The sequence below is a fragment of the Microchirus variegatus genome (genome assembly GCF_963457635.1).
Source record: "Microchirus variegatus genome assembly, chromosome: 20".
Classification (NCBI taxonomy): domain Eukaryota; kingdom Metazoa; phylum Chordata; class Actinopteri; order Pleuronectiformes; family Soleidae; genus Microchirus; species Microchirus variegatus.
The window spans coordinates 18,981,878-19,053,966 of record NC_139821.1 but is presented as its reverse complement, the minus strand read 5'-3'; the positions used below and the strand labels follow the sequence as shown (position 1 = coordinate 19,053,966).

General features: G+C 42.1%; 1 protein-coding gene across 2 annotated transcripts; it reads left to right on the top strand.

The window, feature by feature from the left end:
• Positions 1-14,901: 14,901 nt before the first annotated feature.
• lmo3 (LIM domain only 3) lies at positions 14,902-70,934 on the top strand (the record flags this gene model as incomplete). Of its 2 annotated transcripts, XM_083906625.1 has the most annotated exons (4): positions 14,902-14,941; positions 18,907-19,120; positions 58,523-58,648; positions 70,829-70,934. In XM_083906625.1, 4 exons carry the CDS (start codon positions 14,917-14,919, stop codon positions 70,932-70,934), a joined length of 471 nt encoding a protein of 156 aa, XP_083762751.1. The 2 variants fall into 2 exon arrangements, with proteins under 2 accessions (XP_083762751.1, XP_083762750.1); XM_083906624.1 differs by lacking the exon at positions 14,902-14,941 and having other exon boundaries at positions 18,915-19,061; positions 58,461-58,648.
• Between the last annotated feature and the right edge of the window lie 1,155 nt (positions 70,935-72,089).

Here is a 72,089-nt window from a genome sequence, read left to right as displayed (position 1 = left end):
CCATCATCAGTGAGGGGGAAAGACTGTATTCTATCACTGTACCGACTATTCACTCATGTGTATGTAAAAGATGACAACTGCAAATCCAATATAACCCAGTCCCATTCTGAGCGGCACAGTTTGACTGTCAGCTGAAGCCCGGTGCTGCAATCAGGGATTGTCGGCAAGAGATTAAAAGATATTTTCCTCTTCAGGCGGAGTAAATTGGTTTTGGATTAAGGATGATTGATTGCTGCTGAGGCATACAGACGTCTGTTAGAAATGCTCAGTTCTGAACATACAAGTCATTTCAGCCCGAGCTACTCAAGGAAATCGCACCGGATGGAACTGATTGATATAATGTAGCAATTACCAGCAATGCATTGTTCAAGGTTATCATTAAAGGCTCAGAGAAATGGTATTCAAAGGCACGTCTCGTGGTTACGATCTATGTTATGCAATAGAGACAGTGATGTCTGCGTGTGATGCATGTATTTCTTCGTGTGTATCAGTGTTTAAGGCTTAAAAACAACTTAAATTGTTTGAAATAGACCCGATTTGTTGGGTCGCTCCACGCCAAACTTGTTCGGGTGTGAACACTTTTGCATTTTGACTGGTGCCATGTCAGTCTTTGAAACAGGAAGTTAACAGAAAGTCACCTGCAACCAGTCACCTATTAAATGCTACCAGCTGTCAGTCACACTGGTGTGCACTCATATGAGCCATACTTTATGATAAATTTTTTCCTCTAAATGGTGACATCATTTACAAAATTGACATAATGTTCTTTTGAAGATGACCTGAAAATGACTACTGACGTTTTAAATCAAGCTAATTTTCCCATGAACTTCCGTTCAAATTGGGTTCTTTTCACCCCCTAGTGGTGAGCTGCCACTTTCATCCTACTTCCATGGCTTCACTTTTCAAACCTGGAGGATGCATTTAATTACATTTGGACGACTCTGGTCACATGCAGCCAGGGAGGCAAGATTGTTAGTTGTTTGAACAGGTACGTAAGAAACATTCTAATTAAGTTAATTAAAACAAACTCAAATCTTCACACGTACGTGGTTTAAACAGCGATATGTACACAAAAAAAATGGCGATGAAGACATTAAATCAATATAGTGTCCATGAATAACAAACAAAATTAAAGCTGCACTAGGCAAGATTGCTAAAGGGATTGATTTTGTAGCGTAGAAGAAGCCTCTCAAAACGAAAGTAAGTTTGGGCGCCAGACAGGACTATTAAAAAGTCGAACCTGTCAATTTTTATAATTTTCAAATATTCATTTTTTTGGAGAGGTTACCCGGTTAGCTTGTCTCTAAGCTACAAAAGATGCCAACATCAAATAAATATACAACCAATCATCATATTTTCATGGAAATTATATTAGAAATAATAACTGAATGAGACCTTAAAAGTCAATACAAAATTAGAAGATAGAATTCAACATTCAATCAATAATTGAATTGGACCATCCACAAACTCAAACAAAATTCAAAATCAACAATCCAAGAAAACAGGAAAAATGTCAAAAATGCTTCTCATTAATAAAGTATTTTCAGTTCAGTTCAGTAGGAGGAGGACAAGGGGAAAACGGGGACATGACGTATCAGTCAGTTCAGAGAGAGAGAGACGTGATCGGGGGTTGGATATCTCAGTCATTTCACATCAGTGCCGTTTCAGGGGGATCTGAATTAATTTGGGGGGGCGAGAGAGTGTGTGAGTGTGTGAGAGAGTGTGTGTGTGTGTGAGAGAGAGTGAGAGGGGGGTTTAAGAGAATCTGTAGCTTGGGGGGGAAGCCAGGAGAAACCAGGAGAAACCAGGAGAGTTCCAGAAAAGTTGAACTTATCTGCCCTTGGTAGGTGTTGTCCAACTGAGACGTCAGTCACTGTATCCAGGCAGGTTTTTTTTAAGATCCTCACGGTCTCCTGCTCCTAGGAACAGCTTGTTCTTCTAGTTTTTCGTTACACACCAAACTGTCTTTCATTTTACTTTTCTTATTTGCCCAAAAACTTCCAAATCTCCTTAATTGGTCAGCACTCCTTCTCCTGCTTTCATTCCACCTGCCAGCTGCATTTGTTTGTTCCCACCTCCTCCTCAGCTCTCAGGTGTGACCTATTTATCAGTTCCCGCCTCCCTTTACTTCCTGCTCAGGTGAAAAATTTGATTGACCACTCCTTTCCTTGTCCATTCTCCCTACTCGTTACAATTTAAAAAAAAAAAAAAATACTCAGTTATTAAAATACTAACATTTAGGATCAGATGAGCATAGACAGTCAGCAGATGACCTGAGGCAGACTTTCCATCTCTTAAATGAACTGATGTGACATGTGCTTATTGTTCGACTTTCTTTCTTTAGTTTTGTCCAACAAGCAGTAACTTTTTAAAATGAAACGTTACGGCTAAAAGTTTGTCCTTATCCAGCTTTGCGCTAAATTATTTAAATGAATCACCAAAATCAGCGATGTAAAAAAAAGTACAATGACAAAACTATAATTGACAATGGATCAGGGATCAACAGGTATGCAAACAGGGTTTTTTAATCCATTCTAAAAAGCTTCAACTTAATTTGTACATGTTTGTAATTAAAAGCTTAATTATGTTGTTGTTGTTGTTGTTGTTGTTGTTGTTGTTGTTGTTGTTGTTGTTGACTAAAAGAAGCTGAATGCAGAGTAGTTGATGTAGAACAACCAAGAGGAGCTCCTTTCTCCCTCTGAACTCCCTGATTGGTTTAAAGATTCACAGTTTCCTGTGACTCGATCTAAAGCTCAGAGATCAGAGTAGATTATGTTAAAAGGTTTATAAAACTGTATTATTGATCAATAACTGTACCTTTAGTCCACATCAAATTGGGATAGAGCTTTATTTCTACATTAAATGGTGGAAATATGGTGGAGCCCCAAGGTGATAGAATATGGACAGAAGTTATACATGAATTTGCTATAAAAGAAAGACATATGTTTGACATTTTCATAGTATTAAATATATTACATTCAACACAAAATTACATAAATACAGTATATTAGCTTGTTAGGTGTTTTAAAGGTGCCATATGTAAGAATGTGGCCAAAAACGGTTACTACATTGAAATTCAAAATACCGAGGTCTTTTAGGTTTTGTTTTCTGACGTAACTGGCAACCCGTGGTTGCTCGGCACCTGAGACTCTACTGACTGCAATGATTGGTAGATTGGCGGTAGGTGGCGCCACATGCCAAAACATGATTTCAAAACATAAACATGATTTGCAGTCTGCAAAATATATTTTTTAATGCAAATATTTTGTCTGTACTGTTGTTGTTGGTGAGTTCACTTTGTTATATGAACATTATTCCTGAGTTTCTGTGACATATTAGGAGGATTTTATGATTTATTACATAATGCACCTTTAAATACAGTCGTGCACATTACTATTATGTTGATTTTATGTGTATTTGTAGTTGTTATTGTGAACATTGATGCATCGTTCCATTATCAAAACAAGCACTTTTACTTTGAAATTCAGTGAAACCTCATCAGTATCATTATTACATTATACTTTTAAGGTCATATTGCCCACCCACTACTGAACAGTTGAGTTAGGGTTTTTTTTCTCTAGTCCGGCCCAATCTTGACGCTCATTGGCCCCCCTGGTTTAAGATGTCCATTACCACAGACACATGCCTGAGATAAAATGTGCAGAAATTCATGATACACAATTTATAGGTGAGATCATCCACAAAAATCTAAAAAGAAAAAAGTAAAGCTCTCTGGTGCTGTTTTTGTCTTCCACTTGTCGTTTTTTCCACTGTCCATTATTTCCCCGTTCACAGCCACAGAGAGAGATGAGAGCGAGAGAGTCCTGCGCCGCACTCCCACCTCTTTGACTGCTGCCGTTCTCATTTTATATTCTGACTAAATGAATAGTCGCTGCAGAATTAAGTCATCTCCATTAACTCTCAGTGGAGTCATAATCGGGGTCAATACTCTTTGGCCCGGCTATTCTTGAAACTTGAAAGGCTCCCTTCTGACTTATTACCAAAGGTGATTCAGACTCTCTGCAGAGAGATGGCTCGGGAACTTAGTTCAGACACTTCCACTTTGCCAAAAGACAAAAAAAAAAAAAAAAAGGACCCGGTACAAAAAGTTGTCATTAAAATTACGTATCCCTTGACCCCACTTGAAGGTTATATACTGGCAGCAATTACTGAGTGTGCCTTTAAAAAGAAGCTCGGGCTAGTAAGAGTAGTGGCATCCTCTTGGGTGCGGCATGTGTGTGTGTGTATGTGTGTGTGTGTGTGTGTGTCAAGGACCACAGTGAGGTCCTTAAGTTCCTGGATTGCCTGAGATGACTCCTCTGTAGAAGGACAATGATAGCAGTGAGGGTGTGGAGTGTCCTCTGGGAAATGTCAAAGCCCTCAGTGAAGAGATTCACTTTGACAAAAAAATAAATAAATAAATAAAACCCTGTCACAACAGCTATGGCCACAGCCCAATTTCATTTTCGATACTGATACTAATATTATGCTGCGTTCCATTTACATCGGAACTTGGAGCTGGGAGTGACATCACCTCCGAGTATGTATCAATACCGACATTAGTCCAATACCGTTTTTTTGTTTTATTTTTTTACACAATTAATCTAATTTGTTTTTGTTTTTCTTGTATCTTTATCGCTAGAACTACCAACGGCAGTCATTTTGACTTTGAAGGCCGATCACTTTTTTGAAATTAAACATATGAGACCATGGGTCCCTGACTTTTCCTAAATATGTGTATTTATTGTTTTAAAGCTCACATAGAGTGGTCCTGTTGCACATATATGTTAGTTATGGAGGTCTACTTACATATATTAACTTGTTTTTATGGTCAAAAACCTCCTAGTTGCTGTAAACAAGCCGATAGAAATCCTCTTTTCTGACGCTGTTCGTCAGCCGCGATGTTTCAGAGTGAACTCTGACCCCCAGAAGACAGAGTCTTGTGATTGGCCAGTACTATTCAGCACACCCGCTCTCAGAAGCGCAGCTCCCCCCTCTGGAACAATGGATGCACTGCTACTCATTATCAAAACATTGTTTTAACAATGTTTAAAAATAGCTTCTTCATGACTCCCCGCCGCAGTCCCTTTTATGACTTTGACCCAGAGTCAGAAGACACTGTCGCTCGTGAAACACCTCCACAACAGACGTTATTCTTCTTCTGCGGTTCAATGTACGCAACCGGATGTACCCGGACTAGTGCCCGGAGCAGGACGATCGGCTGTTCAGGAGAACCGTAAGAAGGTACAACAAGGTAATGACGCAGATACACACCAAAAAAACAGCGTTGCGGTACACCCTGGACAAGTCCCCCAGAGCATCACAGGGCCACATAGAGACAAACAACCATTCACTCTCAGATTCACACCTATGGTCAATTTAGAGCAGGGGTCTCAAACTAGCGGCCCGGTGGCCACATTCGGCCCCCCAATCGATTACATGCGGCCCCCCACTTAATATCATGTCATAATGAAAACATGGCCCTTGACCTCACCGTCTTTTAAACACAGTGTGTAGCTGAGGCACAGCTGCCAGCGAGGTCATAGAATATAATATAAATTTGCTAGCAATGTTTTTTATAACGGTAATAATAAGACATTTGGTCATAATTATCCCATTAATGTATCATATACAACATTCAGTGACATATAAAAATATGCTTGTTAAGGCCAGAGCCACAAATGGCAGTGGCCGAATCGGCTCCTGGCACAAATTTTAATTACAGTTGTCCACACTATTATTTATGTCATTTGAAATAAATGTCTCTGTTTTATATATTAATACATTCATTTTGCATCATAAATAGTATTATAAAGTATATGTGTGATATCATGAAGCAATATTGTGAACAGTTGTTTTTTTTCCACCACTTTTTGTTCTCTAGGCCGGCCCCCTCTTGACCACAATAGATGTGCATTGGCCCCCAGGTCATTTGAGTTTGAGAGCCCTGAATTCGAGTGTCCAATTAACCTCTCCAATTAAGTTTTTGGAATGTGGAAGGAAGCCGGTGTATCTGGAGAAAACTCATGCGCACACAGGGAGAACATACAAACTCCCACATAGGAACATTGGACCTCTGTGAGACCGGGTCACAAACCCAGACTTCTTTGCTGTGAAGCAACAGTTCCAGCCACTACCTAGCCATGTGACCCAGTGTTTAAGGAAGTCAATATAAATGAAAAGATAGAAAAGACATACAACATAAAATAATATTGAATTGAAAAGGCTGTAAAAAACAAGCAACAATGACACGCCAAACTTGAACTTCATCCATATGAAACATGGAACACATGTGATTGTGTTGTGGCACTCAGTTGTTGAACATTGAGTTTGACTAGAAAAATGCTCAGTGTCTAATAATAAATGTGGAAAGAATCAACAGACACCTACACACACACACACACACAGGGTTTGTATTCATCTCACTATTGTCAAGTAAAAGTAAAATCTTAAGAGCGTTTATTCAAGTGGATCAAATTCATCACCATGGTTCTAGAGCAGCCTAAACAGACAAACTGTATAGTTTCAGTTTGGGTTCCATCCATTCCTTCATGTTAGCAGATGGAACCTAAGCTAAATTTTGTCATAGCATTTACATTATTTAATTACTTATTGGATGCTTATAGTTATATCTATATATTCTAAATATTCTAAAACAGCTATGGCCAATCAGTCGCCTCAGTCCACATGACCGTCTGAATACTGTGGAAACTGTGGCACTGACCCCTAAGCACATCAAGCAGTATCAACAATTATAGTATTCCTATCTTTCATCAGTGAAGGTGGAGTCAAGGTTTTAACCACACCCCCAGTGTGATGTCCCGCAGTACCAGAGAGGATTTTTTTTTTTTAGCCACGGTAGCACAACTACACGTTACCTCCACCCGCTAACCTTAAGCTGCTTCCGAACAATAGTAACCGCGGCAACTGCTGATTTGCGCGACACACCTCTGATTCCCCCCCGCAATCAGAGGTGTGGAAAAATGTTGCCCCTCCCCCTGAATGTTGTCAAGAAAAAAAAAATGCACACGTAGCATAAGGACGTAGACGACAACAACAACCCTGTTACCAAAGGCAACTCTTCCACCCTCATTTGGTGCGAAATGTCCTCAAATTGAACTTGCCACAAAGGTGTTTCCTTACATGTGTGACAATGTTATTTGAGGTCAGTGCAGATTTAGTGGCCTTAACAACAGATCGCTAGACCTTCAGAGCAACACAGAGCTACATGACTCTCTATGACTTCTCTTCTATTTACAGTTATTTTCCAATAGACTGGTTATTGTTACATTTATATTGACCCCTCTGCTCTAAAAGATAGAAAAAAAAGGTCGAGCATCAAACTGAATCGGGGATTTGGATAATTGTGAAACCCCTAATAGTTAGTAGTTACATTTCCACTCACTCACTGCTTTGCTCATGCTCTGGCCTGAAAACTGGGCTGCAATGCTGAGAAAACCAGTGTCAAAGATCAGATTGCACTCCACTGATACTTGCTAAAAAAAAAAAAAATGCTAATTAGTGTTACTGCTGTCAAATAGCACAAACAACACAGCAAACATGAATGTTTAATTTGGTTTATTTTAATTTGTTAATTTTCATCATTAATGCGCTTGACACGATGGGTCCATTAACCCCTTGCAGATGGTGGTAGGATGTTGTGTGGGAGCCCTGGAAGCCTGACAATTCTTGGAGCCATCAGCATGATATCATTACGGAACTCACTTGAGAAACCAAACTTGAGTGCATTATCGAGTGGAAGTCTTCTGAAAAGATATGGAACCACCAGCTCTCCAGAAAATGGAAGGGTGGTGTAGAAGGATTTTAACCACAAGGAAGGTCCACAAGACGGTAGTGAGAGCTGCTGTGATACATGGCTTGGAAATGTGTCTTTCACAATGGTCACCATGTCAAACGATCACTCACAGTGACACGGATTCTTGCCATGTCTTGTTTGGGGGACTGGCAACGCTACAAGTCTGATCCCCAACATGACATTGCGTGAGTTCATGGTCATCGGGGGAAAGTTGTCAATCATGGCTACCGAAAGCATTGTGGATGATACTCGTGGTCTTGTGCTCAGACACAGATCCTCAAGAAAAAAAACGTTCTTCGGCGTCACTATTCAACCAAACAGCGGCCGCGCCGTCCTTCTTTCTCTTCGGCCATGTTAATGTCTGTTATCCTATTAATCAACGTCCAAAAGCACATTATGAGAGATGTCAGACTAGGCAAAATTCTAACATGCTACACTTTTTTGCTAAATCTCTATTCTTTATTTTGTTACACTACACATCCGTCCATCCTTTACTAACGTCCATTGAAAATGTGTCTGAATTTGTGTCGTCTTATCCTGGCATAAAAGACAGTAGGTGGGGCTTGTGGTGGCAGTGCTGAATGACCAGAATGGATAGGATTAGAAATGAGCATATTCGAGGCATATTTGGTGAGTGGTTTGGAAATAAAGTAAGAAAGTCGAGGTTGAGATGACTTAGGGCCAATTCCAATTCCTATCGTAACCCTCAATCTTAACCCTCAAGCTCAACCCTTAATCTTAACTGGCCCTCAAAACCAAGTGTTGAGGGTTATTTTGTCACTTAGAAATGGGACACCCCTTAAATGCAGATACGTCTTCAGACTGTAGGGGGCAGAATAACGCGAAAGCGGCGTCCAGTCTGTCAACTCCAAAAAAGAAGAAGAAGAAGAACACATTTACGTCACGATTATTTATTACGATCCGTTTGTCAGTCAAGTTATTAGGTTGTCAGTTAGTTATAAGTCCGCTCCGGCCGGCTATTGACAAAAGATCGTAAAATAAAAATAAATGTTACGCAACAATGACGTCAGTAATCCATAATATGGGCCTAAACTAAGATAATACAATGGTTTTCATCATTTTTATGTCTCTTTTGACAAAGAAAATACTTACATTTGTATCGCACTCGTTTCGCTGCTTTCGGTGCCATCTTTCTTATGTGAAAACACGCAATGCAATCTTGCTCCTATGGGTGGTCTCGGAAAATCTCAATATTGAGGGCGATACAGCCCTTAAACTTGGCCCTCAACTTAATTTTTCTAAGAATCGGGACAGCACTTGCACTAGAGGGAGCGCATTTTTGAGATTGAGGGTCAAGCAAGGAATTGGAATTCACCCTTAGTCACGTGCAGGCGAGGGATAGTAATTATATTGGACAAAGGATATTGAAGATGGAGCTGCCGGGCAGGAGGAAAAGAGGTAGACCACAGAGAAGGTTCATGGATGTTAGGAAGGAGGACATAAGGACAGTTGCTGTAACAAGGGAGAGGACAATATGGAGGCAGATGAGAAGATCCGCTGTGGTGACCCCTAAAGAGAGAAGCTGAAATAAGAAGTCAGTCAATTCCATTCAAACAGTGCCTCAAAAGTGCTGTTACTTGTTAGGAAGTTGGAAGAAGTACAGTGCTATACCTTTGAACACAAGCCAGGCCCCATCTGTCAAGGCCAGATGTTAATTTTAATGAGGAATATTTCAAAAACTACTATTGTCTTTTTCCCCCTCCCTTGAGATGTAAACATCCATATACTATAAGCGTCTGATGATATATCTAATTCTTTCCGTTCTTCTCACAGGCCAGACACTGCCTCAGGGACAACTGCCTTTTTGAATTAAGACGATTCAAGGATCAAAAACCTTCAGATCCATTCAGATTCCACTCTATACATAATTAACAACCGTATACCTATATGCTATTACAACCACATATCTACAGCACTGCAATGAGCGGCATGCTGTCAAACAGGTGCGAGAGTCTGGTCGCCTCAAATGTGCAGCAGCATTAAAAATGCACATCTGTAGCTTTTTTTTTTTTGAAAGGGAGGGGGGGGGGGGGTAGTTTGCATCATTTTCTCTATTTGCATTTCTTCACATCACCGACAGACGCACAATAATGGTCACCAAGGGACAGCAGGGACAGGTAGGTTGAGCAGCAGGTACCAACTGTCTGATGATGTCAACCATCAGGTCCTGTGCAAAACATGGTGTGACAGCTGTAAACGCAAGTGTTGAAGACACACTACAGAAGACATAATAATGAATATGATTTTATACTATTTCAAACGCCAGGTGTGCCAACCATATATGAACAGAACGAGAGGTGGATTTATCCATATTTGGTGTTTGGGTTATAGTTTTCTCCTTAACGTTAGCTGCTTTAACTTGTTGTTAAAAGTCCTTTATGTGTCAATGTGTAAACTGCTCTGTCCCCACACATGTTAAATCAAGAGTTTAAATGTATTTGTTTTTTTTGAGTTCAGTGTTACAAATCCTTCTTTCAGATTTACCCAAATATCACAAACTTACCAAATGAGAAAGCAGTTGATCCGCAACTCCTGCACTTTGGTGAAAGAGAGTGACACAAGCGTCAGTATTCTATCAGACAACCGGTCTTTGATAAAGGTAAAGCTAAATATATTTAGCCCTTTATATATATAAGAAGGTGTCGGTTTTATTACTACTTCACTGAGCAGGTACTTGTCTGTCCTCGCAGGTTCTCTGTGCAAAGGTCTGTCACTCTAATGCTATAATGTACATCTCTATGTTTGACCGTGAGGAACATATTGATCCGTGTCAGATGACACCTAATATAAACAATTTTCTGTTAACATACAAGCAAAATAGATGGGCGGTATGACAGTTGCTGGCATTATAAAATACACACTCTCATAATTCACTGTTTCTTTGTATGAGTTCACTATTGGTATCAGTCTGATATTGGTCCAAATCACTGGATTGGATGTTGGGAATAGAAAAGCATGACATCCAATATTATCCCTAACACACTAAATATCATGCTCCACTAAACAAGGCAGCACCAGCAATGTCACGTGACCGGAATATGGATGAGGAATGCACGTGTCCACCAAAGTGGACTTAGTTTAAGATGAAAGTAGAACAGACAAGCGTAATTCACGACATGAATGTATATCGTACTGATATCGGTATCCCCCCCCCCCCCCCCCCCCACACACACACACACACACACAAACTCCACTCCTCCTACTATAACTCATTCAAAGTTGCCATCACAGGAATTATTTAAGATAAAAGACAGTATGGGGAAAAAAGGATTTTCCCCTGACAGATATTATCATTACAACCGTTATGGAAAGTGCCAACTTCTTTTTTTCCCCTTTTCTCTTCCTCTTCCTCTTCTCTTTCTTTCTTTTCCTCCATCTATGCCACTCACTCACCCGCTCTCGCTCTTTCTCCCGATGGGGGCAGAGAAGGAGAGAGGGAGGAAGAAAGAATTGGGGAAAGAAGAGTGCAGTGCGTGAGTGAGTGAGTGAGCTCTGTCAGTTGGAGTCAGTGCACTGCTAAGTCTGGCTACACTACAAAGGTTAGCAGATCTGACTGTCAATAGTGTCTTGTGGGTGGGGGAGGAGGGAGGGGAGGATGAGGAGGAGACATGGAGGTGAGGTAGTGGGAGGGAGGGGGAGGGCGGACGCTTTGAGAGAAAGATACTTTGATATTTCGGAATGTTAGAAGGGTGAGTGTGGAGAGCTGGAGGTTGGGGATCTAATTACCGGGCCATAATTGGGGGCTGGGGAATAGGTTTTGCCGTCCTCTCAACTCGCTGCAGATCAATTATGTTAAGAGAACATCTGTAAGTAGAGCTTAATGAGGTCCATTAGAGCAACATGCGCTGCCTTCCCTAACGGTGCTTGTCAGCTTCTTGGATGAGCTGGAGTGCGCTGCTGACTGGGGACCTGGTGGAGGGGCTTAAATACGAGAGGAGGCTCGGCTCTCCGACGCTCTTCTTCTTCTTCTTCTCTCACTGCCAGAGAGAGAGAGACGCACAGACACGCGCGCACCACGCAGCCAGGGTGAGACAGAGGAGGCGAGAATGTGTGGAGGGGGAGAGAGTGAGAAGGATGCAACTTTAACTCCAGGATCCGACATCCTAACAACTTCATAACAAGAGACGCAACTTTTCCTTAAAAAAAAAGAAAAGAAAGAAAGACGAAAACTCCACATTTTCTGCAGAGAACCAGGACTTTTGGCGAACTTCGAGAAGAAAGTTGGCTTGTGTGGACACACTTTTTGGGCGCTGCATTTCGGTTTCATCATCCGTGGCTCTACTTCAAGGTACGTGCGCATGCACCCGGTCCTCTGAGTTGTGCGTTTTGACCCAAGAGCGCAATACAAAAAACAGCTTCTTCTTCATCAGAGACTCAGCATGAGTTGGAGACGGACATTAAATGTCTTCATTATTGGAGACGGAGGACGCAGAGAGTGCGTTAGGGTCAGATACAAACAGAACAACAATAACAATAATAACAATAATAATAATAATAAAAACACAAACGTCCTCTTTGAATCCTCGTTTGCGCACGTGTAAGGACGCATAAACCCGAGCCTCCATCCTTTACTCCTGTGTGTCTGCAGCCTCCGTTCACAATGGCTGAGTGAGGATGGATAATGCGCGGAACGCAGTGAGTGAAAGGAGAGTGGAAGGGCACCGGGAGAGAGAGGTGGCAGCCTCTCACACACACACACACACACACCGCAGCAAATTGCATGATTACCAAGATAGGCCGCCTTGAAATAATTCAATCCATGACAAAACCTAATTACTGGCAGGTAATACCCTGTCAACTTTAATGCATCTCATCACTCATAATGGCGCGGAGAGCATTTTATGACCCATCTCATTATCGCTGCATTTTAGGCTGGAGCCGCATGCCAACTATTAACTTGTCAGGCTGTGGACTGGAGCTGTGTGTGTGTGTGTGTGTGTGTGTGTGTGTGTGTGTGTGTGTGTGTCATCCACTCACAACAGTGCGGCAGACATGGCGCAACAATGGGGAGAGGAATAATTTTCTGTCCTTTAATTAAAGAGATGATTTGAATAAATACTGTGTGGAGAGGAGATAATCAGTGGTAGAGGTGGCGTGGAGTGGAACCCGGGACCTCACGTGACGTGTGTGTGTGTGTGTGTGTGTGTGTGTGTGCGTGCGTGCGCGTGGGGGAAAGAATGTCATTTACACAATAAGCCAGTGTCCTTAGAGGATAAACTCTTTCCCCCCTTTTGCCCAGTTGTGATGTCAGTTTTTTCAGTCTGGTTATGAGAAGAATAACTGAAAAAGTAAAGGACAGATTTAAAAGAAAATATCCGGGGGTGTTTATTTACGCACAAGAGAGGACTGGTGAGATTTCGGGAAAGATCCAGACACGAATATATCTTTTTTATTATTGACAAAACAATTGCTAAAGTGTGTTTTCTGTTGCATATTTACTGCTTATATTTATTTCCCCAAACACTCTGAATGAGCCATGATCGTGACTCACACTCTGTTGTGTTGTTGTGCAGTTTTGCGCAAGTGGCTCGTCGATTAAACCAATTAAAGCATCAGTCTGACTGCATGGGTGACAGCATTCATGGTTTTCTATGCTGTGCCATGAGGTGTGGGGGGGTCATCAGTTGCCATGGTAACTGTGTAGTTCTAGCGTGTTGTTTTTGGAGACCTGAGGAATAACTGAGGACAGCAGCGTGGAAAAAGTCCACCTTAAACTTGGACTCCACTGACGCGCACTGCACGGTGCGTCTTGCCACGCGCCCCGAAGACTGGAACGGAGTACGCGCGCGATGAATGAGTTCAGAAGTGAACGACTTTATGGAAATGACTCACAAGGGAGTTGTTTTATTTAAAAAAATAAAATAAAAATAATAATAATAATCATACATCTCCCCCTCCCTCGCCCTGTGTTTCATCTCGCTGAACAATGGAAGACACAGCTTGAGCCCTCGCACACTCCCCCCCCCCCCCCCCCCCTGCATGCTCCTCGCCCGGTGGTCGCACACCTGTAGCTGAGTATAGTATCAGGTCGCTCTGATCCCTTGTACAGTTCTTTTTTCTTTTTTTTTTTCGCTGCATGCGCTCCGCGTGTGCGCCGCGACGCGCCTATATAGCCAGTTTGGTCAACTTTTGTGTCCTCGCAAGAGAGGAAAGACGGGGTGGAAAACAACCTGCAGCTGGGATCTTCAGGGAAAGTTGGAGAAAAAGGTGAGGTGCGCGAGCAGGTGAGGACGGGACACGCGTTCGTATTCGTATCGTTTGACACATTTGCGCCACGAAAAAACCACAGCATTAAATCGGGTTATGGGGCTGCAACGGTTCCGGATTTCATGAAAGGGAGATTTGTATGTGTGTGTGTGTGTGTGTGTGTGTGTGTGTAGCGAGGGTCAATGTCGCAGCCGGCGATCGACAGAACCGCGTTTCCCTTTACGCGCGGTGCGTTCAGAGAGGATGGAGAGCTGTGTTTTGTCGCGCGTCGGGAAAAGCACTGTGATTATTGTACGGTTGATTAGAATGTAATATTATTATACCTTCATGTATTTATTTATTTATGTATTTATTTGCTGCCTATGTGTATCCTCCGCTGCATGCCTCGCGTCTCTCCGCCAAGCGTGCGCGGAGCTCCGGACTCTGTGACGCCCGACGGCGAGGAAACACACACACACACACAGAGAGAGAGAGAGAGAGAGAGGGGAGGGGAGTGTCTCTCTCTCTCTCTCTCTCTCTCTCTCTCTCTCTCTCTCTCTCTCTCTCTCTCTCTCTCTCTCTCTCTCTCTCTCTCTCTGTCCACCCCTCCTCCCCGACTTCTTTTCATTCGCCTCTGATCGCCGTGCTGGATTGTTCCCCTCTCTCTCTCTCTCTCTCTCTCTCTCTCTCGCGCGCAACAAAAGCCCCAATCCCCAGTCTGTCTGTCTGTCTGTCTGCAGATATCGGTCTATATTAGACATCTATATGTGTAGCATACATATATGTGAGTATACACACACATAGCTGCATAAGCTGCTGCTCTCCGGACGTTTTCCCCAGGCGGCTTCGGGGGCTTGCATGGTGGTGCTTCGGCTGCTTCAGCGGCTCAACAAATGCAGAAAAGGGAGAAAAGTTTCGGTAAGACGCCTTCTGTTTTCTCGGCTTGCGCGCGAACGCCACGTTTTGTGTCCGCGCGCGCGCGCGCGTGTGTGTGTGTGTGTGTGAGTGTGCGTGGGTGACGACCAAGTTCCAGCATCCCTCTGCTTCTGACCCGCTGCTGTCGCTGCTGCTGCTGCCGCTCTCTCTTCTCTCTCTCTCTCTCTCCACCTCCCGATAACCTCTCGCCAAAACATGGATGCGCCGGTTTGTTTGTGTTGTGAATGCACTGTGCTCGTGCAGCTGATGCGTGCGCACGCGAGAGAACGCAACTGAAAGAGCTGCACTGCAAATTGAGTGTGTGTGTGTGTGTGTGTGTGTGTGTGTGTGTGTTAAATCCGTTACTGGCCTTTACGAGCGCGCCGCTGCCATGGCAACAGTAATTAAACTGATAGGGTGAAAATGTCAGCATCTCCGCTCTCATGCCAAACAGCTGGGGCTGAGAGAAGCAGAGAAGCCCCCCCCCCCTCTCCATCATCATCATCATCATCATCATCACGATGAGCATCATCATCTGGAGGATGTTGGTGATACATGTGGCGGCAGCAGAGGCAGCAGCAGCGGCGGAATGAAAGTGGAAGTACGCGGGAGCAAATGGAATCGGAGCCATTAAGGCAATGAGCAGCTGTGATTTGCTTTTCCTTCATGGGAAATGAAGCTTTTGTTCCGGACTCCTCCTCCTCCTCCTCCTCCTCCTCCTGCATGGCAAATAGAGGAGAAGCGGTCGAATTCCTGCCATGCTTGTCTCCTTCATCGTCGAGTTGATCGCACAGTATACAAAAAAAAAAGCAAAGAAAAGAAATAAGACGGGGGTAAAGAGCAGGACTTTACTCCAGAGAGTTTGCGGCGGTTACGCGGCGGGACCGCATCAGTGCCGCTGAACAGGCGCGGCGGCAGAGCGGCTGCCGCGTGTGCGGCGCGCGCGGCGTTTGTCTCAAATCCAGCCAATTAACAGATCAACAGCCCAGAGCTGCGCAATGCACTGACGGCACTGTTGGATTCTGACTGAGCAAACAATCCTTTACTGAACACACGCACGAGTTCGAACAGAAACTACAGCAGGTGAAGGGAATCAGTTAGATGCACATTTTCTTTTTCCCACATCGAGAAATAAAAAACTTTAAAACATGCGTCAGCAAGAAACAGCTGAAGGTTTTGAGGTTTGAATGAACTAAATGAATTGTTGGTGTTCCCACATTGATGAACACAGTGTCACTATAGCATAAAAAGGGTAAAAAAGTTATCAAAATTTTCTAATGGGACCACACTCTGGATAAGTCTTAATTCTTGTAGTTTTAAAGTGTTTAAACATAACTGAACAAGTTCAATTTAACATTAACTGTGAGTGTATTTTCGTTTACAACTCACTTGAACCCTGCATCATTTACTGCAACATTGTCAATTATTTTCCTTTTTTAAAAACAAAAATATACAGTGGGTGCAGTTTTCCTCATTGGCGCCTAGTGTTTTTGTGTATTTCCATAATAAAATCATCCGCTATAGATTTGTCATTTACAGCATTAAGTTGTCAGACTATTATAAAAACAAATATGATAATATTAAATAGTTGTAGAAAATGGCTGCAACGACTATAATCGATTTCTAAATGAATCCACTATTTTGAGAATTCTTTCATTTGTTTGACCGATTTTTGTCTCTCCATGAATTAAATGAGCTCTCTGATTTTTCAGCTTCTTAAATGTGAAGGTTTTCCTGTTTCTTTCCTCTATACAACAAAAAAAATCGTTAGAACAGATTCATTGTGGTTTGTGGATTTAAAAAAAAAAAAAATATTTAAGAAGATCATCAATTCCAAGTTTGGTAAACATTTTTGAACAGTTTCTGATATTTTAAAGTACTTGTTTAATCAAGAAAATAATCAGCAGAGCAGTTGTATTTGCAGTCGTAGTTGTATATGCTTCACAGTTTGTGCCAAATGCAGCTGAGAACGGTCCTCTTTTTAATTTGTATTTTACTTTTTTGACAGGTTTTCACCTCGTGGATAAAGTTTAACCTAAAAACCATTGAACTTTAAAGTTCCTAATTGGTAAAATGTCGTGTAAACCAAGGAAAAATGGGGAACTTCTTCAGTAGTAAATGTATGGTTTGTGTGAATACTTCAGACTGACAACTGTTGCTAAAAGGCAAAGTTTTAGTGTTTCAGAAATAACTGAAAGTATACTGTAAGAAGTACTTTGTGTGTGTGTGTGTGAAAGGAGGACAAAGGGGAGTGGGGGGTGTGTGTGTGTGTCCTCGGGGGAATCGTAGGAGAATACTAATTCCAGCCTGGTGCGGAGCCACATTGGGTTGGAGCCTCCTCCTCCTCCTCCTCCTCCTCCTCCTCCTGCCCACTGGCCACAAAGGCTTTCCACGGTCAGCTCAGGCCAAACAATGCGGCCCGCTGCAAAGCTCCTCGCCTGTGGCCACGCCCCCTTTAAACACAGAAGGTCAACGTGTAAAAAGAAAAGAAAGGGGGGAAAAAGAGAAAGAAGAAGAAGAAGAAGAAGGAAAAACAGTGAAACTGTGGCTTTTGTGTCCGCGTGGTGCCGTGAACACGTGGACACTTGTGCTGTTAGTGTAGCCATCTCATCACGACACTTCTTCTTTTCTTTCCCCCTCCTCTCTTCCTCTTCTTCGTCGTCACACCCAGCACATTTTCTTCTAGCAGAAACTAGTTAGAGGCATTTACCTCACACCAGCTTAACTGACTTTTTGCTCTTTTTGTTGTTGTTGTTCATGTCACCGCTGGTCAGTGTGAATTATGCTTTACTCAGATTTCCTCCAAATATTCAACAAACCTCAGCGAAGATAATACGTTTTTACCTTTAAACAGATTTAGATTGAATCAGGTGTGAGGTGTCAAACTCAGAAATGTTCTGTGTCCCACATAAATAATATATGTATGTATTTATATACATGCTATTTTAAACCGCCATTTTTAGATATGTTTTGACTTTATGCAGCTGTCTTACAGTCTCTTTGTGCACTGCATTGTGGGAAAATACGCACTGCAATACAGTAGGACAAAAAAAAAAAGATTTCAGATTTATTTTTATGTAAAAGTGAGGCCGTTTCAAATCATACAGTTACGTTTTTGTTGTGTATTAAAATGTGCACGCTACTACAGGAAAAGAAACAAAAGAGAAAATAACTTAAAGTTGTTCCTCTTCTTTTGTGCAATGCATTGTGGGAAAATATGTTATTGAAATATGTATACCACTAAGAAAAGAAAAGAAAGAGCATTGTGGGCAAACACTTTGTTTGCAGTACCTGCTTTTTAGTAGTACAATTCTATACCGTTTTTCATTGTGTTGTGTATTCAAATGCGTTCACAACTACAGCAAAATAAAGAAATTAAAGAAATGTTGTTTACACAGATGTAAACAATAGTGCACAAATAAGAATGACAGGTCGTGGTGTGTGCAGCGTTACAGTCACTTCTGTCGTTCCACAGTGTTTGACAACGTTCTCGTGCAGGAGGGTGAAAAACGTCGTCCACGATTGTTCGTACACACGTAGTTCTGCGTATGTCACCATCATCCCAGCTCCCTGACGTTGTCTCACCACCTAGTAGTTTGATATTTTTCATATAATTCACAAAGGGAATAAGTAATCTCAAAATTAAATTTCGTCAATTCGTCAAATATAACACTTGGCCTTTTTTTTTTTTACTGCAATTTCTGTAATATGAAGTAATATTATTTTAAACAGGTACACCATCATGGATGAATGAATGCATTTTTTTAAACAGAGATTTTCGAAAACAATATTAGTATAAATAAATCACCAACTACTTTGAGTGCTCTTCTGCTTTTTCAGCTTCATTTTGTAAATGTCACAGCGTCTCTAAGAGGAAGTTGTGTGTCCTCTCCTCTCTGTCTCTGTGCTGGTGTTGTCTGACCACTCAAACCGTCTCTTTCTCCCTCTGCTCGTGTGTCTTCTCCCAGGTATACAAATGCTCTCCGTCCAGCCGGACACCAAGCCAAAAGGCTGTGCCGGCTGCAACCGGAAGATCAAGGACCGCTACCTGCTGAAGGCCCTCGATAAGTACTGGCATGAAGACTGCCTCAAGTGTGCCTGCTGCGACTGCAGGCTGGGCGAGGTGGGCTCCACACTCTACACCAAAGCCAACCTCATCCTGTGCCGGAGAGACTATCTACGGTAAGAGACGCGCCGTTGTTCTGGCGCTGTGTGACACGCTGTTTGAATTTACCCGTAATCCAGCAATTACGCCGCAGCAAATGCGACACGTGAATTATCAGATGGTGTTTGTTTACTCTACGTGACTTCTTTTAATTAGTTAACTTCTTAGAAACACATTATTTTCCCCTTATTAGCTCATATCAGTATCAATCTCCCTGGAGTGTCGTGTCGTGTGACCCCATTTCCTATAAATAAATTTTTTTTTTGTATCATCTTCTGTTTAAAGTCACTAATTAGTTTCTCACCTGGTTGCAGCACCTTTTTTTTCCTGAGGATATTTGGAAATAAAGGCATGGTTTGGTTTATATAATAGACAACAAGATTTTAATGGAGTGTAAAATATACATGTAGGAACATTTAGAAAAAAAAAAAAATATGACAGCTGGTTACAGGAGAGAAATCCAGCTCATCAGTGAAGTGTGTGGGTTTTTTCTTCTTCAGTGGAACTGACGTCTTTTTACCGACAGTGGGTGGCAACACCGGCGTTTTACTCTGACTCATTAATTCACCTCGCTGTATTTTCATTGTGTGCCATTTAAATTTTGATATAAATATCAACACAATATAGGTTCAGACGTGTCAAGTGATATCACACGTGGACACCGCGCTTTACATTCTGACTATAATGTGAGAAAAATGGATCTGGTTATTTCAGTGTTTAAAGGAAGTGATTGCAGCCTTTACTGTTGCTGCTTGTAGGTGTAAAGTTAGTGCTTTCATTTGCATCTCTGCCAACACTGAGTGGAATTCATTAAATGCAAAAACTGTTGTTGTTTTTGTTGTGTAACATGCAAAAATACAAGTAAATATCATCTTTTTTTTGGTGGGAGTGCAGAGCTTTGGCATCTTGAAATACAGTTTGTCATTCTGCGATCAGGCACAAGGAAGTATCACACATTTAAACAGAATCTTCTTATTGCTTTTTTGTCAACAATAGTTAAAGGTGCATTATGTAATAAATCTAAAGCAACTTCCCATAAAATCCTCCTAATATGTCACAGAGACTCAGGAATAATGTTCATATAACAAACTGAACTCAACAACAACAACAGTACAGACAAATTATTTGCATTAAAAAAATATTTTGCAGACTGCAAATCATGTTTGGAAATCATGTTTTGGCATGTGGCGCCACCTACCGCCGTCTACCAATCATTGCAGTCTGTAGAGTCTCAGCTGCCGAGCAACCACGGGTTGCCAGTTACGTCAGAAAACCAAACCTAAAAGACCTCGGTATTTTAAATTTGAGTGTAGCAACCGTTTTTGGCCACATTCTTACATATGGCGCCATTGCATTGTGTTCTACAAAATCAGCAACACCAGATGAAATTTTATTAATTATGCAAATTTTAAGCATGAATAAAGAAAAAAAGTCAGATAGCGACAGGTGGCCACCACATAGAATAAGGAAAAGCAACTTGAATTAGAAGTAGCTGTTGATAGACATTTTGTTGCTGCTTTAATCTATTATCTATTATTATTGATATTTGGTTCCTGCATTAAGCGCGGAGGCTGCCATGATTATTAAATGTCATTCTTCATTCACTGAATCTGTTTTCATTGCGCTTATTTGCTTTTACCTTTAATCAAAGCGCCAACTTTTTCAACTTGCTCAAGTGTCGAAAACCTTTTAGTGATTTTTTTTAAGATGTTTGAAGGTTGTTTGTGAATGAAAATTGCACATTAAAACAGACCGAAAGAAACCCACAATCAAACCATCTGAACTAAAATGGTGCACAATGAACAAGTGTCAACAAGATAGTGTTTTAAACCTGCAAATGTGGCTCGTGATTCCATTTAGGCACTCTGAGTAATGTTGAGTCACATTTAAACTTGGCTCTCTGAGTGAATAGAATATATCTCCACTCTGTTGCATATTCCATATGTATGAGGTAGAGAGATGATGATAAAGTGATTGCAAATCTGTGGTAGGTTTTGACACCTGGTTATGTTCACACCATCCGCTCCATAAAAAGACACCCAAATATTCCAAAGTTTGGTCTTGAACTATATGCATGGTCACTTCCTGTTTTTTCTCTCAGTAAGCTGTCAGCCAATGATACAGTCAGTTTTTGCAGAAGTTACCGAAACCATTTAACAAATATAGCCTCTCACAATGCTGAAATGGAAACACACTTCTTTCATTCCTCAGGGCTAACTACTAAAAAAAAAGACAGTTGTAAACATTCATGATACCTTAAAAAGTTAAAACTAACAACCCGACTGGAAGTTAAGAAGTTAGCTTACATTTAGCAACATTTGCACATCGTCAATTGTGGTAAAACAACAACGTTTTTCAGAAGTAGCGGCGTCAATTTGGTTGTAAAGAGATGTAAAAAAATTGTGATGTAAAACTTACCACACCTAATGTTTCTTTATTAGCATGTTCAAAAACATACACACATACCTAGCTGTTGGTAAACGGCTAATGCTAAGCTGCTAGCTTCAAAACGCAGTAATGACGAAAAACAACATGCCAGTCATTTAGCTAAAGAAATTCAACATTTAAGTGACACAAGACTTGGTAAAAAATGTCATATAATAGCCATGCCTATAGTTATCAAAAACAAATGCGCTAAAAGGTCTGTATTTATATTCTGTTTTTTGGTGCAACTTAGAATTTAGCTCTACCACTTAGCCACCATAGCTTTATGATCTGTATTGTAAATGATCACAGTTAAAGCTTGTGGAACTGGTAATAATGTCATTTATTGTGAAATTTAAATGTAAAGCCTTTGCATTAAGGCTAAGTTTTAAATTAACATCACAGTTGACCAATCCTTTATTTAACAAATGTGTCATTTCATAATTTACTACACCAAATTCAAATTCTCTTTCATGTTTTTTTTATTTTATTTACAGTAATAGTAAACTCTTACTGTTATGACCGTGCATTGTGTTTCTATGGTCAAAATGACGGATAGAGCCATTAAAACACTGTCTGTAAACAGCAGGTGAGATTATTCCCAGAATGAATCAACCTGTCTTATCAGATTTTACTGACATGTGTTTCTCAGAAGTTATCAAGGGAATCGTGTCTCCGTGTTGACAGATTATGTTAACAGAAATGTTTTTTTGTTTTTTACATGAAAATGTAGCTTTATTACAGATTGTGAGTATGAGACCATTTTTCTCCTGAGGGCTGATGTTGTAGTTGGTTGTGAGACATCTGAGTGATTATGTAGTTTATGGACGACAAACATGGGTGTGTGTGTGTGTGTGTGTGTAATACATATGCTTTACATGCCATTCACACACAATTGTATTTTTAATATTTTCATAAATGTGTATTAATCCACTGTTGATAATAGTCACAAACAAATGCACATCATTGAGAAATGGTGGAACATATTTGTCTGGGACTTTTTATGATATCTTTTGGCAACAAGAACATAAACGAACTGAAGCAATTTAATCTAATAATAGATGAATTAAAAAAAATATGACATTTATTTTTGCAAATAGCAGGAGTATTTGTTGGGGCATTTGGTGGGGTAGCCCCACAATACTTATGCGTAAAGCCAGGTTTTTGCATTTATTAATACATTTGCTGCTCTGGACACTATCGTGCTTCAGTGTCTCATTGTAATGTCGATTCCGAGATGCGTTTGTCCATCCCTGCTCGTCGCTGTGCAGCGGAAGCCTCTGTAATGTTCGTTCTTTCATCTCCAACGTACAAGGAGATGGAAATCGACTTGACTTTTGCAATATATTGCACGTGTGGGCCCCACCCCCGCGAATGAAACTCTGACATCTTCACACGGCCGGCTAATGAACGGCAAGGGTATAGCAAACGGCGGCCGTCCTCAACTGATCTGCAGAGCAACAAAGAACAGCCTGGCTCCGTCTGTCAATCGGGCGCCAGTCGATTGCAGCGACATCACAATACGCACACACACACAGTCACTAAAAAGGCGACACGGAGCATACTATTCCTACTTATGTTTATCTGAGTCTGTCAGCCCAGGTTAGTGACAGGAGGAGGAGGGAAAAAAAGATGACTTCACATTTAGCCCATTTTTATATTCCATTGGCTTAAAAGGAATTTATTTGGGCCTTCATTATACACCCCCCCCCCCCCCTCCTCCCACCCTCTTCCCCGAGTCAATCGTACTCTGCTTAGAAGGGTGGCGTGTTATTAGACCCGGCATAATCAGGAGTAACAGAATTCTTCAGGGGTCTACAACCATGAGGGACGTGATCTGCCAGCAGAGAAATAATAATAATCCTCCAGGCAAACGGAGGAAAAGGTGAACTAGATACAGGAATGGAAAGACAGTCCTTTTGTCATCAAATAGGAAGGAAAGAGAAGCATTTATGTGTGTGTTGAATCCTATTTTCTCAAAACTGCATTTTCAATTACATTTGGAAAGTATCACATTTTGTCCTAGATTACATCTTTCTTTTGACAAACCACCGATAGTGATGGAGATATCTGCTTCGACAGACATATACATGTGTTTTTGTGGAGCTAAGAGGGGCCCCAAGAACGGCTGATTAGTTTAATCCACAGCAACTGCACCATTATGAGAAAAGGCCACATTATACTTCTCCGACTGCGTATGCGTTATCCGTCTGACGGACACTCGATGCAATTTCCCGCCCGATCAGTAGGGGTCGCTGCGCAAGGTTGTTGTGCTTCTGGCTACAGTAAGCAATGGCGTCCGAGAAAGAAAGAGAGAGAAAGACTGTTGTTGTTGAAACAGTGGCCGTTTCTCACTTTTCTGTGTCACGGAACGCAGTTTTAAGATAATTTGAGGCTAGAAATTGGCCATTTAGAGTCTAAACATGTGCTGTGTGTGTTAAGATATGACGTATTTATAGTTCGGCAGCGGCGTTATCGGCGGGGATCAGCTCCGCCTCTGTCAGGACGCCCGGAGCGCACTGAGAGCCGGCACAGAGCAGCTTAGCTCGGCCTGTCCTGAGGACCAATCGCAGCTCTTGCCGTCTCCGTAGTCCCTTGACGGAGTGACGGACACTTAAAAAATATTTCGTGCAGACGTTGACTACGCAGAGGCTCTTCGACAGTCTCTGCGTCGACGCAGAGTCTCTACGTAGCCTACGCAGAGCACTTTACGCAGAAGTATAAATTGGGCTAAAGTGCATAAACTATGGGTATCTGTGCATCTCACTTGGTGCAATTCACAATTTCTTAGCATGTGAACCCTGAAGTGCTCTAATTCTTTAGGGAGTGAGATTGTATTACATTGAATAAATATGTTTAATTCGTAGTGGCAGAAAAACGGGTTGTCACGTCAATGGTAACCGCTGATTCACGATTAGTTAGCAACTCGTGGTGGATACGTTGTGAGGGATTGTTGTGTTTGATGTAAGTTTGTGTTTATCATGTGTACGCAATGAGTCCGTTTGACTGCCCTCTTATGTTGTCATCATCACTCGGTATGTTTACATGTACGCTAAACGTACGATTTTAGATTTCAACTTAATGAGAGAAAGTTTCCTTGTGGACAAAGTTTTTCCCCCCGTCATTGTTCACTTTGTTATGTTAGCATTACCCGCACGCTGTCATTGTCATTGTTCAAAACTTACTATATCATATGTGCAACTTTACAAGTCCCAATTGATGGCACCATCAATTGATTATGTTACAGTGGTTACTATTTTCTCAAACATTTAGATATTCTGACAAACCACAAATCACTGCTAAGGGCTAGGCTAAAGGCAAGAAAATGAATATGTATAATAGCATCTCTGGCAATAATAGAGCAGGCCAAGAAGAAACGATCGTGTTCACCCTGGTCTTGGAGTGGAGATGGAGATAAACATGTGCATACATTGCAACACATTACCATTGGTGATATATGAGTTTTTGTGTAACATGTAAATAATTAAAATGGTTGGTCCCTTAATTTAGGTGGGAACATACGGTTGTAGGAGACACACACACACTTTGGTGTGTCTGTGCAAAAACGAAGCCATACCTCTTGTAAACACGCAGCCACAAACCTAATTACAGGTGAGATCTACTCGAGTGAATTTTGCGCTCCGTCTGAATGTGGACAAATTCAGCGAGAACGTTTTAATCAACAAATGAGTCCCTTGAAAGCAAAACTCCCATTGACGACGGCAGTAATGATGCGCCGCTGCTGCTGCTGCTGCTGCTGCTGCTGCTGCTGCTGCTGCTGCTGCTTATGCTGATGTGTGATTTTCACAGCACGCAGCGATAATGTTTGAAAGCCCAGAGGAGGCAGGAGAGCAGACAGACAGACAGACAGACAGACAGATAGTAAAAAAAAAAAAAAGAATATGAGGACTGTGGTGTACAGGGGCCTGCTTGAGTGCCACACACACACACACACACAGTTCTAGCTCCAAGGCCATGGTTTTAAAAAAGCTTTTGGGCATCGGTTAATGAAAAACTGTAAATTCCACACATCCATTTTAAAGACAGCACTAGGAGAACACTTATTTATTTATCTATCTATTCATTCATATTTTTTTTTTTTCTTTAATCCAACTTCAATTTTCCTCTACAGCGGTTTTAGTAAGATTGTAAATGCAAGCAAACTGGCAGAGCTGTCAACATGGCTGCATGTATTAACGGAAAGCTGGCTATCAGTGAGAGATAACCAACATGTTGAGCACGGTCTGGTGTAATAACTTACATTTTCTCTCCTCCAGAATCAACTTTGCGGTCCACAGACACGTTTGTATAACCATATATGTAAATGTAAGTGAAAAAAAAATGTATCTTATTCTTCATCTCGCGCCCGGGCTTGTGAAGCATTGTCAATTTGTGTTGTCGGCATCAGGCGCCGACGTGACATCAAGTCAAGCTTTATCTGTGAGGACCAGCAGTGAGTGAAGGGAACAGGCATTGGGGCTGTCTGCCGCTCATCTGTCCTTCTCTGAAATCTCTTTAGATACATTCTCCCTCATGAACACGTGTCATAGCATTTTTGAGAGGGAAAAAGGTGAGTAAACTGTATGTGTTTACTCGCAAGGCAGTCAAATACAGACACAGACGTGATTCAGAATCAGTTGTTGAGCTACATAAAGATGTAGATCACTGTGATTGTGTTGTTGTTAGTAGTCTTTTTTTTATTTTCCTTTTGGCTTCTCTTTCTTTCGGGATGATCTGCATATTTTGATCTGGCAGAAATGTTATGCCAGATGCCCTTGCTGACAAAAACTCTCTCATTTATGCATTCTTGGGACCGGCACTAAAAGTACATTGGATGTGGCCCCTACTGGCTGAGTGTCCAATTAACAATGAGCAAAGGGGATTGGTTGCTGAGGGGTACCCAGCCCTTGATCTAGCAGGCAGTTGAAGGGGAAATCCTCCAGTTAAAAGCCCAATTACTAACTACAATGGGCAGCCATGGCACTCTACATACTGTACCAACTATCTACCTACATATCCATCTGTCCATCCATGTACTGCCTGATTAAAGGCCACATTATACTTCTCCGACTGCGTATGCGTTATCCAACTGCGTCACCACGGAGACACCTCGAGCCTTCATACTTAATACTGACGGATATGCGCTGCAATTTCCCACCCGATCAGTAGGGGTCGCTGTGCAAGGTTGTTGTGCTTTTGGCTACAGTGAGCAATGGCGTCCGAGAGAGAAAGACTGAAAGACAGTGGCCGTTTCTCACTTTTCTGCGTCACGGAACGCAGTTTTAAGATAATTTTAGGTGATAAATTGGCCATTTAGACTCTAAACATGTGCTGTTTGTATTAGGATATGACGTATTTATAGTTTGGCAGCGACGTTGTCGGCGGTGATCAGCTCCGCCTCTGTGGACGCTCAGTGCGCACTGTGAGCCGGCACAGAGCAGCTTCGCTCGGCCTGTCCTGAGGACCAATCGCAGCTCTTGCTGTCTCCGTTGTCCCTTGACGGAGTGACGGACAAAATATTTTGTGCAGTCGGAGACGACGCAGAGGCTCTACGACAGGCTCTCCTACGACACAGAGGACTCTGCGTGACCTACGCAGGAGTATAAATTGGGCTTAACACTAACACCCTGTCCTTAACTTTCTTATTTTTCATGCCAAAACTCTTAATTCATAGTCAAGTGTGTTTTTGCCCCTGGTGCACTAGAGGCGGGCTTAACATGATGACCTCAGAGAAACAGCGTAGAGCAGATTTTGTACACATCCAACATGGAGGCCACCGAAGAGAACCTGCCTTTGGATTCAGCTGTTGCTTCTATTTTAAGTGACTTGCTCCACAGAGCCACCTTGAGCAAAAGTTCTTACACACTATTACTCGATAGCCATCACTCCTAGAAAACTACAACACATTTGTTGACATGTTTTCCATTCATTGGTCTGATTGGTTGTCTATCCATGTGTGTACAGATGCATTTTGATCTACGTCCACTGCTCACAACAAGTAAATTCTGTCCAGATTCATACTCGATTTCAAATGAGATTGAGATGATCTTGTGCTAGAAATATATTAATGTATTGATGACTAGATTTATTGTAAGGTTATTCGTGGTCATTTGTATGTAGATGGGTAGGTAAGTAGAATGGTCAGGTGGTTACAGGGCACTAAGAAGCTTTGTGAATAAAATAAATGGATGTACATTGTTCAACTGCAAGTCGGAGTCGGATTTTGATTCATCAGACAATTTTTTTGTGCGGAACACTTCAATGGCTGAAAGCGCAGCGTTAGCCTTTCGAGTCCAACATTTTTTTCCACCTCTGGGAGAAACACCAGACCAGACAAGACAGTTTCCTACCTATATATAAATGACTCTTAATTACCCAACACCATCAAAATAACACATTCAATGTATGCTCTTGTTATTAAGGATATCACAACATCAAAGTCTCACATTATGTTAATATTGAGGCAACAAGCCAATTGTGATAATAATATAGCTCCACTGCAAAGATTCCACCCACTTGATGATAGCTGAGCTCCAGGGAGACTTGAGGGAAGCTGGGTGTAGTTTGTCATAGCTCTTCATCCTCCCTGATTCTCTGCAGGCTGAAAGATTCAGGGCATCCTCTCTCTCTCTAATGACTATACGCAGATGTTCTGTTCTCTTCCCGACTAACACTGAAGGGTGTTAGTCGGTGTTACTCTGGTCAGTGGCACCAGAATTTACGAAAACTTCTGATTCAGTACTTTATAATGTAGTGTAGGGCAGTGTTTTTCAATGTTTTTTGAGCTAAGGTACATTTTTTTCATTGAAGAAAATCACGAGGCACACCACCAAACAAATTTAAAAAAAAAATGATACTCTAGCCTATATTAGCAATTTAGTAATTCTTATCAAAGTGTCTTGAATATTTATATCCATTTTATTTGCAGATAATTTATTATTTGTTTTTTAAAAAAATGTTTTTAGACCAATTAGGTGAAATTGGATAATTTCCCACGGCACACCTGACGATCTCTCACTGGTTGAAAAACACTGGTGTAGGGAATGCTACACTGCAGTAGAATATACCACCCATAGGCCTATGTATATTCGTACAAGTGTATAATTGCAAAAGTAACACTAAGTTGGCCCGTGTAGCCTTAAAATAAGTCTTTTATTGAGGCATGGGTCGAGCTTTAAACGAAGCCTGCTATCCTGTGTCACCATGATGAAAAGAACAAGCTAGCTGGTTTTCAGTGAGGTTTTTCAGTGGAAAGTGGAGGTTTTCTATGGAATCCACACGAATCCAAAGTTTAAACCAATAAAAAATGGAGGAGGAAATGGTAGAGAGCATTGAGAGAGTGTTAACACACTACATTCTTTCTGCTAAGCCAACGGCACTGAAGGTATTCAAGGTTATGACTTTTTAGCATGATGTCCTCCACTACCTGACTTCCTCCTCTGCTATTTAAAAAAAAAAAATCCTGCTGCCTCTTGATCGCATAACAAATAATTATTTCTATTAGACATTTATTTTGAAAAATGTCACTTTTGTGGGGGAAATTATTGACCCTCAGTCTTAAGCGTGAACATCATAAACATTGAGCCACTGCTAGTTGAATATCCAGTACTTAGGATTAACATGTTCTTGTACAGACTGAGCTAGTTTCAAGGTCGCTCCAAGAGGAAGCTATTGTGTGTTTTGCGTGTGTCAGAGCCTCGCTGAAAAACCAAAACACAGATAATGTTGGCGCCGCGAGCAGATTATTCCAGAGAGCGTTTGTGTCTTTCTGATTCATGTGAAAGGGCATGAGACAGATGAGTGTGTGTCATCTTGAAAACTTCAGATTCGGAGGTAGCGTCAGGCTGTGTGCATGCCTGTTTTGATGATGCCTCTGTTCTCCTTGGCCAAGTATTTTCAAAAAAAATTCTTTCAACTTAACTCGTCGAAGACTCCAGGGCCTTCTTCACTGTTATCCGAAAACTCAAGGCATACGACCCCTGTGTCCATATTTGGTCACTGTTGCAAAGACGTGGCAGTAGCAAAAAGCAGGTATGGACACAGGTACTGTACCACTGAACACCACAGCGTGAAAAACTTGATAGTTAGCCTTCTGCTGGAATGATGTTGTCTTCAATATTTCAGCTATCCTTTGTGACATAAATTAAGATATCTGTGTCTCACTGACGAAGAGAAAAACAGTGAAAGCTCAGCCTATAAGGGATTGCGTGCTATCAGTTTTAACATCATAATGACAAGTTAGGTCTATTCTAGTTCTTAGTTGCAACCTAGAACTAAATATTTACTTAAAATTGTAGTTACTCTTTTATGTTTACATGTATTCATTGTGGGGAGAACATGTAAACTCCACGCAGAAAGGCCCTCTATCGGACTGGGTCATGAACCTGGGTCTTTTTGTTGCAAGGCAACAGTGCTCGCCTATATTCCACCATGTCGCCCCAATATAAATGAGTGTTCAAACTTAGTTCACACATGAGTTCTCTGTGTTTCTCAGTATTGTGGTGTCTAGACATTCACAGGAAGTGCCTCATTCATGCGAGGACAACAGCAATATTGTGCTAGTAAAGTGAGACGCCTACAAACAGGTTGGAGTTTGACTGAAAACGTTCAGAAGTTAATTCCGTTGCTCAAACATCCCCGGTTGCTCAGCAGTATGACCAGATAAATGCCTCTTGCCCCCGCCCGCCCCTGTAATGCTGCTGTATACACACAAACGCTCTCTCTCAGTCATGGTCTAATTGCACTGCCTGTTGTTTCAGATGAAGCATACAAATAATGGCGCATCATTTCTCTTCACAAAGACCAAACAGAGACATTCAATTTACATTTACAACAATTAAAAAAAAAAGTAAACAATGCAGGTTTAACTGATGATTAATAATAATAAAAAACTTGCTGTGCAAGGTTGTTGTGCTTTTGGCTACAGTGAGCAATGGCGTCCGAGAGAGAAAGACTGTTGTTGTTGAAACAGTGGCCGTTTCTCACTTTTCTGCGTCACGGAACGCAGTTTTAAGATAATTTGGGGCGAGAAATTGGCCATTTAGAGTCTAAACATGTGCTGTTTGTATTAAGATATGACGTATTTATAGTTTGGCAGCGACGTTGTCGGCGGTGATCAGCTCCGCCTCTGTGGACGCTCAGTGCGCACTGTGAGCCGGCACAGAGCAGCTTAGCTCGGCCTGTCCTGAGGACCAATCACATCGATGCTTTATCTTAAAGAATGGCCCAGCAGCAGCAGTTGAAGTGTCATGAAAGCTGCTGTGTGAATCAAGGACACCTTTAATTTAGTTGGCTGAAGGACCTGTTTAGCTCTTCACTTGCCTGTTTAACGGATACTAGGTCGACTTCAGCGAGCGCACGGCGTCAAAGAAAGGTTTCTCTCTCTCCGTGTCTCCTCCGACTGCACCTGGCTCTAATTGTGTCTTTTTCCTCTCTCCGAGGGAGGAGGAGGAGGAGGAGGAGTATTTTGTGTTGAAGGATGCGGCTCTCCAAAAAGGTTACAGTGCCAACTGTGCCAGTGAATGCCACCATCATTACTTACTCTGTCCTTGTGCCGTGCCACAGTTTTTTCTTCTTTGTTTGGGCACAGAAGTGCGCTGGCTAAATCTAATAAAAAAAAAAGTCTCTCACATGCTGAGAAAAAAATAAAATCCCCCCTAACTCATCCAATTGTGCAATTCCGCACAACGTGTGCATTCCCATTTGTTAATATCAACGCTGTTAATTATGCGACGTGGCACATCTGCCACTTGAGGTTAAGTCGTGTGATGTATTGTGTGTGTGTGTGTAGCTTCATCTTCAGCTCAAAAGACTCCTCTGAGGACAAAATGTTTTTTCCGAGGCCTCAACAAGAAGCAGCCATTAATTTATTTGAATCCCCGGAGCACTCGAGGAGGGTGGAAGGTGGATGTTTCGGAGGGGGGGGTGGCAGATTTGCCGGGATCGCATTGGTTCATTCAGGCACCAGATTGAATCCTGTCTCCGCTGTTTGTTATTACAATAGAGCACTCAGCATTCACAAAGGGCCCTCTCCTGCGCGCGCTTTTAATGGGACCTCGAGGTGGAGAATGCGGCACTCAGTTTGTCAGCCTTGCCACTTTACCTTCTTATGCCTTCATCTTGACACACACACACACACACACACACACACACACACACGCCGTGCCTCTCCATCTCCCTCTCAAGCCCTTTTGGCCTTCTGTGATGCCGCTAATCAGACTCTCCTTCACTTTAGAAAGCACATAGATGATTACCTCATGCTAATTACCATACAGTTCATAGGAGGGGAAACATTGATGTCTTTTGTGTCTTTTTGCTTTCGTTCACTTGCTTCCTATACAGCTTTCACTGTGACACACACAGACATTTGCACAGCTATTATACTTAGGGCTGTGCATTGAGTTCCATTCATTTGAACAGCCGAAACATTGCCTGATCCCAAAATGTAACCATAAAGCCCACACCTAACCTTAAACTAACCATCTACATTTGAAAACTAATCTTATCCACCTAATATATATGTTTTCTGAGCAGTAAAATTCTCCTTTGAAACGTTTCATGGACACTTTTCTGTGTTTACAGTCATAGTCCAACTTGTTTTCAGCCGTTTGGCTGTCTTGACATAAAACATATCACATAACGCTCTGTGTCGCTGGGCAACACGGGATCCGAAAAAAACTGCTATCATAACACTCACAGTTATTAGGAGAAACACGTGAAAATGTACTCAACGTTTATTCGGTGACCCGAATCAAATCTCCTGCGAGCCATTTGTGGGTCTGAAAACAGTCTGACCAACCAACATAATCTGAACCCAAAATATAGCTGTAACCCAAAAAAAAAAAATCCATTTGATAATCTGAAAACATGTTCCCACAATAATGGGTTTGAGCCCGAATCGGTCCTCACAGCCTAGTAAAGACACACACACACACACACACATACATATCCTTTACCCAGCTCACTCCTCTTTCTCTATCCCCCTGGAGACCCCTCTGTATGAGGCCAGATGTACAGGTGCACAGAGCGGCGAGGCGGCCTCAGCGCTACAAGGTGAACTATTCCCCGGCACATGTTATTATTAATAACTGCCAGGCAGAGGGGTCACCTAAGACTGCTCCTTGAAAAGAACCCCGGGCAAGGCAAGTAGGCTGCGACGGTCTGAGTTGTAAAACAACACCACCTCCACCCCCCAGCCCTCTGTTTTTTTTTTTTTCTTTTCCCTTTGAGCAGACATGCTGCTTAAAGCAAGAATAATGTATGGGGGGAAAGAGAGAGAGAGAGAGAGAGAGAGAGAGAGACATACTAAGGAGGTGAAAAATTAAGATGTCACCATCCGGAGAACACCTTTACTTGGAATATAAGCTGGTCAGGGCTATGATTTCTTTCTCTGCACCCCTGCGTTGTCGTTAAACGTGCGATGGCAGCATTAAATTCAAACGGCTGCTGAGTCCAGAGCCAGTGGGTGCATGTGTGTGTGTGTGTGGCGGGGGGGGGGGGGGGGGGGGGGGGGGTTGTCCAGTGAGGGAAAACTGGCGAAATGCTAATCACCAGCCAAATTATGGGACATCTCTATAAGTTGGGGGGGCTTTTATAGCCTTTTTTGGCTTTGCAGGTAGGAAGTGGAGAGTATGGGTGCATATTTAGCAACACGGCCCTGAAGGTACCCCCCCCCCCCCCCCCCCCGCACCTTCTCTATCCTACCCCAACTGGTCGATGGCAGATGCTCATACAATCTGAGCCTGGTTTTGTCCTCTCCACTGTTGCATGCTCATTGTGTGAACGGGTGTTTTTGTGCATTGAATCTGCGCTAGCAAATAAAATTGTATTATTATAGTTTCAGATGAACATCTATTTTTCAAAGGCTGGCTTCCATCTAACATATCAAAATACATTCTTCTAAATGGGTAAAAATGGGTGCAAAGCACCACTGAGTGGTCATCAAGACTATATTATATATTCTTTTACCATAAACATTTACCATGAAACAAGTGAGATATTGGCTCATTTTCCGACAGACTTCCATTCAAGCTGAATTCCATACCAGCAGAGTCGCCCCCTGGTGGCTTCTTCCTGGGCTGCACTTTTCAAACCAAATGACAACATTCTTTTTTTATTGACATAACACCACTCTCTGTTCAGCGCGCTCTACTTTATATTTACATGCGTCATATGCGTTTCCTTCACATCTTGTTGTGTGTCGTGTTGCATATCAGACCTTTAACCTCCAACAGCACAACAGCTTCGCCTGTTGACTCCCTGCTGCGGTGGGTGCACAGATTTGATAGGATCTGTGCAGAGAGACAGGACGGGGAGGAGGAGGATCCTCCCTGTGCAGTTATCACACCTATACCTCTGTTATTTTCATGCCTCAATGAAAAAGGCCTGACAAAATTCATCTGCACTTTCGTTTTGTTGTTTGCTTTTGGGAGGATTTGATGGGAATTTGATGTTCTGCTAGAATGATTTCTCCCACACACAGCCAGTGAGAGGATGGTGTCTTTTTTTATTAAGATTCTCTTGCCTCGGAGATGCCAGTGAAAGGAAGCTGATCCTCTGTCAGATACGTATTTGGACTTGGTATCTTCCACCGCTGGTAAAACATCTTGGCATGTAACCAGAGCAGTGATCTAACCATGTGCCGAGGTACAAGAGACGCTTTGTTTTATTCTATTATATGTGATTTGACTTTAATATACATCTTTGGAAGTTTATGATGGTGAAAATGAAGGCAGTTTTCAGACAGGAAAAGATAACATCTTTTTGAGGAAAAGTGCATCTGAACTACATGTGCTGACATTTTACTACTCTTCTCTTTTTATAGAAGTTAAGCACTGATTAATATTATCATTATTAGTTCTGTGTTATCTCACTCTCTCACAACCCTCCCACTTTTGATCTTAAATTTTAATTTTTTTGGATCTGACCTTACATGCTGGCTTACCACATGTCTGCAGGTATAATTATATTTTTACTGTAGACATTTTTATATAAATCTGGTTTTATTTGAACTATAACTATTTATTTGTTAATAATCTTTTATATTTGTTTCCTTAAAATGCTATTTTATGATTTTCATCATATATCTGAATTGTCATTTGATGTTTCCCCCCCCCCATTTTTACAGGAATTTAAAAATTGTCCCTCTGATTATTTTCCATTTCTGTATTTGGTCATTTGAAGCTGCTCTTAGACTAATACAGTGTCTTCAACCAGTGAGCCGTGGCACACTAGTGTGCCGTGAGAGATCGTCAGGTGTGCCGTGGGAAATTATCCAATTTCACCTAATTGGTGTAAAAACATTTTTTGAAAACAAATAATTCATTATCTGCAAATAATATGGATATAAGTATTTCAGACACTTTGATAAGAATGACTAAATTTTTAATATAGGCTACAGAGTATCATTTAAAAAAAATTCACCAATTTGTTGGTGAAAAAAATGTACCTTGGCTCAAAGCTGAGGAGGTGGTAGTCATTTGGCGTTGAGCTGGGAGTGCGAGATATTACCAGAATCAGTTTTAACCTCATAATGACAAGCTGAAGCCAAGAAGTTGTCTATTTTATCACAGGGCATTATATTATGAAGAAAAACACGTGTCCCTGTCATCTGTAAGCACAGTTTACAGAACCACTCCACTGCTTTAACCTTGACCTGTTGTGCTTACAGTAGAGTACCAGTGTGTGTACACTTTCCCATGTGACATGACGAATCAGTGGTGACACTTTAGGTGTCCTCATTTTCACTTTCACCTCCAGTATATGGTGTGTTTTTAAAAAAAAATAACACACACAAAAAAAAAACTGTTGATGTGAAGATGTGGAGCTCCTCCTCTTTCAGTCCTTGGGCTACATACTGAAGGCCACAGTATCAGCGTATGTGTCATTGTATTACTTCAACAAAAATGTATGAATAACAGATTATATTGGAATATATATATATATATTTGTGGATAATTTAGGGAATGAGAAAAATTAATCATTGCTATTACATGTTATTTAAAACATGTACACAATAATCTTCATAAAAAATCATAAATGTGTTGTTGGGACCCAAAAATAATTTCCCGTGACCCATTTATGGTTCCTGACCCAGTCTTTGGAAATCAGTGCATAGTAATAAAGAAGGCTAGGCTGCTACTTTAGCATCATTCAATGTCTCCAGCAACCTGTTTTCACATTTTCAGATACATAATCCAGAGTTTGCATGTTTATAAAAGGCCAAAAACGCAGCGAGCAACCTTCAAACACCTTTCAAGTTTTCAAAAACACCCGCCTACACATGAGGACTGGGCTTGATACGGCCCTGAGGAGCAGCTGATATACATCCTCAGCTCTGTGTTTCATCAGCGGCCTTATCTCACGCAGAGGCTAGTCCCAAACATATCCACCAGGGTAATGAAAAATTCATTGTGTCAGTTACTTTGTGCAATTGAACACATCCATCATCCCCCGATACTTTGCAATATTGTAAATCACATGTCCCGCACTGGGTGCGAATCACAACCCTCCCCCCCTCCACCCCACCCCTCCCCTCCCCTCCTTTCCCCAACAACCAGGCACACCTCCTTATAATGAATATTGACTCGTTTTGCGTTAAATTCGTTCAAGCAAATCAAGCCTTTTTTTTTTAAATGTCTGCGCCCCCCACTGTGTCCCCACCCTGGTCACAGGAACCCAAGTGTCAGCGTTAAATTTCTCTCAAGGTTTTCCGTTTAATTTTGCAGGAGAAAAAAAAAAGAAAAAGGAAAAAGTAGAGTCTGATGTTGGGACCTGCATTACCTGCTGACTGGACTCGGGCGCTAAATTTAACTTCCCTCCACAGTGTGGATTTCGCTCCTCATCTCCACTATTTGATATCCTCTCTCCTTCCAGATTAACCTTCATGCCCCTAATAAATGCTCCGTATTGACATCAAAGGGATGGGAAGATGGCACCGCTGCAGTGCCTTATGGGAAAAACACGGAGCCTCAGCTTCAGCTTCCCCCTCTCCTCACCTAACAGTAATCGTGGCTGTCCACTTCTAAATTATGCCTGTCTTTGTCTTTTTAATTAAACTCTAGTGCAGTTTGGAGGCTATTTGACCTGTGGTGCCCCCTCTTGACGGGGGGCATTGTAGGTCATTTCCATGCATATATTAATGACTCCTCTCGCTCTCAGCCAATGATCCTTTAGGCTTTACAGATTAAGGAAAGGTTTGGGTCTTGGAGTATTACCCTGTTTTTAATCTTTTACGTGGGAAGTTCTTTGATAGAGAAAAGGCAAAAGAAGAGTGAAAATGATTGAGGGGAGGTGTATTTCAAGGGGTTGTGATTTTTTTTTTTTATTGGACACACGGTTAACGCCCTAAACTGTGATTTATACTCTATGATTTATTCGTTTTAACGTTTTGACAAATGTTAAATCTACGCTTCCCTACATAATTCAGTGTCAAGTTTCATGTGTGTGTGCGATTCCCAAAAGGCATGCATTTGTATTTCAACAAAAGGACGTAATGGACGTTAAATGCACATGATTAAAGGTGCAATATGCAATATTCTGCCCCACAGAATAGAAAAATCTGTTGTGATATTCAGTGTGCTGTTATTGAGCTCTTGTCTTTGGCAGCCAGTTTGACACTCGCATTAGAGAACTGTCACAAATGCAAGACATTTCGTATATAAATATGCTCCATTTAAACGCGGCTGTGAGACAAATGCATTTGAATGCTCGTGTTTCGCTCTCAAGTTCTCTGAAAACAATAGTTTTAGGAGTTAAGGATATATAATGTGTACGTCACAAGTTCTATTTAAGAGCTGTGCATGGCAAGCAGTAGAAGAGTAATTCAAAGTGTCCAGCTGAAGCCGCCTCACTGGATTAACTTCTGAAGATCTTTCTTTCGTTTAAAAAGATTTCAGACGAGGAGAGATATAAGACCAGGATTATTATAATTTCCATGATGGAGAGCAGCGCTACGAAGCAGCTGGACCTAGAAGTAATTTCATACAAACATTATGCTTTATATTTTTTGTGATGGTGACCTGCTGGAATAGCCACGCTGGCACATTAGTGTTAGCTAAAGTGCTAAAAGCAGTCACAGAGGGCATGTAAAAATCAGAGAGACAGAGACAGAGAGAGAGATGCCAAAATATACAAACCATTCATTTGAATTTTTCAAAAATGCACCAAAATTCACCTTTTGAGGAAGTGTGGACACAGAATGTGTCAAAGGCCTTTGTGCTCATAATCTGACTACACACTTTATTTTTAAAAAGTTGTTGCGCTGCGCATGTGCAAATGTGGGTAAAGTGCACTGTCTCTGCAGTGCGGGCCCGATGCCTGGTCCTGGAACACACTGCTGGCTGCAGCGCCGCCACATATTTGGCTGCCACCCTCCTCTGCAGGCATGTGAGTGCATGATAAGACCTGAGTTTGTCACAGCACACACACACACACACACACACACACACACACACACACACACACACACACACACACACACACACACCTCCCCCTTCTACCAGGCACTAACCAGCTTTGGCGAGGGGCTTCATGTTTTTGGGAATCGTCCACAGTTTTCAACTTGTATAAACTGTATAATCGCAGTCTCATAGTCTGATACAATATTTATAGTATTCAGTATTTTTGTCAGTCCAATACGGGTAAAAACCTAAAATGTGAAATGATCCAGAAACCTGAAATACCACACACATTTATTTAGTTTGTTACTTGACAAAATTGCTGGGTATGGCGCAAACAACTCTATCAGACTGATACTCAAGGTTGTAGTACTGATACTGCAATCGGACACAAAACAAATGGTATTGAGTCATCCCTTATTATGGGGGGCCTCAGTTGCCTAAATTGATCGACTAATCAAACAGAGAATAATCAAATATTTATCCCCATCCCAACCTCCCCTCACCTCGAGAACGTTGAATGCAGGAACCTTTCTAATGCCTCACCTTTTTCTCTTTCACTAAACGTAAGTGGCAAATGCCAGTGTGTTTCCAGCGCACAGGTGGGCGCTGGGCAGCAAAGATGGAGGGATGTATGTATGATTAATATTGCTGCCGTGAGGGTCTGGCTCTGTGCCAGCCAATGACATTCGGACATTCGAGAGACACGATGAGGAAGATAAAGAGGAGAAAGAGCACCTGGTAAAATACTCACACCCTTTGTGTGTGACCTTCAACCTCTGCATGTGTTTTTGCGCACAATTCAGACACAAGCAGCCGAGAGCAGCTTTTAGACCGGAGGGTGTGCGGGGCTCTGGTCTGGGATCAGCTGAGGCTGCTGGTGGTGTAGCAGCAGTTGACTGTGACTTGAGAACTATCTCTCTCTCTCTCTCTCTCTCCATCCCTCCATCCCTACATCCTCTGCTCAGCCTCCACACAGGCACACAACATGTTCTCCGTGAGAGCTGTGGGCTGAGGCTTCAGTCGGCCCTGGATTAGTTTGAACTCTGAACAAGTTCGTAGCGGGAAAAGAGAGAGTGTGTGTGTGTCAGCCTGCAACAATGAGTCAGATCCATGCCTGCAGCACTGTGGATAAATCTGTGCAGAGCAGAGCTTGCTTCATGTGAACTAATATAATATAATATAATGTAATTATTGACAGAAAATAACGACCAAACCACGACGACGAATAAAACACCTAGAGCTTGCATTTTGATGTGGAATTTACGTTTCAAACGGAGAACAAAATCCTTTCTGGTATGCAAAGGCCACCGTAGCCCATTTACCACTAACCCACAGTTGACAAAGGGAGGAGGTGAGCACCATTTAGTTGGATGTCATTGTTGTGCTACAGTGTTGGCTGCATATACAGTGTATGAATGAATATTCTAGTCATCAAGTCTTAAAAAGTGCAGCAGATTATTCCTGCTCCTCACCTTCACATCACTAATGCTTCTCCTTTTCAAAAGTGTACAGTGTAATGCAGGAGTATCAACAATCGGCTGAAATGGTGCGGACTGTCAGGGCGGATCGATGCACTTATGTTAGAGGCGGCGTTTCACTTTTATTGTCAGGCCACACAAAACTTCCACAAGCAGCCATTTTTATTGACAGAAGACTCCTCTTCTGCAGTGTTCTTCCAGGCCTCTGATTGGCTAGGGGGTCGTACCTATGTACCTATCGGGGAGCATTGGACATTTAAAAAAAAAAAAGGGTCCGATGTTCCGCGTTTTTCCCCAAAAAAAGGTCCTATGTTCCCCACTTTGTGGAAGCCTGGGTGTGGAGCTCCAGGGTAAAGGGTTAGGGTTAGAGTAAGGGCTAGGGTTAGGGTAAGGGGTAGGGTCCTATGTTCCCCGGGTCCTTGGGTGAACGCGGGGAACATAGGACCCTTTTTTAGAGAAAGGGTCCTATGTTCCCCGGTCACATACACAGCGGGGAACATAGGACCCGGGGAACATAGACAGCCCCATTGGCTAGCATGGCTAAAAATGAACCTGTGTGGATGAAGATTTTTTTGACAAATGACAGCAGAAAATATCCGTTTTTAGAAATAACCGCCCACGTGTGGACGAGGCCTTAGAAGATCACCTTGTAGTGAAGGAGTCAAACTTCATAACGGGAAAGAATGAGCGTGGCACGTCTGCGTATGTTGTTCACTGAATTTGAGCTGCAGTCAGTCAGTTCAGCTGACAGGTGGAGTGTGTAGAGGGCCTTCAGCCAGTACTTCTGTGCCACCCATGGTTAATGAGGCCTTTATGGAGATGAAGATGGGAGGGTGCAGGAGCGCAGGATATGGGGGAACTGGAGCTGGCTGCAGCTGTTATAGAACAGTGAGGGGAGGAGCCGGAGCAGCACTGTGGAAAAGGGGATCACAGAAAGCTGATTGGTTGGTGTCAGCCCCACTTACAGGCCTTATTTGGACGGCATGGGCAGAGCTCTGAGGCCTTCGCTGAACCCCTGAGCGACTTCTCAATTAGTGGGCGGCCTAGCGGAACTGCCAGACACCATTGTGCACCCCCCCACCCCCCAACACCCCACCCAGGCGTGATCCAGCCGCCACTGCTGCCTCACAGGCTGCACGGCAACCAGATATCTCCGGCAATCTGGCGCGGCTTGGGAAATTTCAAGTCACCGCAAGGCAGTGTTGTTTTTTGCTGCATTGAAGCATCTGCGAGACGTAATATACAGGTTTTGATGTTCTTCTCTTCTCCGTGATAAACCGACGCCACGCTCCAAATGGAGGCTGTTTGATGCTTCGTGACAGGTCAAACCTGAATCTCTGTGATAACACGTGTGTGCCACCGCGGCGCGAGCGAAACTGAAGCGCCGCGGCTCGCTTACAACGAGCCGCTGGTTCGCTCGGGTAAAATGAGATGTAAATGCGGTAATTTTAAAAGCCTGATTTATTCATGGGAGGCAAAAAAAAAAGAAAGAGAAGAATGCTAATTCTACACACAATGCTTTGCCCTTGGCCAGAACACATCGACAAACAAGTCACTCAGCAGAGGAATTAACAACTTCATTAAGTTACCTGACAGCATCTAAGCCTGCGTGACTGATGCAAGACTATTCGGTTACAGAATGGAGCAAGAAGAATAATCTCTAATTCTTTATATCGTAGAACAATGTTAGTAAATGCCTGTTTTTAAAGCATCACGTCACAATGTTTGTCCGAGCAAAGACACTGCGAGGAATCGCTGTGAGTAAATCCATTCTCATCATTGAGAAGACATACAATCTATAATTGGTTTCGGGGTGGGGTGGGGGGTTATGAAGGAATCAATGTGTTGACGAGGTCACATCTGTGTCTGGTTTATCTGACGCGTACCTGAAGAGCACATGGTGGTGATGGTGGTGGCGGCAAAGAGGCAACTGTTGCAACAGAGGCTTCTGCTGCATTGATTGCGCCTTCCAACCACTTTTCCCTCCCGTATGCTTTTAATCTGTGAAATGCTAAAGAGGCAATCAGAGCGGGAGGTTGTCAAAGCAGTGTCCAGGTGATTCCTCAGCCACCTGCATCGCATTTAGAAAGGCCCGATCAGCGGGTGGGTGTGAGGGGGGAGGGGGGGCACGCCCACAGACATAGGTGGTCTGCTGTGGGAATCACAGTTCTGCCTCATTCCATTATCTCAGGATCTGTGCTCGCTTCAGTAATGAGGTCGTACTTTAGAACCTGTTAAGGCATCAATAACAAATTCTCAACAGCAACATCCATCCATTAACTACCGCTTCATCCTCCACCAGAGGGTCGCGGGGGGTGCTGTGCCTCTCTCAGCTGACGTTGGGAGATAGGCGGGGTACACCCTGGACAGTTCACCAGTCCATCACAGGGCCACCATTCACTCACACTCTCACACTCTCACACCTACGGTCAATTTTAGAGTGACCAATTTACCTAATCCCCATATCGCATGTTTTTGGACTGTGGGAGGAAGGCGGAGAAACCCGCAGAAAACCCACGCACACACGGGGAGAACATGCAAACTCCTTGCAGAAAGGCCCTTGTTCCGAAGTTGTTCCAAACGAGGCTCGAACCCAGGAACCCGGGTCTTCTTGCTGCAAAGGCAAGAGTGCTAACCACTACACCAACCGTGGGCCCCAACAGCAACACGTTTGTGTAAATGAAGATAAAGTGTTCACCAGTTTGTATCATAGTGACATCGATTATTTAAACTCTGTTGGTGTTATCTCTCTCCATGTTGAAAATGCCAGACCAGATGTTAAGCCTGGTTTTACCTCTTTTTTTAGGTCACCTTCATCTGACAGAGCAGCTCATTACTCTGTGTTTATCTCAGGATATAAGAGGAATTTGAGATACATAACAAAAACACGCCATCCTAAAGTCTGAGCTTTCAGAAAATGTACAGTAAACAAGTTGTGAATCTGTCAAATAGGCTCGTCTAAACCTTAGTTTACCAAACCCTCTGGGGACCCACTTAAAATGTTGTGACCCAAATCACAATAGAAAATTGTGATTTGAGTATACCATGACTCATTTACAGCTATATCTGTAACACCTAATATCATTTTGCATTTTGATTCGGAAAAACTATTAAAATTCACTGGTGTTTTACATTTACACAAATTTTAAATACAAGGTTGGGAAAATTTGGCAAATCAACTACTCAAACAAAAGTTTGATAACAATAGAGGAGTGTGACGTCACACTGTCTGCAAAAATCAAGCCTTTGACTGGAAATAGCATAGCATTTTGAGTACGAAAGATGAAAAATGTCCTAGGTGACGTAAATTCAGATGGCAAATTGAAGGCAGATGACAGATCAAATGATATGCACCAATCAGCATTTCTGCTAATTTCAACAACTCATAAACATTTTGGGGGCCCACGGTTGGTGTAGTGGTTAGCACTCTTGCCTTTGCAGCAAGAAGACCCGGGTTCATGGGATTGAGCTCCGTTTGGAACAACTTTGGAACAAGGGCAAGGAGTTTGCATGTTCTCCCCGTGTGTGCGTGGGTTTTCTCTGGGTTCTCCAGCTTCCTCCCACAGTCCAAAAACATGTGATATGGGGGATTAGGTGAATTCTAAATTGACCATAGGTGTGAGAGTGTGGTTGTGTGATGGACTGGCGAACTGTCCAGGGTGAACCCCGCCTATCGCCCAATGTCAGCTGAGATAGACACAGCACCCCCCGTGACCCTCTGGTGGAGGATGAAGCGGTAGATAATGGATGGATGGATAAACATTTGGCTTGGACAGGACTTTCCTGCTAATATTTTCAGTGATTTATAATTTCGTCAACTATTTGAGGGCCACACAGTGGGACACATGGCTAGCACTGTTGGCTTGCAGCAAGAAGGTTGCTGGTTCGTTTCCCCAGTTCGGGCCTTTCTGTGTGGAGTCTGCATGTTCTCCCTGTGAGTGCATGGGTTTTCTCAGGGTTTTCTGGTTTCCTCCCACAGTCCAAAAACGTGTGTTATTCTGACACTCTAAATTGACCGTGAGTGTGAGAGTGAATGGTTGTCATTTCTGCGTGTTTGCCCTGCAATGGAATGGCGACCTGTCCACCGCATTTTCGCCCCAAGGTCGGCTGGGATTGGCTCCAGTTTCCCAAGACCCACATGTGGAGGATAAAGCGGTAGACAATGAAATATAGTTTTTTCGTTGACATTATCCTTATGGTCTGACAGGACACACACTTCCAAAGAGGCTTTAGTCATACACTCATGCTTTTTTCACTCATGGTGTAGCAGTTCTCCTCTTTCTCCTCCATATACAAAACGTTGCTCCGTAACAGCTGCCACACAAAGCTGCTTAGACTTTAATGGTTTTCCAATTTTTGGGGGGTTTGGCTGCACCGCTTTGCAGGCTCTCATTAATTTAATTGGCTGCACTCAGTCCATTCATTATCACAATCTCCTCTGCTTGGCTCCTGTTTTTCTGCCCCATCGCCACCTTTTTTCGCAGACAATAAAGAGCCATTTACGCCACAGGGAATGTAGGTGTTCCTGACCATAATGACTCCGCCATGTACCTGCATGTACAATACTTGATACTTAGCGATGTAATAATGTAATAGTCACACCTTTTTTTTCCCCGTCAGATTCTGAATATACTGTCTCGGGAAAAATTGGGAGTATTTGAAAACTAAAGGTGATTATATACAGCTCTGGCTGCCACTTGCAATTTTATAAAATGGCTGTCCATTTTCCTCCACTTTTACCCGATAATTTATTATAGTGTTGTGTCATTGTTTTTTTAATTCTTTTTTTTAATTTTAAGAGCTGATTTTCATGTTGATTTTTTCTTTTATTTTCTTCCGAGAGCATCTTACTTGTACGTGATCATTTATTCACCGTCATTGACTTAACTGTTTGAGTTTGGGCTCAATGCTGCCTGACATATTCAAATGTTCTTGGTCTCTTACCATTAATGGAGATGGAGGCCATGTCTTTGATGCACCTTGAATGACTTATGCAAACAAAGCCAGTAAACCTATCCAGCTCATATATATCTTATGATATCTCAATATAGTAATTATCATGACAGGCCTAAGCGAGGGGTCACTAATAAATCATTGGATGAATAAAAGAAGGGTTTCTCATTGTCAGGTAGCGTAACAAGAGAATGGTATGAATATGAAAAGCTGTTGCCGCTGACAGCTTGTGGAAGCAGCGATGGGAATATTTATAATATTCTCATCCATGTCAGTGTTTCAACAACATGTCAGTCAACTTTATTTCACCTGATGGGCTCATGTGTCATGTCGGCATCTTCTGGATGCTGATTTGGAGCCGTAATAACAAGGTTCAGCTTTGGGTGTTTACCAGTGATTGTCAGCAGGGATGCATTCCTTTTTCTGTTAAAGGGATAGTTTAGTTTTTTATTCTTATTATTTCAAGTGGTTGTGTGTATAAGGAGAAGGAGGTTTATATGCTTTTATATGAATGGAGACAGCAGAGAAAACATGACGTCCAAGGCTCAACTGCAAACAAAAAAGGCTAGTTGTAGCATGACTGCACCATTTAATGGGACTACCATCCTATAGTATCATTTACCATTAAGTATATAAGTGCTAGCTTGGAATTTCTATACTCTAGGTGGCGATAATGCTCAGTTTCAGCCTATTAATATAAGAAAGTTTACCTTTTACATATATAAATATGGACGTAGTTTTCCAGATACAAAACTAACTCCCATTTTGAAGCCTTGATCGTCGCATTTGCACTTGTTGTTATTATGACCTATTATGTTACTGAGCAAAATAGCTTTAAATTGCAGCTTGTTGTTAGCATATCGAGCACCATTCATACCAATTCAATTCAAAATATTTTATTATTTCAGTCTTCTCATCAGACCAAAACTACACTAAGTATTTCTCGCTGTTGTTTTCTGTGTAGCAGCTTTTTTTTTCTATCATTTCAGAGTCAAACCCTGGGGTTGGTAACTGTGGAACATGCACAGAGCACCTAGGGCAGTTTGCAACATGCAATAATGATTCAACGCCTAACTGCATTATTTGGGGTGTGTCAGTCTGAATTTCGAAATTGGATCTAGTACGATTTCAGTCACAATAATCCAGTAATTTGACTGTCTGTGCAGAAGTACCGCACACGCCCCTACTTTAAAAACAAACAAAAACTTTTCCTTTTATGATATTTTGCCATTGTTTGTTCAGATGATGTCAAATAAAAAAAAACAGAAACAGGACGTTGCCTTTTTTAACACTCGTTTCTAAATTCGCTGTCATTTGGGATGTCTCTCTTAAAGGTTTAAATGGCAGAAAATAGAATACAAAGGAAGCGTGTGTGCGCACGTGCGTGCGCGTGCGTGCATGTGTGTATGTGTGTGCACGCGCAGATTCCATCTCAGTTTGCAGTTTAATGAGATGGCACATAGATGTTAAAAGCTCTGAAAGCACACTATAATTGTTATGTTGTGCTCAGGAAAGCTTGGCTGCCATTAACCTCCCAACACCACCGTTCTCTTCACTCATCCAGCAATTACCTCACCAATAATGCCCCGGCCTTGTGAATGCGTGTGTTCTGAAGTTCTGTAATTAAATTGGACTTTTCACATGTGATCTGAAAAATGCTGAGGGGTCAAAACCGGGTGCCAGTAATCACGAGCGATTGAGTCTGAAGGAGGGTCGCACAGACTGGAGGAGACTGTTTTCGTCAGCACTTAATTGTCCCAATGAAAGGAAGGGGGTCACGTTTCCTTAAGGAGAGGTTAAGAGTGGGGTGCCTTTGTTTTGTTTCTCATAAGCACAGGAGGAATGTGAATTAATGGAAGGAAATGATAGGCCCACAGTATAAATATCATTTAGCCTGCATTTGAAGTGTCACCTTTATGATTCAAGGAGAAAGCTCTTAACAAAAGCTCAGTAGCCCTTTGTCATTTTCAATATCCGAGAAAAGCAGCTCCACGATTAATGGATGAATAAGAACCCTCTCAAGGTAATGAACGTGGCCAGCTAATTAAAAAAAAACCTCTTCACATTTGTTAGGGCGGGGTTCAAAATGTTAATTTTCTGATTAAAATCTATCTCTAGTTTGATGATTTGATACTGATTCATAAAATCCTGAAATTGACAACTTTAAAAGGTCCAGTATGTCACATTTGGGAGGTTTTTTCGGAGGCATGTTTTACATCCTTTCTGGTATGTGAAGGCCACCATAGTCCCCCGTTTGTTGCAGTCTGGAGTCTTTTTGTCCACTTAGTAGGTCATGCTAGTGTTGTAAGATCTAGTCAGGTGAAAGAATATTGAACATGAAAACAAAGCAGGTGCTGCCGAGCCAAACAGGTAATGTCTGGTTTTATTTTAGATCTAAGAAATTATGAAGACAGACGAGTCACAAACAACTACTAAAACCCAGGACGTCATATGTAGTGGAACTGTCATTTTTGATAAGTGCACTACCCGATCACTCCATGTGGTCTGAAGGACCAGTTCCTGAACTTATAGACGCTTGCTTTAAAGGTTAAAAATGGGTCCATTTGAGCAACAGGCTTTGGCCTCTGTTGTCATACATTAAAAATCTGTAATGGCATAATGGGCGTAGTGGGATCAGTCTGATCCATAGAGCGGTACACCCCGCTATCTTAGCTAGAAACACGATTGGAAACATCTGCTAAACCAATGAGAAGTTGGGGGACGAAGGTTCGCAGATGGAAACACGATGGTGGAGCTCTTCGTAAAGCTGCCTCAGAGTAATGTCACTCAAATCAGGTCAACGTTGACTCTGCAACCTAAGCTATTTAAAAAAAATGGAAGCAGTGAAAATAAATGCACTATTTAGCCATTTCCTTCTAACAACTTAGAGTCGTCTGTCCCGAAATGTAAGAATGTCGTAGCCGAACCAATAGGCCTGAACCAATTTGTAGTCGGGAACTCTCTACTCACTGCTGCTTGATGTATTTATAATTTTCTTGGTTTCTTACCTTTAATGGTCTGGTTTATGGTTGATCTATCATCCCATTTTTTCTTAGGTCAAGTTTCCTGATGATTTGTATCTTTGTTCCAATAAAGATACACACCACTCTGACCGATGCACATACAGTAACACAAGTATTACCATATGTATTATTTATTTAAAGAATCTTCTGGCAGACAATATTATTTGAACCTTGAATCGTCCTTTGCATCTCTAGGAGTACAAAACAAATCACTCCATGAATTGTTCCTATTAATCCGTGCCATCCACAGAAAGCAAAAATCATTTGAAAAGAAAAACTCTAAACCCTTATTTTGAAACTTAATTAGTAAAAATTTAAAATTATCGTCTGTTTTAAATAACCCTCACAGCCCAGCCGCAGGGTGTTGCAGCACAAACTTTAGGAATCACTGAATTACACTAAGACTCGAACCTTTGCCTCATTTTACTACTGTATGTAGAATAAAAACAGCATCTCCCCCAATGCTCCTGCTCTCTTGAAATATTTAGATATCGGGGGGAAAACAGCGACATTTTCTGCACTGTGAGATCTCTGCTTTCCTTTCTACCATTTTTGTCTCCACCCGGGACACGCTGCTGCTGCTGCTGCTGCTGCTTTCATTTCAACTGCACTGCTTCAGTTCAGTCAGCTGGACATATTATTCTTTTGGACCGTCCCCTCCAGTTGAGATTTGCTAAATTAACTGTGAAGAGCAATGGCTCGTGGGGCCCGTGTGTGTTTGGTGCAGATAATTGCAGGGCTAGTGCGCTACACCCTGGCACCCAGCTCGGTGTTTACAGGTGGGTTGGCGCGGGGAAGTGCCAATCGAACTGCACATCTGGACCTGTAAGGGTCAACGTTTTTCATCGTGCCCTTTTTCCAAAATGGACGCAAACACAGGCACTGCCAAATATTCTGCTGAAAGCCTTTTTGTGTTACTTTGTTTGGAGTCCACTTTTGCTTTTAGAGAGTTTCTCTCTCTAAAGGACAAGGGAATTTGGTTAAATGTTCACCATGCCTTATGTGCTGCTCGGGAAAAGGGGGTTTAAGGGATAGTTTTTTTGAAGCGTGACTGTGTAAAGGCCACATTATACTTCTCCGACTGCGTATGCGTTATCCGTCTGCGTCACCACGGAGACGCCTCGAGCATTTATACTTCTGCGTCGTGGTGACGGACACTCGCTGCAATTTCCCGCCCGATCAGTAGGGGTCGCTGCGCAAGGTTGTTGTGCTTCTGGCTACAGTGAGCAATGGCGTCCGAGAAAGAAAGAGAGAGAAAGACTGTTGTTGTTGAAACAGTGGCCGTTTCTCACTTTTCTGTGTCACGGAACGCAGTTTTAAGATAATTTGAGGCGAGAAATTGGCCATTTAGAGTCTAAACATGTGCTGTGTGTGTTAAGATATGACGTATTTATAGTTTGGCAGCGGCGTTATCGGCGGGGATCAGCTCCGCCTCTGTCAGGACGCCCGGAGCGCACTGAGAGCCGGCACAGAGCAGCTTAGCTCAGCCTGTCCTGAGGACCAATCGCAGCTCTTGCCGTCTCCGTAGTCCCTCGACGGAGTGACGGACACTTAAAAAATATTCCGTGCACCCGGAGACGACGCAGAGGCTCTTCGACAGTCTCTGCGTCGACGCAGAGTCTCTACGTAGCCTACGCAGAGCACTTTACGCAGAAGTATAAATTGGGCTTAAGGTATTGACACAACCTGACTTTGAAACAGCCTGTAATCTGGACATTCTTTCACATTAAAAACAGTCAGCATGGGCAAAAGGGGAAACTTTTAGCCAACTAACAAAAGCTCACCAGATAAAATTGACACATGGTCAAGTCCACAATATCTTAAGCATATGTTTACTGCTTTTTCAAACTGCAAAAAATGTCAAGTTTGTAAAGTGACCATTTACCTGTACCAAGGTCCAAGATTTTTAGGTTCAGGGGAAAAGGAACAGCTCGTCTACTGCTGCCTCTTTTGGAAATTGTTGGTCACATATTGTACATGAATCAGAACAATTCATTTCACAATAATGAGCCATGATGTAACATTTCTGAATATCCCTGGGGACAAGAAAAAAGTGGTCAACATTATCTTAGGATATCGTGGACATAGACTGTTTTGTGGTGTCTTCTGTCCCCGGTGTCAGTGTTGATAGCAGTTAAATAACTCATACAACCACACTTTCAAAAAAACTACCCCTTTAAAGGTTAAATATGAGCGATAATGTCTTAAAAGATTCACCAATGCACCCACTTTGGTAATATAAAAGCATTAACTGAAGAGCTAAAAGCTGGGTAAAGCTAATATTAATAAAAGTGGATTCCGAACGCAAGCACTTCAAGAGAACTGTGATGAAAGCCAGGTTCTTTTCTCAAAGATTTGTTTCTTATCTGTGGACAGGAAGAAGTTTTATACATTTTGACCTTGATAAAGGATATTCTCTTAAAGGGAAATGATTTGTTTTGGGTAAAGCCAGTGTTTGATTACAGCAACACAGGACATCGCTGCCACCAGCAGCCTCAGAGAGGCAGCGATGTGTGTGATGTGTTTCAAGGAGTTTTCTGGAGGAGCTAATTAGGCAGCGCTCTGTGGCTGCTCCCGGGGCTGACAGTCAAGAGGAATGTTCCTCTGTATGGTCGGCAGTCTCTCAAAAAAGCAGGCCATAATTCATCATTAGGATATCAGAGTCCAGGTGCAGATGAGAACTGATAGAGCCGGCAGCCAGGCAAGTCAGGGCACTCAAGGAGGAAAATCTTATCCCAGAGACAATTCCCAGGTCATGCCCGCGGTAATTGAAATAATTTTGCCCCCAGAGTTGTTTAATCACTGACAATCACACAAGTAGGGGAGGACTAAATTGAGCAATGCATGAGTCTGATTACATCTGCCACCCTTAACCATCTCCTCACCCCCCCACCCCCCCGCTCCCCTTCTGACTAACACACATTGCAGTTTGTGTTCCCTCGTGTACATCCTTCTGTTTCTGTCTAATGAAGCGTCACCGGCCAAATTAAATAAACTCTTTTTTTCTTTTATCCCTTTCATAGACAAAACGTTAACATTTAAGCATCACTATTCATGTGATTAAAGACGCAATGTTTAAAACATGCACGACCTTTAGCATTAAAAAAGGGGTTCTGCTATCACAATTAAAAATACAAAAATAAACAAAAAAAAACATCTCAGAGCCAAAGCTGCAGTTATAAACATAATATAAGTGTTTTATTTTTATAAACATCATCCGAACAAAGAATTATCACACGATGGGAGATGAGGAGGAGACCCTCCTTTTTGGCCGAGACGTTTTTGAGAGGGGCACCGATGCTTTTTAGTAGTTATGGCACAATACCACTTTTTTCATGGTATCACAAACTCGGGTATCTATCAATAATGATATTGGTCCAATGCAGTCATTTTAGCCTTTTTAAACTATTAAGCTGTTAACAACACATATGTGCTGCCGTCATTTTAAGCTATTTTAAAGATATACTGTAATTCCCCAACTGTGGAGCAAATATCCGACTTCGCTATAATGCTGTTGTTGAAGATATTTCCATTTTTACAGTTCATATATTATAGGATTTATCGATTGCAGCAGATTTTATATTTTTATCTGTCTGATATCCGATCCATTTAAATCATTGGTTCTCAAAGTGCGGCCCGGGGGCCAATGGCGGCCCGCAGAAACATTTCTGGCGGCCCGCAGTGAATTACAGTTGATAGTTTTAATCCTGGAGGTACAAAGCTTGTTAAATGTTTATTGGACATTACTGGATACAGACCAATAAGTGTAAACAAAAATACTGGGTATTTACCTGGTTTCTATATGGTGAATTTTAGTGTATTATTGGGTTATAAGCTGGTAATAAGCAGGTAGCTACAGCCCCCACTTACTAGCTATTTACCCAGTAAATATATGGTAACAGAAATGTGTTACTTGGTATTAACCTGTAATTAGAAGGTAAGAACAGTGGCCAAAATACTGGGTAATTACCCAGTAAATTATAAAGCGTTATTATATTAATGCATAAATTACATTATATTGACGCTTATATTAGTTAAAGCTAAACTGTAGAACTGCAATCTGGTCATTAAAATTATTACAAACGGGATTTCTTTCTTCTTTTTTTTCCTTTGGCGGCCCTCAGTCCAATGTTGGGTTCCTAAATTGGCCCTCAGGTATCAAAACTTTGAGAACCCCTGATTTAAATGATCAGACTGATGCAGATACTGCGTATCATATCAGCTCATCCCTACCTATGAGGTCGTGCATTCAGCACTTCTGAACTAGCTGCCACTTACTGTGTTGAATAACCCCGCTGGCGACCCAGCTGTCAAAGTGTAACAAACTGCGTTAATACAAAAACAAGAGCATAAACAGAGTTTGTAGCCCATAAATTAAAATCTAAATTGCGAATAAAGTGGCTGCAACATTGTTATCAGTAAATAGAAGTTCTGTGTTCCCTTAATCTCCGATGCCACAAGTTCTAAGTGAGATACCAATGCAACACAGCTTCAGTCAGGGAGGATCATCATATGGACAAAGTGCTGTCCCACACACACACAAAAAAAATGGGGGGGGAGGGGGGACAGGAGGGAAAAAAGCCAACGCTGACATGCAGCAAATCATTTGTCCGTTATTAACCCCAAGCCTGTAATTATGCAGATTGCCATAGATTTTCCCTGGGTGCCTGCATGTGAGATTCAGGTGTTGTTCTCTGCGTGGCAGGCAGACGAGGGAACGGCCGTGCATTACTGAACTTGCCACATTCATCATGTTGACTGATGGCACAGGGAGTCGCTCCCCAGGTCCCTGTGGTTAATGTAGTGGGTAATTAACTGTCATTTGCCTAGTAATAGGCCGATGATCAATGGTTTATGAGGAAACAAATTCTAATCCAGCGGCTGATAAATGCACGCCACGGTTTGGAGCAATTGAGGTGGCTGAAGAGATGGAAGAGATGGGGGGGAGGAGAGGAGGAGGAGGAGGAGGAGGAGGAGGAGGCGATGAGAGTGGTGTGAATTGGTACAGGCTGAATTTTGACCAAGGTTTATTCAAAAGGCTCCATTCAAACAATTCTTTCATCCGCGTTGCAATTGTATGTACTTTTCAAACTTCAGAATCTTTAACTTTAAAGACTCCACGTGTGGATTTGTACATTAGCAAAAACACACAAATAATAGATAACACTTAACCACCAAATATGGCTGTTAATGGTAAAACGTATCTTGTACCATGTACAGAGTTTTGTGTTACCGTATAAAGACAGTTGTGGTGGGTTTTTTACCTGAATAGATCTTTCCTGTAAACTGATCTAAGTCAGAGCTGTACATGAGTAGAGCTCCGTCTCTCTTAGTCCCTTTTTCACAAGAGAAATGTTCACTAATCACCTCAACATGTCATTTTGAATACTTTGCCGATCCACACTTGTAACCAGAAGCAACGCCTTGCAACAGGACATTGAATGCACCAGTGGCCCCCGATTGAATAATGAAAAGAATAAAGTGTGGCAGTCTGAATGAGAAGCCGAGCACCTCATCAGAACTAAAACCTGGTCCCAATGAGGCAGAACCTCATTTCTGAGGCTCTGCTTAAAGTTAGACGCAGTAAATTGTAGTTATCAATCAACGTGGTTGCATTTGACATTATTTATTTCATGCAGCCGTTTCTGCACTTTTTCATGCTTCTACGGCGTTAACGCGTGTTTGTTCGTGGCGTCGCCTTCTCTTCTTTCTCGTTAATGGCCATATTATGTGACTGCACGACAAAAAGCAATGAATTTCACTCAGTTAGATCATCTACAGCTGTATATAGAGCTGTAAAATGACGTTGGTGCGTTTGAACAGTATCTGTGGCTTCATGTATAAAGTCAGCGATAATTCGTTTTATTTCTCACACCCCAGTAATCAGCATTGTGGAAAGGGGTGGGGATATTGTATATTTGAATTACATTGACAAAGATGAGGGAAAAAGCTCTGGCACAATGCCACTGCCTTCTCCTAAGGCATGCTGCATGGGTGTCTGGTGTTGGGTGATTGGAGGAGGACTCTCAGACTGGGTTTTGGGTCCACTGGGCTAAAGCCTTGTGGAATAATTTAATTGGTATCTGGGTTTTTTTCCCCCCTCTCTCATCAAATAGGTACCACTGAGCTGTACCGGGCTGTACTGCACAGTGAACGCCTCTCTGACTGAGAGACAAGGTGCCGTGGCCTCCATTCTCTTTCAAATTCAGATTTGAGCAAAAAGCATGAATTTTAATTTCATGTTGTATCTTGAGCCTCTTTAAATATACATGCCGTCTTGTCAGCAATGGATATGAAGTGGATGTCAAGCCTGCTATTCTACATATGTTATTCTGTTTTTTTTTTTTTTAATCCAGCAGACCCACAGTTTGCTGCCTTCAAGACATGGCAGACAGCTACAGCACTGTCAACCTGAGAGAGACACATTTTGACATGTATTACAAATTAGAATCCAGTGCTAAAAGCTTTGAGTCACAGGCTCTAGGTGATTCTGCACCAGGTCTCTAAACCCACCATCTTCATATGGGCTTTTTAAGCCGGTGCCTTTGAATTCATTAGAACCCCAACCATGCTTAATTTTCCCTCCTCCCTCGAGAGCCATTAGCGTCTGTGGCATCACACTGGCAGAACGATGAAAGACGAGTGGCAGGTACGCGCCATATCTAACCGACCCCCCCCCCCCCCCCCACACACACACACACACACAGAGTGCACTCTGTTCGACGAGTGTTTGCCACACACGAGCTCAGCAAAAGCCGAGCCCGGCTCCGTGCTTTAGCTGCCACAGATTAAGTTCTGGTAAACCTCGCATGACCGTTATCAGCAAAAAAAAATTAGACTTAGCTCGTCAAAGACACCGGAGAAATTGCTGGATTTCAAAAGAGGAGATATATGTATTCCCATAAGTCGGCACAGGTTGGGAGGTTAAACATTTAAACTAGTATAGGAATGTATGCAATGAAGTATGCAGCAAACAAGTTTTTTTTTGTTGTTTTTTTTCAGAGACATGGATTCTGTTGCCACAAATACCCTTATATTACACTATTAATCAACTACATCATGGCTATGGAAGAATTATTAGTATGTATATTGAAGACTTGGCCTATAGCCTGATTGATATAAATGGGTTGGACACAATAATGGAAACACCTGTCCCTGTAATGCAATATAATTCAACAGCAACAACTTTCACATCTTTAAAACTTGGCACGCTACAGCGGAGCGCTGTCTTGTAAACACTAGTGTAGAATATTTACCGCCTCTTCTTCTGTTTTTGCATGAATAATACACAGTAATGGACATTTAAATTTCACTTAAATATGCCAGATTATTTGCAGTCCTTGGGTAGGTTTAATGTAACAAAGGAAAATATAAATGCAGTACAAAAGAGTATTAGAGCCACATGTAAAAAAAAAATAAAAGAAAGAAAAAATACATAAAACAACATGAATTCTGTGATTAAAGTCAGAATTCTTTTTTTACATGTGGCCCTAATACATACCGTACAATGTACAGTACCAAACATGCGCACAAATAAAAGTGATGCAAATGCAACGTACAGTTGTGCTAACATGTCTCTCATGAGGGTGCAATTAAGTGTTATTCATATATAATAATAACTATTTCTAATGCAACTAGTGCACAGGAAGTGATGTGCACCAATTTTTCAGCTGGGATCAACGTGGTCTTGCTTCTTCAGATTTACAAAATAAACACATGTACCTATGTGTGTGAAAGGGTTGTGAAAGAGGAGTTTAAAATGAAACGTTTCAGTTCCATCGGCAGAGCAGGAATAACACAAGACTCAAATCTACACCATTGTTGATTTGGGGTGAATTTATATACCTGACAACTGACAAATGTGCCAAATTTAAATATTACATAAAATAGAACACGTTTTTGAATTTTGAGAAGTAGTTGGAGAATTCAGTGGGTAGAGCATGGCCCCATTTGGAACCAGTTGGTCTAGAGCCAGGCTTGAATATACTGATAGATCATGATGGATTATATTATGGATTATAAATGACGTATAGAGCTTGACAAGTTCACACGTTTTCCCCTACTCATTTCAAACACAGGAAAAATAGAAGTATGTGTGTGTGTGTGTGTGTGTGTGTGTTTGTGTGTATATATTTATAACAAAAAAAAATAATAAAAACATTAAATGACTAAATTAAAAGGTTAAAAGTTTAGCATAGATCTGTTTTTCTGTGATAGATCCAAATGCAAATTCTTCATTGATTAGTTTTGTCATGCTTTGTTTTTAAATGTGTCTAAAGCATTTGTTGGGGCTTGAACAGATTTAACTGTCTCACACACACAAAAGACGTTCACAAAACACACAAGGACTTTTCACCCAGAATGTTTTTTCAGATCAAACTAGTGTGACAGTTCTTTCCAGCAGCACAAGCTGGCTCAAATTTGGTAGAGAATGAGAGAGGAGTGTGGACAGACATCGCGAACAGTGAAACAGAACGGCCTTTTGATTCAAGCTGACAGGCACTGAGCTTAAAACATCGCTTCTTTTTTTTTCTACACAAATGCCCTCCATCATTTATAATCCAGAGCCTTGAGTATATGCTACTATTTGAGAATGATTCAGGTAACTGGAAGACGAGGACGCTCACTGCCCCCCTTGCACAGTCAGCCTCAGACACTAAATGTATCATTTCGTCCTTTATTTTTTACATTTTTAGATCAATTATTCGTCTTTGAAATGAGAGAAAACATCAGTTCGTCCGTTTTATGTGAAGCCCTTGAGGCTGTGCACATTTGTGCGGCAAAGAGAAAAGACAAGCAGCAGCACACATGTATCTAAATTTAGATAGCTCAAAGGGAAAAAAGCATCATTCTTTTAATTAAGCCGACACTAATCCAATCCAATTGGTCCTCTGTGGGTTTTTTACCCACCTTACCTTGTTCCAATAGATATCCTTCATTGTCCCAAGGTGTGTTGACAGTGCTCCTTAATTCTGTAGGTATTTATGAGGGCACAATCTATCTGCTTCCTTTGCCTCTGGGAAACATGCTTTCTGAAGGTTAATAAACAACCCTGCATATCCCGAGCCCCGAGATCATTTATCAGATTGCGATCTCTTACAGACTCTGAGAGTGGCATGCCGTTTTATCATTTTAACAACGACGGCCAAAAGTGCCGCAAGAAGTCTGCCTAATAGGTTATTTTGTTATATGATTTCGTTATCAGATATTTCCTTCCCTTGTTATAGCCTGGCCCAGGTCCCTGTGTAGTAACGGCCCTGAATCCCTAATGAATACTCACATTAATGTCCCCGGAGCAGGCGGAGAAATAATAGGGTCCTCCATGGGCAGTAGTTGTAGCCATGTCCCATTTATTTCAATGGCACAAGCTGCGGCCCTGTATTTTTTTTTATTCTTTTCTTGTACTCTGCTCCTCTGTCCGTCCTATTTTTGTAACTGATCCAGAGACAGTGAGCATGCCTGCATCATCATGTTAGTGTGCGTATCACAATCTCTTTGACAGATGTCACTTTGTGCTCAGAGTCACCACGAAACGGTGGAAGCAGCATCTGCACCTGTTATTTTGCTTTTTTTGGGGGGCAGCCCATGGCCCACGTGGAAGGGAACTGGGCTTGTAATCGGAGGGTCGTCTGTTTGGAGTACCAGAAAATCCAACTATTGTGTTAAGACCTTTAAAACACATCTGACTGAAGACTAACACACACCAGATAAATAAAGTTTGGAGAACAACAGTTTTTTTTTGGTTTTTTTTGATTGATGAGGACACTGAATTTAAGCTGTGTCAGCTGTAACAATAAATAGTTTTTGAAGTTTATGGATGGTAGAATAAAAATTGAATCATGATCCACTTGGTAACAACTTTTTATTGTTGTGCCGTCGGCATCATGCCAGCCCGATACTGAGCCACTGGCACCATGGACTTATTTGTTGACCGCTACGCTCCTTCCTTTTTGTCACGGGACATAGCAACTTGTGTCGTAGAGCGACGGGTGCCCACACACAGAAATTATAATTCTGTATTATTTTTTTATTATAATTATAAAAAAAAACAAAGAGAAAGAAGGCAACGAGCCACCCCCCAATAGGGGCTTCATGTCTATCTTTTTGACCCTCCAGGGGAAACATGCATAACTACCCACTAACATATACTACTATTACTATTACTACTATACTATGTATAGTTTCAAATGCTACAATAAAGTATAACCTAAACCAAACTCTTACAAACTACACTTAATTAAATATTTAGTGTAGTTTGTCATAGTTATTGTACCATCGGGACCGTATCTATGTTCCCCGGGGTCCTATGTTCCCCGGTCACATACAAAGCGGGGGAACATAGAACCCAGGACTTTCTCTAAAAAAGGGTCCTATGTTCCCCGCTGTTCACCCAAAGGGTCCTATGTTCCCCGGTCACATACAAAGCGGGGAACATAGAACCCGGGACTTTCTCTAAAAAAGGGTCCTATGTTTCCCGGTCACAAACAAAGCGGGGAACATAGAACCCGGGACTTTCTCTAAAAAAGGGTCCTATGTTCCCCGGTCACAAACAAAGCGGGGAACATAGAACCCGGGACTTTCTCTAAAAAAGGGTCCTATGTTCCCCGCTGTTCACCCAAAGGGTCCTATGTTCCCCGGTCACATACAAAGCGGGGAACATAGGACCCAGGACTATCTCTAAAAAAGGGTCCTATGTTCCCCACTGTTCACCCAAAGGGTCCTATGTTCCCCGCTTTGTATGTGATCAGGGAACATAGGACCCTTTGGGTGAACAGCGGGGAACATAGGACCCTTTTTTAAAAAAAACTTCCAATGCTCCCCAATCGGGGAACATAGACCCGGGGAACATAGGTACGACCCCGTACCATCTTACCACAAAGTCCTGGTGCAGATTTTATTTGTAATCGGTAGGGTGATGTGAGATAATCAAACATCACTGGCCCGCACATTACAAGGGTAAGTGTTGATTACTTTCTTAACCAAAGTCAGAAGAGAAATTCAACTCTCCGCACCTTTAAGTCTGGCAGGTGTTTGTCCTTTCTCAGTATGAAGACTGAAAGTAGTAGGAAACGACAATAGCACTTACATTCTGTGTCTTTTTGTTTTTGGTTTGTTTTGTTTGTGTGTGGATGGTCTCTCAGGTTGTTTGGCGTAACGGGGAACTGTGCAGCCTGCAGCAAGCTAATCCCAGCCTTCGAGATGGTCATGAGGGCCAAAGAGAACGTCTACCACCTGGACTGCTTCGCGTGTCAACTCTGCAATCAGAGGTGAGTGATCGGACCACACCCCTGTTCCTCTCACGTACCTGTGTGCATGGCAGATGGCTGGTCAGGGAAGCCCAGATTGCAGCCCATAGTGCTGCTCATAGTTAAAGAAATATCCCACACCAGAGATTTATCACACTAACCAGTGAGCAAGCGGACACATCTGAGGGCTTAAGGACCCCTGCTGGGCCCAACGCAGTGATTATGATCCTGTACTACTGCAGCGCAGTGTCAGCCTTGAGCTACAGGTGCAGTTTCATGGCCATACATATGCTTCCCATAAGTCTTCATTACTTGGGCTTGTGACTGCATCAGGATGTGGTCAGAGATTTTGGGATGCTGCCTCCTGACCACAGCACCAAAGAGGGAGCAGTTTGGAGGTTTTGAACTGAGTGATAGAGAAAAGCTTTTTAAAGAAACTCCAGTATCACCTTCACTGAACCTGTACTGCAGCCTATCATTAACTTCATAATGCATGGTGAAAGAATTGAGCACAACCCAAAAGTAAAGTCCTGCAACACTGTCTCAATGGTCATGGCCAGCTGAAGTAAAGAGCTAATTTCTACCAGTTCCAACAAAAGAAATAAAGCATTATACAAGTGAACCCAGATTGGACTGAGAGTGCTGGTAAAGAGTACCACAACACGTTTTTATTTAAAAGTAGTATAATTTATCTTTATAGGTGTCTGTAACGAACTATGCCAAATTTACATTTTTGCAGAAACAACATTCAAGTTAAATTATGAGTGGTCTTCAGTAGAGGAAGAGGAGGATACATATAAACACACAGTGCACAATGATATATGCGTCATCAACACAAAACGTTGCCTAAACAAAATCGGCGGGTAGCCAGCTTCTTAGTTTGCCAGCTGCTTTCATAAATCATCAGTTATTTTCTGACAAAGCTCAATGGTCCTTGGATGTGTATCAAACCAACATATTCCAACACAATTCGACATTGTAACGTGCTTATTTGCAAAAATATATTAGAACGAAAATGTTCCTCACTAGATGTGGCCGCCATCTTTGTTGAAAAATATCAACCGGATCACTGAATCCGCAAAGCTTCATGGGTAATTTAATCTTCCACTTCTTTTTAAGCCTGCACCGGAGCTCTCTACGTTTTGAGGGTTGATTATAAGGGAAAAATCACATTTCCCCTTGCTCCAGCCTACACGTGAACGCGCAAAATGTAGAGTTAGGGGAAAAATGTAGGGTTAGGGGAGATATTGGGACGGGGCCTTAATCTCAACACTTGGAAACATACAAATACAAGGACATGAATCACAGTAGTGGGGCCATCCTATTGTGCAGGAATATAAGCATTGTATATGTTGTGAGTCAGTCAGCCCATTTGCAAGATTACACTTCTGTATTAAATGTTTGTTGAGCTTAATTCAGAGTAGCGACAGATAAAAGCCAAAAAAAAACTCCAAACGTCTGAATTTCTGCCCGTCAACATTAAGAAGCAGTCCCCGAGTTTTAAAACCAAGACTGAGCCAGCAGCATTTCTTGAACTTTGAACACCTAACACTCCATTTTAGGTGCTCAAAAACCTCCTCGCTAGTGCGTATGGCAGACAAAGCGATTGCAGATGCTTTGTGTTTAAGATGTAGTCGTGTGAATGTATCATTAATCTGGATATAGGCTGTGTTTCTGTCCAAGAACTCTTGGCACTGAGGGCCTGCCTGCTGGGTCGTAGGCGCAGGGGACACAAACAGAACAGTCAGAGGTGACTATGAGTCAGTACCTCACACAACCACACTTCAGAAACCTTAAACGATTCCTTTAAGTCTCACAGACATTTACAAACACAGAGGACGCGGTACATTTTCAAACAATATCGCATACTGTACGACGTTCTGGAAAGCCCTCACAGGTTCCACATTAGCATGACTGAATCGCTGCTAACATTTTCTGGGAACTAGTCCTGGAGCTAATGAGCAAAGCCAGAATGTTATCAAAGTTTTCTTTTTCTTTTTTTTTCTTTTTTGAAGGTTAAAAGAAACACTATCCATCAGAAAACCTTAGGGGGAACACATCGGGAAGGTTATGTGTTGGCTCAGTTCCTGTGTTTCTCTCATCTTTTTTTTCTCCCTCCAACCCTGAGTTTTGTTACCGCCACGCAGACACGGGCAGCCATGCACACAAACCAGACACATTGTGCATGCTCAAGGCAAAGGACCTGGTTACGCACAATTAGCACTCGGTTATTGTCTTGCCACTTCAGGCGGCTGCACCAGACAGCCTCTCCTAATGGAAGAAGTCAGCTAATCTTCATCAGCCAGGCCCAGGCAGGCCAACTCTGCTCTCTCACATTAAAACCCATTTAGGCGCGAGCAAATCTTTCTTTTTACATTAGGGCAGCTGCTGAACTGTTGAATAAAATCGACGTTAAAGTGTTCCACGAGGGCCGTTCTGGCTCTGCGAGCACCTTTCAGATGCCCATCACAATTTTCACCAGGACCTGGCCAAGACTGATGGTGTGGCACCATCTTTAATCGGAGCCGTTGACATTTGTTTTCTATTTTGTTTCTGCACATCTGTGGAGCTGTGTGGTACGGAGCCCCGGACATGACATGGTCAAAAAAACAATTGAATTGTGGCCACAAAGTGCTATTTTGTGGCCACAAAATAATATGCACATTGTACTTATTGTTGTGCGCCTGTTGTACTTATTTCCACAATAGAAAACATTTTTTGACCATGTCATGTCCGGGGTTCCGTAGTGTGGGTATATGTTTAGAGGATTACTCATGTTTGGCTGAGATAGTGCCCACATAAAGTCACTGAAATAAAAACAACAGTCAAATCAGCACAAATGTCAGGCTGATTTTCTGGTACGATCTGCGTCTGAGGGAAATTCCTCAGTTGCCAGGTGATATGTTAGACGGGGTTAGACTAATATTTTCATGACTTTAAAACCTCACATGATTTTTGTTTACCCAAACAGATAAACGGAGAGAGAGCAAGAGTTTATGGCAGTCACCTGATATAATTATAACCTACACAGGGTTTCTGTGTAGTTGTAGCCTCCACTTTCTCCACACACAGCTGCTAAAATAGCTTTAAAAGTATAATATTTATGTTTACATGTATTCAGGATTCAACCTAAGACACTCAAACTACTGTGAAAATGTGTCAGTTTTATGTCATATTGCTGGTAGAATATCTTTATAACACATCTTTTCTCTATTTTTGCTTGAAGAATGGGCAAAAATGCCGAAATAGATGCAACCTGCCCAGAATTAAAAAAAATGATGGGATGTGGCAGCAATGCACATGCCACATGTGAATGTGAACCAGATCTTTCTTGGATTTTCTTGCTAAATACAGATGTGTGTGAGCTCATGTTTCTTAACCAAAATGACATTACTTATCGACAGGTCTACAGATATGCAGGTCAGTGCTTCTGGTGCTGTAGGTTAGGATTAAAGTACGGTGACTAAGGGCCAATTCCAATTCCTATCGTAACCCTCAATCTTATCCCTCAAGCTCAACCCTTAATCTTAACCGGCCTCAAAACCAAGTGTTGAGGGTTATTTTGTTACTTAGAAATGGGACACCCCTTAAATGCAGATATACGTCTTCAGACTGTAGGGGGCAGAATAACGCGAAAGCTGCGTCCAGACTGTCAACTCCAAAAAAGAAGAAGAACACATTTACGAGTCACGATTATTTATGACGATCCGTTTGTCAGTCAAGTTATTAGGTTGTCAGTTAGTTATAAGATGATACTCATACAAATACCACAACCACGGACATATTCAGCTGACAGTTACCATACACCACGGCTTATTGAAAAGTAAACCATAGCAAACGATCGCTTGTCCGCACCGGCCGGCTATTGACAAAAGATCGTAAAATAAAAATAAATGTTACGCAACTATGACGTCAGTAATCCATAATATGGGCCTAAACTAAGATAATACAATGGTTTTCATATTTTTTTATATCTCTATTAACAAAGAAAATACTTCATTTGTATCGCACTCGTTTCGCTGCTTTCGACGCCATCTTTCTTATGTGAAAACACGCAATGCATTCTGGGTAGCCCTTGCTCCCAAGGCTGGTCTCGGAAAATCTCAATATTGAGGGCGATACAGCCCTTAAACTTGGCCCTCAACTTAATTTTTCTGAGAATCGGGACAGCACTTGCACTAGAGGGAGCGCATTTTTGAGATTGAGGGTTAAGCAAGGAATTGGAATTCACCCTAAGCTGTGCTTAGGTTTAGAGACAAAGGGCACCTGGTTATTGGGTCAGAAATACCTCATAGTGTTTATATCCTGGCCATTGAAATTACATGTTGCAGGAATAAAGCACACCAGGAAGTCTAGTTTACAAATGACTGTGATTCAGCATGAAAACACGCTGCATCACTATACAACAATCGTGGTGGTGACGTGGGTTTTCTCAGAGTACTTTGGCTTCCAAAACCATGCAAATTTGTTAAAAAAAATAAACTAAATGAAAGAACGAATGCTCTCAGCTTTAGTATACAATGTGATCTCACTTAAGATTCCCTGAATAGTTTCTCAACATCTTGTCGCAGCCTTGCTGCTGAGAAACCTGCCTCCGTTCTCGCTCCTTTGTCTGGCATGCCGATCTACGGCCTTGTTCATCGATGCCAGCTCTGCCCTTTCTCTTGTTTCCCGAGCGTTCGTACAAACATGAAAACCCCGGACTCTGCCCCCTCCCCGCCCCACTGCTGCCGCCGCCGCCGCCGCCGCTGCCCCCAAGGGCCCTCTCGATAAAGCAATCTAATCCATCTCACAAATGGCCTGGAGATTTCTCCGCGGAACGTTGTCATAAAATGTGAAATCTGATAAACAGAGCAGGCAATCACGAGGTCACTGGGGGTCGCGCCGTGTAATTATCCGCTGCTCCTGTGGGTCAGCTGCAGCCCGTGTTGTTGTTTTGAAGGTGGAATTGCTACAATCAAGCAATCAAGTATGAACATACAGCCCCCACCACTGTGTGTGTATATACATATATATATATATATATATATATATATATACGTACAGTACATTGCTTGTATGACCACATCACTACAGTGAACCCAGCGTGAATGATTTTTCACATTTCATCATTCAGTACATTTACTTGACCTTAGAAAATTATTTATTTCTGTGTTAATCTGACTAAAATCACATTTATAAATACATGTAAACAAGTCCAACTGAAACATTACTTAATCTTAAATTAGTTCAAATCTATGAAAGTCATTTTCTCAAACATGGTGAAATCTAGACAGCTACAGTTTTGGACTGACAAGGACACCGAGTTTATGCTCTGTTAGTTTAAAAGATATATTTTGAAGTTGATGGATGTGCTCGACATGCTAACAACTAGCCGTTTGTTACTAACCAGTTTTGGTCCATGACGTATATGGTCAACTGGAAAATGTCTAATACATACAAGCTGGAAGGGAGCCTTTAGCTCTCTAGCTAGCATAATACCATTGGACCATAGATTGTATATAAAAATAGACAAGGCCTTAGAAGTGAGATGGAAGTAACAGTTAGCCCTCAGGGGGCGACTCCACTGGTTGCAAAAAGATACCAATTTGAATGGAAGTCTATGGGAAGCATCTACTTCTCACTTGATTTATAACATCAATAGAAAAATGTTCTGAGGTGTTAATGGTCTCAATATAAATTTGCAGATCCTCTTCAATAGAACATGATGCCAATTTTGTAAATTATGTTCCCATTTAGAGGGAAATTGACAAAAAAGCAGGTACATATGTGTGGCAACCAGACACCTATTGGTGTAGGTGTCTGGTTGTTTTCATGCACAACCAGGCACCTATTAGAGCCTCAGAAACTGACATGGCACCAGTCAAATCATGGTGCTTGAGGCTTCAAAACAGAAGTTTGTTTTGTAACCAGATAACTATGTTCATTTTTAGATACTTTTATTAATCATTTATCCTCCACATGGGGTCTTGGGGCCGCTGGAGCTGACACAGCATGTAAGGCGGGCTAAACCCTGGACTGATCGCCAGTCCGTCACAGGACCAACATAAAGAAGTGAATAACCAATTCCTGTCACATTAACAACTACAGTCATTGTAGGGTGTCCGATTAACCTCTGCATGTTTTTGGACTGTTGGAGAAAACTGGAGAACCAACTCCATACAGAAAGGCTAACAGTTGGACCGGGTCATGGGCCCAGGTTATTTGCTGTAAGCAAATAGTGTTTGCCACTATTCTGCTGTGTGGCCTTCAGATACACATTCAGTTTATTGATCACCAGCTAGTGCTCGTATACTAGGACAAGGATAGCTGTGATTTAACTGTGCGTGGGAACGTACCAAATGACTTGGTGCAGTCACTGCCCTGCACGGTGTTATTAAAATGGTGCATTGCTTAAATGACAGACTAATTAGTACAGCGGGGCAGAGGTGGAAAAAGACTGTCCCGGTAGCTGACGGTGGACGTGCCACTGCGATCATGACCTGCAGCTGCTTTCTTGCTCTTTGTCATCATCACCATCACAGTTGCCACCAATCTCTCCCTTGCCATGAAAGAAGAATTGAGAAGAAGATAAATGGATGGGCCTGACCACTTATCTTACTAGTGTGTCTGCCAGAGAGCAATACCCCACTCTTTTTCTCTCTTTCTCCACTCTGTGCATGACTTTGAAATTGTATCAAGCCGAGGGGAGTGAATAGCTCCTGTCCCTGGTCTATCAGTGAAAATATAGGGTCCTACATAGGCTCTGATTGCTCATGTCTGCACCCACTGTGGCCTCACTCTGTTAAACTGGACATAAATCCATCGCCGTGACCTTCCCACTAGTCAGACCTGTTATTTTCCCTCACACCTGCAGCTCTGGGAAGAGAGAGCACACCAATGAGGTCTTGGAACCAAAAGGGGTGAGGGAGGTATCTGGTTCTGAGGAGAGGGTGCTCGTGAGGGTGGGGGTGTTGGGAATAAGGAAAGTGATATGAGACTCCATCCAGCAAGTAGTTAGCCACAGATCAGCCCTGGGGGACAGCTAATCGATGGGGCTGTCGTCCAGCCTCATCATCTCGCCAGTGCTGGCCCAATTTCCCCCTGATGAGCTGGAGGCCGCAGTCTAGGGAGGCTGCAAGGAAGGTTAGTGTAGTCGGGAGTAGGATGGGTGACAGTGCAGGGGAAGGTCAGTGCAGATACAGGGAGGAGGCTCCCTACTGGAGCTTTCAGAGAGATGGGAAGCTGACACCAATTGGATTCAGCACAGCTAAGCTCAACCACTGGTGCCTTGTATGTCATGAGTTCGCCTTGTTAGACAGCAGCCTAATAGGCAATAAGGGACACAGTTGTCACTTTGTGTATGATTGGTAGTGAGGACTTGGAGAGGCTGTGCAGCCAGCATACTAGATACACACAATTCCAACTCCACAATACCACACTGTGGAGTAAAAATCACAATTTAAAGAAAAAAAAGACAAATGTTATAAATAAAATACATGTCACTTTCCCTCCAGTCGTGGGGTGAGTTCATATATTTTCAGCATCCAGGTCCAACTGTTAAGCAGTGGTGGACACTTCCAGGTCTTAACTTTTTTAAATAATTTGGATTAGCTTTGAACAACTAATACTTACCAATTCCCCAGGCTATATTTTACATATTATATGTGTTTTAATTGTTCTACATATCATTCAAATGGAAAAAAAAATGTGTTCATAATACCCATAATACATAGACTAGTGACCGTATTATGTTGGAAGAGATTTCCTTCGAGGGGCTGTCTTTTTGAATATCAATGCAAGGTCTTTTTTTGAAAAGGGACGCCATGGACTGCACATTATTGTGGTGAATACTGAGGTTTCACATTTGTGTTTGCTCTGGCTATTAAATCAAGCCGTGTCCACACAGGAGGCGTTTCCAACAAATTCATCAGTCTCATGTGCACTGAATGGATATGCCCCCCCCCCCCCTCTTTTTTTTAATCAGTCCAGATGCCTCAAAAGGCACTTAAAGACTTGTTTTTTAAATGCATCCTTTTTCTATATCGTATATTGTACACAAATTACAAACTATAGTGGTTGTGTGTTGGGCTCTGGAGTCAATGCACTGGTAGGACAGGTTCAAGTTAAACCAGATCAGGCTAAATGATCTTGTAGGGCATGATATTGCAAATCATTTGGAGGCACGATTCACATTAAAGGGGAATCTGTGTTTTTTGGAAGTGTGGTTGAATTTGGTTTTCAAACATTTTCAACACTTCTTAGACCTACCTAATAACTTTGCTGCCAGCAGAAACATTAGGAAAATAGGATTTTAACAAGTTAACTTGTTTTATATTATTACCACACCAAAATCAAATTAGCCATATTAGTTTTTTAGCTCATTTTGACACAGGAACTGCTGGTCGACTGCTGCCTCATTTGGTAAAGGTGCCACCGAGGTAAAGGTGAAAAAAAGGGTTTTAAAAAACACCAAAGTCACAGGATAACACATTTGAACTCATTTATGGAGGCAGCAGCGGATCAATAACTCCTGTGTGCTGTGATGTAAAATCATTCATGTTATCTGAAGACGTTGGTCTAACACGAAGAAAAAGAAGACTTAGAAAAGTGTAGATTTTACATGGTTAGCCTTTTGTCAATTGGCTAAAATATATTTTTTATGTCTCTGTTGACATTAGTGAAAGTGAGAAACAACTAGTCCAATATTTCGAATGTCACATTAACAACGTTATATTACATGTACAATATATATGAGGCAGCGTTTTGCCACCAAAGACTGATACTAAATAAATAGATAAGGACAATCTCTTCCTTTCCAAATGTAAAGTCATATGTTCTAAGTTACGTTCCCCAAAGAGAAACTCATCCTCAGCATGTCCTTGTTCTCCTCTTGGTTGCCCGGCAGCAATATGCCAGAGAAGATTTACAACACTCTATTACAATTAAGCATCAGTGTCATAGGGCCAAGTGTTTCTGAACCTGTATGCATCCTAACAGTAATTAGATTTGGTGCAGTTGAGACCATTTCCTCTTTTTGACAATCTCCCTGTTTCTTCATTTGAGTGGAAAATGAATACTCTAGTTAACACGAGCCCCGGAGGCAAATGGCTGGCATTGCAATACATCTTTTAAGTGTGTGCCTGTGGAAGCCATTCTTTCTCTTCCTCCTACAACAATAGGTCTCCAAAGACTCATTAGTCACAGTCAGCTCTAAGTACAGGAAGGAAGATGGAGGGGAGAAAATGATGGCAGCCCAGGTGGAGAGAGAGGGTGGCATCATCTGAAGCTGGCGTAGTCTAAGCTAAAGTCAGAAAATGCATCATCTCACACAATATGTGGTGCTTGTGATTATGGATGCAGTGCTGAGGAAGACCTTTAAAGTATAGCATTGCTGCAACACACAAATGTTAAATAACTTTACAGCGGGTTTAAGCTGGAAAGGTCAAATCTGAACCCCAAAAAACATACTTAGTTAATCATGAACAGCCTAGAAGCACATCAGTCCAGGAGTAACTACTTCACAGTCTAGCAGAGGGCGCTCTGAGTGCAGTTTTGCCTTACATCCCCACCCATGTGGGCCCCATTAAAACGTTATATTTGGGCTGAAAATATAGGTCCCAAGTGGGTTCCATGGTGACCCTAACCATGGTCCATGTTACTAAAACCTTATGGGACCTGCATAATTTGGCCATGCATCCATTTGAAGTGAACTTGTGAAGTTTGAAGTGAGATTTGTGTGGAAAGTATCGCAGATTGTGCACCAGTGTTAGCTTAGCCATTAGCTTTACCTGAGTGAGGGGGACATAAATGACATCACAGATATCGGCAGTATTGGGCAAATAATGTCATGATTTTTGTTGTTGAGCTTCATTCATTCATTCATTCATTGTCTACCTCTTTATCCTCTGCATGAGGGACGTGGGGCTGCTGGTGCCAATCCCAGCTGACATAGGGCGAAATGCAGGGTAGACCGTGGACAGTTCGCCCATGTTCTCACACTCACACACCGACAAAAAGAAATTGGGACTACGATAGGGCATCACGAGGTCTTTTATTAGACATGCCTGTGACGGGTCCAGTGTAATATCCACATCATAATTGGTGCACATATGTCACATACGCGGCTGACATTTCAGTCAGCAGAAACAATTTCGCTGTGTGAAATAAGCGCAGATGACAAAGAGGAGGGGGGAGCGAGGGGGAGAATAAATAAACGGAGATGAACTGGATTTTGGGCCCAATGTCAGCGAAGACAGACACTGACAGATTGTGGGAGAGCACATGTCATTTAAAGCAGGCAATTTATGTTTTAAAGGGGGTGAATGACAAATGTGTCAAACAGATTAATGGAAGGATGAGTTGCCTGTTTAGTTTGCTAATAACAGTTATTCTGGCATTACAGTTCCAGTGTGAAACATTGTGGAGGGGTTTTGTGGTCGAAATGTAATATACTACCCATGTTGGTATTAGTGTATAGGAAGGTCACTCTAGTTTCCCAGAAGGCTAGGGAAAAGCAAAAGTATGTCCGTTTAGGCTGCTGGGGAAACATGGCGGCTAAAGATGGTAGCATCTTACCTTATAAGTACATACAAGAAGGCTTATTCTAAGGCTACAAAAAATACATTTATACAAACATTATCATTTGTATATTTGATTTCTGCCAATAAACCCCTCCAAATGTTACACATTGGAGCATTAACTCTTTAACTCACATGCTTTTTTGTAACCTTTGACATGATCCCCACAGTGACAAAACAACATGTTAAGCACATCAAATCTAGACATCACTTAAGTTGAATCACTCTTTTCCTAATAGTTGGTCTCTTTGCTGGACAGGTTTGATTTCGACCTGAATTGCATATTTGTATGATTAAAAAAAAACAAAAAAAAACATTTATAAGAAAAATATACTCAAGCAGCTGCGTATATAGGGTAAAAATAAATCTGTTGTGCTCCAATGGGATTTGGAGGCTAAAATTGGATTCAGGCTGTAAATGTCATATCCTTGGTTTTCTCTTCTCAGCCATTTTGGAGTAATCACGTCAGATTCTAGTGTCACCCATGTTGGAGATAATTCATGACAAAGAAAACATTTGCTGGTGAAGCTTTACAATGCAAAGGTCTTCCTAATAGGACGCTCTTTAGCTTCCTGGGAAAACACTTTTTTGTATAGTAATGGGATGGTTTGGCAGAATAAACATCCACATTCATTTAGATACCATCATCCACTATGTCCTCATTCATGAATGAAAACTTTTAGCGCCATGGAGCCTGCAGCTTTATATCACAGTTCTGTCTAAATAAATGTCACCTCCTCCCTGAAACATTTGGCTTCATTTCAAGAAACACATACCACTCTCACACTTTTGCGCATTTTATGCCAGTACCTATGGTGTGTGCTGCTAATTGGCCCCAAATGGACCACACAATTCACAATTCTCAATCTGCCCTGCAGCACTGAATAAATGCTACAAACAGCCCAGACTTGTCAGGTATGTTACCTGGGACTGCGCACAAACGCGCGCGGCTTCCAGCGCTCAACTCAGCAGTCTCGACATCCAGGGGAAGTCAAACGGCAGCGTGCCCCCCCCCCCCCCAAAAAAAAACACATACACACACACCAGCTCTTACACCTCTTCCCTGCCGGTAAACACCAGCACTGCTGCTTTCCCGACCTTGTCCAACCTGCACGCAGAGGGAGATAAGCAGCCCTCAGGACAATACAGTGAGCGTTACCGCTCTTACGTGTTCAACATAATCTCCACTTGGTGCTGTGCCGAAAGGTCAAGCGTATCAGTGTCCACCCCCTTGTGTCTTTACAGAAACCAGGACAGGATTGCCATGGTGTGGTAGGTGGGGATGTTTCTGTAGTAGCTGCAGGTGCAGAGGAACCCTGGCTGTAAACGGAGATAATTCCATTCGTGTATATACACCACAGCCCCCACCGATCCACCCAAACTGACAAGCATCCCCTTTACGCCCTGCATTTCCCCCCTTGTAATTGAGTTGACTATGTCCTAGAGGAGCACTCCTCGTCTGTACTGCAGCTGAACGGGGGGGTGTATTTGGTAGCTAAGGTAGAGGTTTAGCACAATAGTCAGCCAGCCAGCTGGGCCTGTTAGCCTACAGCTCAGTACTAATGATCAGATTCTCACTTTGATGCTTATGTAAACCCCCCCCCACCTCACCCTTTTTTTTCTTTCTCTTTGTGTGGTGCAGGTTTTGTGTGGGAGACAAGTTTTTCCTGAAGAACAACATGATCCTGTGCCAGACAGACTACGAGGAGGGGCTGATGAAGGAGGGCTACGCTCCCCAGGTCCGCTGACCCTCGCAGGCCGACGCGGAGGAAGAAGAAGAGAAGAGGAGGAGTGGGAGAATGAGAGAGACTGAAGGAGAGCTTGCAATCACACAACAAAAAGCACTATAGCCTCCTGTCCATCTCCTGTCCCCCACGTGTACATAACTGAGCAAGCAAGCCTCCCTGTATGGGAGTGGACACATTCTGCTGTACAAAATAGCCATAGAGACGCCGGCGTGGCAAAGAAAGGCCCTGGAAGCATACTACAAACTACAACTACAAGACAAATATTTGCTCATTTTCTTTGTTTGTGACTGATCAATGCTGCCTCTGTACACTGGACTCAGAGGGTGATTTCTCACCAACCATGTGTTCCCAGTTGGAGAAAAAAAAAAAAAAAAAAGAATAACTAACCCACCTAAAACCAGACTTGTCTCATTTTATCTGACAAGGACAGTGTCCCACCTGACTGCACAGTGCAACATCTTCTACTTGAATCTAAAACACACTGAGGTATTACCAATCAATGTCATTTTGCAATGAAGACCTTTTTACTGTATTGATATCAGACGAAATACACAGTGAATGTAAACTAAGAGCGGCAAAAATTTTACTTTGGATGACTGGTTATATTGCTGTCTGTGTGTGAGTGTGTGTTGGTGTGTGTGTGTGTACATGTGTGTGTGTGTGTGAGCACACCCTCTTCAGGTTGAGGAATTCTCTGCAGTGCAGTCTAAATAAGACTTGGCCTGGTCCATATCAGAAGCTTACAGTAATAAAGCTGACGACTCTGGCAACTGACGTACTAACAAATCACAAAGCTGTGTCAGTAACCACCATGAAACACCTGCACATCAAGTATCACATGTTTTTTTTATAATTGAACCATTCCAGATTTGACCAGTAAACGTCCAATTTATGATCCAAATCTATAAATATGAAACACCAGGCATTAAAATAGCGGGCGCAGGATATCGTTTGGTTGGCCGCGTGTTCTCAAACTAGTCCTACCAGCTCACTAGTTAAATTTCTAATCAATGTATGGCTGACCCAGACATTCTCCTACTACATTCCTCAAATTTGAACAATTAACTACATAGAATGTTTAGACCCAATTGTCCAGACATATATATCTGAAGACAGTGACCAAAAAGAGGCAAACGTTTTTTACTGCAGGTGGTG